The sequence below is a fragment of the Arachis stenosperma genome, chromosome 7, assembly GCF_014773155.1.
Source record: "Arachis stenosperma cultivar V10309 chromosome 7, arast.V10309.gnm1.PFL2, whole genome shotgun sequence".
Classification (NCBI taxonomy): domain Eukaryota; kingdom Viridiplantae; phylum Streptophyta; class Magnoliopsida; order Fabales; family Fabaceae; genus Arachis; species Arachis stenosperma.
This window is the reverse complement of record NC_080383.1, coordinates 9,939,258-10,011,346: the sequence shown is the minus strand read 5'-3', so window position 1 is coordinate 10,011,346 and position 72,089 is coordinate 9,939,258. Positions and strand designations below refer to the sequence as shown.

At 33.6% G+C, this 72,089-nt stretch overlaps 6 protein-coding genes and 2 long non-coding RNA genes across 9 annotated transcripts; 5 read left to right on the top strand and 3 right to left on the bottom strand.

Moving 5' to 3' along the window:
- Positions 1 to 19,686: 19,686 nt before the first annotated feature.
- Positions 19,687 to 20,595, top strand: LOC130939372 (uncharacterized). The gene has a single exon (XM_057867483.1). It carries the CDS (start codon positions 19,687 to 19,689, stop codon positions 20,593 to 20,595), a length of 909 nt encoding a protein of 302 aa, XP_057723466.1.
- Positions 20,596 to 28,520: 7,925 nt separating this feature from the next.
- On the bottom strand, positions 28,521 to 31,742 carry LOC130939371 (protein FAR1-RELATED SEQUENCE 5-like). Its single transcript, XM_057867482.1, has 4 exons — positions 29,403 to 31,742; positions 28,779 to 28,930; positions 28,632 to 28,658; positions 28,521 to 28,545 (listed from the first exon to the last, which is right to left on the bottom strand). The coding sequence occupies exons 1-4, from the start codon at positions 31,740 to 31,742 to the stop codon at positions 28,521 to 28,523; spliced, it is 2,544 nt and encodes an 847-aa protein (XP_057723465.1).
- Positions 31,743 to 37,080: 5,338 nt separating this feature from the next.
- LOC130940406 (MLP-like protein 28) lies at positions 37,081 to 38,356 on the top strand. Its single transcript, XM_057868536.1, has 2 exons — positions 37,081 to 37,355; positions 37,832 to 38,356. Exons 1-2 carry the CDS (start codon positions 37,169 to 37,171, stop codon positions 38,101 to 38,103), a joined length of 459 nt encoding a protein of 152 aa, XP_057724519.1. The 5' UTR covers positions 37,081 to 37,168; the 3' UTR covers positions 38,104 to 38,356.
- A 1,980-nt stretch (positions 38,357 to 40,336) lies between these two features.
- Positions 40,337 to 41,501, top strand: LOC130940791 (MLP-like protein 43). The gene is made up of 2 exons (XM_057869030.1): positions 40,337 to 40,620; positions 40,950 to 41,501. Exons 1-2 carry the CDS (start codon positions 40,434 to 40,436, stop codon positions 41,219 to 41,221), a joined length of 459 nt encoding a protein of 152 aa, XP_057725013.1. The 5' UTR covers positions 40,337 to 40,433; the 3' UTR covers positions 41,222 to 41,501.
- A 3,867-nt stretch (positions 41,502 to 45,368) lies between these two features.
- On the bottom strand, positions 45,369 to 47,041 carry LOC130942093 (uncharacterized). Of its 2 annotated transcripts, none has more exons than XR_009070813.1 (3): positions 46,917 to 47,041; positions 45,958 to 46,452; positions 45,369 to 45,750 (listed from the first exon to the last, which is right to left on the bottom strand). It is a non-coding gene; the product is annotated as an uncharacterized LOC130942093 (long non-coding RNA). The 2 variants fall into 2 exon arrangements; XR_009070814.1 differs by having other exon boundaries at positions 45,958 to 46,401.
- A 2,008-nt stretch (positions 47,042 to 49,049) lies between these two features.
- LOC130940771 (uncharacterized) lies at positions 49,050 to 51,804 on the top strand. Its single transcript, XR_009070405.1, has 4 exons — positions 49,050 to 49,341; positions 50,701 to 50,912; positions 51,130 to 51,189; positions 51,460 to 51,804. It is a non-coding gene; the product is annotated as an uncharacterized LOC130940771 (long non-coding RNA).
- A 5,186-nt stretch (positions 51,805 to 56,990) lies between these two features.
- Positions 56,991 to 58,903, bottom strand: LOC130940211 (uncharacterized). Its single transcript, XM_057868285.1, has 4 exons — positions 58,839 to 58,903; positions 57,993 to 58,059; positions 57,291 to 57,356; positions 56,991 to 57,224 (listed from the first exon to the last, which is right to left on the bottom strand). Exons 2-4 carry the CDS (start codon positions 58,032 to 58,034, stop codon positions 57,108 to 57,110), a joined length of 225 nt encoding a protein of 74 aa, XP_057724268.1. The 5' UTR covers positions 58,035 to 58,059; positions 58,839 to 58,903; the 3' UTR covers positions 56,991 to 57,107.
- Positions 58,904 to 63,508: 4,605 nt separating this feature from the next.
- Positions 63,509 to 64,694, top strand: LOC130941807 (MLP-like protein 31). The gene is made up of 2 exons (XM_057870406.1): positions 63,509 to 63,767; positions 64,242 to 64,694. The coding sequence occupies exons 1-2, from the start codon at positions 63,581 to 63,583 to the stop codon at positions 64,511 to 64,513; spliced, it is 459 nt and encodes a 152-aa protein (XP_057726389.1). The 5' UTR covers positions 63,509 to 63,580; the 3' UTR covers positions 64,514 to 64,694.
- The last annotated feature ends 7,395 nt before the right edge of the window (positions 64,695 to 72,089 follow it).

The window sequence follows — 72,089 nt, the reverse complement described above, 5'->3', positions numbered from 1 at the left end:
TATGGTCCTTTGATCCTACTTCGAGTCTTATTCCTAAGCTTAACCTCGTAGAAATTTACGCATTGACACAGGAGACAGATCAACTGTCAAATTGTCAACACGAAAGCGCTTGGCAAATTCACAAGCGCCTACGGGCGACCGTATGCTTTTAGCCGCAGACACCAGCAATTAACTATGGCTCTTGGCCCAGACAACGTCCTAGGCGTCGGGGAGATCGGAGCAACAAGGAACGCCTAGACGACGTTTTTCTTCCTGGGGACGCTGGCCCCGGAACCGGCTCGGGGTAAATCAAAATAGCAGCAATCAAGATACCAGGTCGTTTAAATCAGAGTACACTTCTAGAATCCCTGTGGTATGTAGAAAGCCCGCATTAAAGACGAGTCCTGTTCGTCCAACAGTTTCACCAGCCATATCTACACATAAAGAGAGCTAGTTTCCCACCTAGGTGAACCCGAAGCTAGAGCACTCGATCGATGGTTCATGGTTCTACGTAATTAGTAGGAGCGAGCTTCTACTCCAATCTAAGGTTTTTAGGGTTGTGAACTCAAGAGTACCGGTACGAGTTCTTTGAGTAAGGAACAGGTAGCTTTTACTTATGTCAATGAGTGAGAACAGTAGTAGTAGATTGAGTTAAAGAGTTTGATCTTCCCCCCCAAAAAGGGATATAGAGGGGTAAGGGTCCTTTCTTTTGTTGTTGCAATTTCCCTGTTTTCTCTAATCTACGGGGATCGCTCTAAATAGCTTTTGTAAAGTATAGTTCCATCCACCCCCGATGCGACCAATAATATATATAATATTAAAAAATTATATAATATAAAAGGTAAATGCTATCCAACCCCCTCTAAAATAACATGTAAGTTACCATTCATTATGTGTCACATTGTAATTGGTTCTTATCTTAACCATAGTTGGGTTATTTTATAATTTATTATTTTTAAAATATCAAAGCTCCACTCCCGCTAATGGAAGCACATTCCACTCCTCCATTTTTTGTTCATCACTTCATCACCTAGATTCGGTCCTTCCAAGCACCGTCGCTTTCGTGACAAGAAGCACCAACGTCATCGCCATCTACTGCCTTCCCACACAACCTCTATTTCTTTAGTGCATCATCCCTTAGTCACGTCGTTGAATTCTATCGCCCATAACTTGTCTTTCCCAATATAGCCAGCGCTTCTTTATGCCATGTATCACTGCTTATCCATGTAATTAATGGTTAATTTTAGTTATTAAATTTTTTTATTAAAAAATATATCTTTATTTAATTACGTGACGGAACATATATTTATATGTAAAATATAATATAATAAAATAAATATATTCAAAGTATTTAAAAGTATAATTAAAATTATGAACATACAAATATAATAATAAAATTTGTACTCCAAACAAATAAACATATTTTTTTATCATACATATATTATTTAAAAAATAAATATATTATTAAAATTGATAACAGAAATTTAAAATAATAAAATTTAACTTTTTTACCGTATTTTTTACCGTATTTTTATTTTTTTAATTTTTAATTTATTAGTACTTTATTATTTAATTAAAAATTAAACAAATTATTTTTATGAAAAATTATTTTTTGTATTATATTAGAGAAGAGACTAATATAGCAGTTTAAAAAATAAATTGGATAAATATTTAAGAGATAAATATAAAATACATACCCAAAATAAATAAAACAAACAAAATGGGAGTACTATTGAGAAATAGAGAATTATTTTTGTCTGTTTTATTTATTTTAGGCATGTATTTCATATTTATCTCTTAAATATCTATCTATATAATTTACTTTTGTATTTAAAAATTTTAATATTATCTATTTTTTATTTAAAAATTATTTTTATATTATTTTTTAGACTGTTATATTGGTCTCTTCTTTAAAATAATACAAAAAATAATTTATCATGAAGATAATTTATTTAATCATTAATTAAATAAAAAAGTACGAATAAATTAAAAATTAAAAGAATAACAATACTATAAAAAATACTTGTAAGAAAGTTAGATTTTATCATTTTAAACTTGTGTTATTAATTTTAACAATTTATTATTTTTTAAAATAATTTATGTACAATAAAAAATATATTTTTCTGATTTTAATTATACTTTTAAGTACTCTAAATAGAGTTATTATATTATATTTTACATATGAATATATGTTCTATCGTGTAATTAAATAAATATTTATTTTAATAAAAAAATTTAATAACCAAACTAAACATTACTTAGGTATGTATTTTATATTTATCTCTTAAATATTTATACAATTTATTTTTTAAACTGTTATATTGGTCTCTTCTCTAATATAATATAAAAAATAATTTTTCATAAAAATAATTTGTTTAATTATTAAATAAATAATAAAGTACTAATAAATTAAAAATTAAAAAATAAAAATACTATAAAAAATACGGTAAAAAAGTTGAATTTTATCATTTTAAATTTTTGTTATTAATTTTAATAATATATTTATTTTTAAATAATATATGTATGATAAAAAAAATATGTTTCTTTTTTTGGAGTACAAATTTTATTATTATATTTGTATGTTCATGATTTTAATTATACTTTTAAATACTTTGAATAGATTTATTTTATTATATTATATTTTACATATAAATATATGTTCCATCACGTAATTAAATAAAGATATGTTTTTTAATAAAAAATTTAATAACCAAATTAACCATTAATTATGTGGGTAAGCAGTGATTCACGCCCAAAAGAGGTACTGGCTATACTATACTGGGAAGAGAGGTTGTGTGGGAGGGCATGGTGATGACGTTAGCGCTTCTTGTCACGAACGCGGCGGTGTTTGGAAGGACCAAATCTAGGTGATGAAGTGATAAACAAAGAATGGAAGAGTGGAATGTGCTTCAATTAACGGGAGTGGAGCTTTGATATTTTAAGAATAATAAATTATAAAATAACCCAACTATGGTTAAGATAAGGACCAATTACAATGTGACACATAATGAAGGGTAACTTACATGTTATTTTAGAGGGGGTTGGGTAGCATTCACCAATATAAAATGTATTACAAAAATATACCGATAAAAAATATATTTTAAAGTGCAAAAAATATGTATGTACTTTTTATTAGCGAAATGGTCGATTTTTCGTATCATGCATAAAATTCATCGATAATGGAATCTGTGTCAAATTTTTAACAATTTTTTTTAATATAATTAAAAGACAATTAGCAAGAAATTCATCTTTTATTTTGTTTCTGAGTTATTCTTCACAATATTCATAATTGAAAAAGATCTCTCAGTTGTAGTAGTTAAAACAGAAAGAATTAATACCAAATAAATCATGAAGGACACTCACAAGAAGTAAAAAAAATCACTTTATGAAATTTGAAAAATTTTATTTAATTAAAAAATATTAGTAATAATATCTTTTCAGATTTTTTTAATATTGTTACTTACTTTTTAGATATTAGGAATCAGTGACGGATCCAGAAAATTTTGTGAGTGGGGGCAAAATATACATAATATAATAATAATTTTTATAATTATATTTTGTTATTATAAAATATAATTAGCCTTTAAATTATCTAATCAACAAATTAAAATACTAAAATAATAATTTAAATAATAATATATAAATTAAAATTTCATTTTTATTAGGTTTTATATTTTGAAAAGATTAAATAATATTTTCATTCTCAATACAATCAAATGTCTTTCTTTTTATATATGTCGTTAAATAATCATTTAAAAATTCATCTCTCATACGATTACGAAATCAGTTTTTTACATTATTCATATTTAAAAAAGTTTTTTTCAACTGATGTTATCCAAAAAAACTAAAATTAACTTAAAAAAAATACCAATGAATAAACAGTATTATTTTAATTTCTTATTATTATTATTATTATTATTATTATTATTATTATTATTATTATTATTATTATTTAACCATTTTTTATTTAATAGTCAATACAAGATAAATATTTTTATTAGTCATTTTTAATTTAATATTAAAATTAGTTTAATAAGATAGTCTATTTAATTTGAAATTAATTTAACAAAATAATTTTATATATTTATAATCAAATCTAATAAAATATTAGATTGAATTCTATTGACTATCAAATATTTAGATTGAATGGATATGTCATTTGTTAAATATTAAAAGATTTTTTTGTCACTTTTAATAAATATAATATTTATTAGTTATTTTATCACAATTTTCTGCGTCTGAATCTTTTAGATATCAAATTAGTAGTTACTTCTATTTTGAACAAATAATTAAATATATATAATATATATGCACGCGATATTCACTAAGTATATAAATATATTTTCAAATTTTAAATTTATTTATTAGTCACAATTATAAAATAACAAATATATAATTATTTCACTCTTTTTTTTAAAGGTTATTGTAACAAATTTATTTAAATTTTGAATTACTATTTGTTTTTTTAATTATTGAAGTTAATGAGTGAAGTTTATTTATAGTGGGGTCAAATTTAATTATATAGTGGGGGCAAATAAATTTTGTTACCATGTATTAATTAATAATTTTTTAAATTCCACCGGGGGCACTTGCCCCCACTCCTTTTAACATGAATCCGTCCCTGTTAGGAATCATTAATATTTAGGTGATTTCTTCCAAACCCATGGCAATTTTGTGGGTAAGTTACCCCTGCACATGTGTCTTCATCTCAGCCATTGATCAAAAAAATTTTCAACCTTGCATTAATGCATGCAATAAATGTGTTCACACAACATTGTATTTTATAGTATTACATTATATTACATAACGTATATTTATATTGTGTGTAATTTGCAAATAGTTGATTTTATAAATCCCTCCCCAAATACCAAACAAATCAAAATCTTCCCAAAATACCATTTGAATGTCTACAGCTTCTTCTTCTTCTACCTCTAAAAATACACTTGAAAGGAACTGCTTCTTCTTCAATCTCACTGCTTCTTCTCCCCTGCTGACCTCTGCTCCTTCTTCCCTAGCCTTCCTGTAGGTGATGGGTGTGATTTTTTCGGCGACCCACTGGCAAAACCTTCCGCAAATACCCCTGTAATGTTCACTTCTTCTTCTTCTACAACCTCACTGCTTCCTCTACCCTTCCTTTAGGTGACGGGTTTGATTTTTCCAGTGACCCACTCGCAAAACCTTTCCCAAATACCCGTGTATTATCCAGAGCTTCCTCTTCTACCTCGCTGTTCCTCAAACCGTTCCTGTAGTGGAAGTGTTTGATTTTTCCGGCGACCCAATCGCAAGACCTTCCCCCAAATACCCGTGTAATGTAAACAGCCTCTTCTTCTACCTCATTCCTCTGATTTCTTGGGTCACTCATCGGTAGTGACAGATTTTTTCAAACCCCGACGAAGACCCTGCTTACTGCTTGTTCGTCTAGGGTTACGCGGTTGTCTTTTCTGTGACTCACAGGCGGAGTGAAGTATTTCCGAAACCGTCGAAGAACATAACTCATCCCCTTGCCGGGAACGGTTCCGTCGATCCACGTCGATAACCCTCTCGAAAAACCATTGTAAGGCCTACTGCTTCTTGTTATAGCTGATTCGTTTCTTTTTGTTGTCGATTTTTATAACCAATTTTGCGTGATTTGTTCTGTTATTCACTTTCTTTAAACACCATTAATCAAAGCAGATTGTTTCACTTTTGAATGCAATAGTTGATATTAGTTGTTCATAGTGGTGTTTAATGTTAGCCAGATTGATGGCCAGTGATGCATGCTCCTCAAACACGAGACGAGGCAGAGGCGAAGCCGGCGAACAACAGGAACTGATAGCTGGATATGCAAGTTCAAGTTCACTGCAACCTATGATTGTAACAGATGGTGTTGTCCCAAAATGCTTCTGCGGAAAATATGCTATCTGTTACTTGTCAAAGACAGACAGCAACCCGAATAGGCTGATTTTTGGATGTCCATTGTTAAAGGTAAGCACACAATTCTTCATGTATGATCACTAAGTTTATGCTAAAATTGGCTAAATTTTGTATTTTTGGAATGGAGGTTTAGAATATAGACTTTGGTTATTTTTCCCTAGATCAAGTTGTTGTGGATGTGTTTTTTAGTTGTTTAATGGCATGCCTATTGGTTATGAAAATGATTTGATTTTGTGAGCGATATGATGTTAGATTGGGTTGATATTGTATATGATTTGATATTGATGCTGGTTAATTATGAAGAATGATTGAGAACTGGGAAAAAGTTGATTTCTTGAAAATAGATGTACCTAGATTAAAAATGTTGATTTTGACATGAATTCACATGGAACCTGATCTGATATAAAAATGGCTTTAAAATTTGAAAGGATTTTTAATATTTTGCCTTTATGGATTAATTACATTCACATATGTGTATTAGATTGAATTGGAGTGTTTTGTACCATCATACATTCATTGTGTTCTATTTGATATAGGTGACAGAATCACACTGCAAATTCTTTCTCTGGGTTGATGACCACATTGTAAGGGTCAGAGCGGGGGAGGCTACAAGGGGATCGGGTGATAGGAAGCAGAATCATGTTGAAGAACATTTGGGAATAGATAACCTGATGGCACATGTGGAGGAAAGAATAGTAAACCTAGAGAAGCTGCTGAACAAGAAAAGTATACAAGCAGAGTTGAGGAAGAAGACTAGAGAAGCAGCTGCAAGAGAGATGGAGGCTTCATCAACAAAGTCTAACCATTAGATCAAAACCGGAACCTGAAGCACCTCTATTAGGTTGAGAAACTTAAGAATAATTTTCTTCTTTCAGAATTTTCCTGCTAGATTGTAGACACACAATTGCTTGAAGCTTTTAAAGCAAAAATTGTCGATGTGGTTTATTTGATATGGGCAACATGGTTGGAATTTGATTACGTTCTACCTATAGATACGTATATGTTTTATGGTATTTATTTTTGTGACTTAGTTATCAAAGTTCCCTACTAATTTCAGTAGCATATGAAGGCTAATATGTTGTAGTAAGTCAGCCTGAATACCAGAAAATAGCAACCTTTTTATTAGTGAAACTAATGATTAAGATTGCAGTCATGTTATAACTCAATCTTCGGCAATTCTGTAAGAGTCGGAAGGTGAAGGGCATGACAATATACACCGATGATTTGGTGACTTCCATGACAAATCATGCAGCCACCACAATAGATAATTGACAAGATCTATTTTTCTTCTTATATACTAGTGTGCAGCATAAATTTTAAGTTGTGAGAGAATGAAGAAGCTGAAAGTAAACTAGAATGTTATGTTAGGCTTTGGAAATTTGTTGAATTGCTACTTGTTAGTCAAGTTTAATTGCTTTCATTTCAGAAATTTTCCTGCATAGGTTTCCATATTCCTAATCCCTTGAACCTAAATAAATCTTAACACTTGTAGTTTATATGATCATGATGAATGGCCACTGCTTTGTTCTAATACACATAAATTGTTCAGCAAAGGAGAGCAGCTATGATGCCTGAAATAATCTAGCCTGTCTGTTAACATAATGGATTTTAAAGGCTTCATCTCATCAGGTATTGAAGTTGTAGATCATCATATTTATACCCTTGCACATGATGTATAATACTCCAATTGAAAGATCTGACTTTTTAAAATACCATAACATCCCATTATTGCTGAATCCTTTGTTTGCTCAATTTGTTTGACTTTATTCACCCCTTCATGCACTCGATTGAATTCCTATTACTCTATTAACCAAAGTAAATGAACGAGTGCTAACAGGTTGATCATTTCAGCGACGTGGCCATGGAGGTAGAGTGCAACCTGGAGTTTGTTTATGGAGTGCTAATGGCTTATTGCAGGTCTTACCAAGTTATCATGTACTGGGTTGCTCTGTTTTTTCTTCTTATAAAGTAATATTCAACGAGTATATGGCTTATTGCAGGTTTTACCGTGCACTGGGCTAGGTTCTGCCATCGTCCAACAAAGCAGTGGTGCATACAATTGGTATCCTGAAACCCAGGGCCATCATGTAAGTTTCTCTTGTGACATTGCCCGTTTATATGTCTGTTTATTTGTCGTCTTCTTTGGTCAAATCGTGTTACATAGGAAAATTTTCGTTGAATTATAGGTCGAATTGTCTCGATTGACGATTATACAGGATGAGTTCTGGTTAGGTATTAAGGTGTAACATAGTATATGATCAAAGGTCATCGAAATTTTTTTTCCCCAGCGTTTTTTACTCTAATTAACTGACTATTTAGTCTTTCTGTCATACTTGGGATTGGGCTGGGTCAACTAACCTGGAAAGACATTTTTTTTGGTAGTTCAAGTATATCTAAAAGTAAAGTGGGCTATCTATCAATTTGGGCCAGCTACAAAAACAATTACTGGATAATTCAAGTGAGGATTAATGCAGCAACTGGCTTGAAACCTGTTAAGCCCAACTCTCTCCGGAATTTTAAAAGAAAACCAACTTTTTCCAGGTAACTATCTATTCCATTAATGTGTGTGTTAACCGTTAATTTGATCAATCTTTTTTTGGAATAGCATTTCTTGATTGAATATTGGCGTAAAATCTTAGTAGGTTAAGTGTTATTTCTCACATAATCCCTATACTAGGATGGTTATAAACAGAATAACACCGGTTAACTGTTATTTCTCACATAATCCCCATACTATGATGGTTAGAAACTGAATAACACCATTATAAATCTCCTGTACATGAGGAAGACTACACGACACATCGAATTAGATAGACTGAGGTTGTTATGCAACCATTTCTATTAATTTTGGCTCTTTCAAACCAATGTAAAACATACAATTGTAAAGACAGGCTGAAAGAAAAAACAGTAGGAATTAACCAATGTCATAACAGTTCTAGGGATTCCATTAACAAAAAAAAAACATAATTAACATCAACTGGAATAGTAAACAAAGAGTTTCAACCAAGTTCCACAATACATGTAGTCGAAGTATATCTAAATGTCAATTATTTCTAGACAGGAAACATCCCTGCAAAATACTTGAGTGTAGACCTTACTGTGATCGGGTGTGGCGTTTCTGGGTATCGCCATGCTCTCCTCACCAATAGATTTCTAGTGCCATGTTCGATGTCATATTCTGTCAACACAAGCTCTCTGTACCTGTAATTGACGAGTAACTCTCTTTCCTTTGAATTGTTCACCAACAAAAGTAGGTTTTCATCCACGAATAGTATTGGATTTTCTCTGATGCTTCGACTCGCAAACCTGCAGTATTGCTCTAGTATTCTGTTTCCATTCGCGTCTTCATTCAAGTGCCAAATTGCTGCGACATAACCAAATTCGTTGTGCGTATGAGCGAGGAGTGCAACTTTTTCCTTGTGGGTTAGTAAATTGTGAATGGTATATATTGCACCTACAGGGATAGACACCTCGCTAAATGATTCATCTTCAACACTGTAACATAAAACAGACTTGGGTGTAGCATAGCTATCTCCTGTACCAGTTATCCAATACGCCTGACCATTATTAAAAACAGAGTTAAGGTCAATTTTTTCTACACCAGGGAGACAATCAACGCAGTGAAACCATGTAGAACGCCTTGAACAATATCTAGAGAAAAAAACGTAGGCATCAGCTATGTCCCTTTTGCACATATGTATGACTGTGTATGCATCTGAGTTTGGAACATGACCGAAACCATATACTGGGAAAAACGATCTACCGTGGTCCCTGTGGGGGTCGGAAATTTCTCTAGAGCATTGTGTTGTCGGATTCCATACCAAAAGTCTTGTGTCGCCTCGTTCATGAGAGAACTTGAAACATATGTTCCCGTTTGACACTCCGACAATACGAAACCACCCATGGACGCCAACTCCGAAAGGATGCTAAACATTCACCTCTTCTCCAGAAGTAGCATTCACTATATATAGTGAATCTGAACCCATTAACAGTAGTGAGTATCCAACATGAAACAAAACATGTTGATCTAACACTTTCTGCCTTCGCATGTGGTGTATGCATGTCTCTGGTTGGCGTAGCTGTCGGTACCAGAATTTATTCAAGCACATACATCTCCCTACAGCTTTGGCACTACTACGCAGGAAGATTTCTTGTAGCAGTTCATCCGGAATAATCGGCAAGGGAAGTTGGAATTTAGCCATTTTACTAGACGCGATCTTGGTAGTCTTGGTTTTCGGTTGTGTTTACTTTGTAGTTTTTGAATTGTTGAAGTCTGTTGCTCTCTTTTAAGTAATGAACCTAAATTAGTCTAACTTATTAATTGTGTGAGATGCAGCATCCAACGAGAATTGATGAGGCAGAATATTGTATTTACCGGTGTTATCGTAATCTCTTTGAACTAGGTGTTTAGTACCATTAAATTTTACTCCTCTACCCAAGTTTTTGCCTACCCTAGTAAATAAATTCAGTTGGAATTCCAACATACTCCAATAAGGTTATCTTTTATTTTTTGTTTTTCTAGGTTGAAATTAAATGTAGCCGCAAATTTTCCCTATTAAGTTTTAATTTGCTAATATACTCACTAATCTGTTTACTTGATTTCCAATTTTTTTTTGACTTATCACAACATTACAACCCCTCATCCTAAAGAAAACCATGTTACTCCCCAAATTAATCATTTTCAATACCTAATTAGGATGTTACCAGCTACCACTGGCACACCCTCATCCATGCAGCCACATGTAAACATCATTCAAGTTTTCCCCATGATAAAAAAAAGTCGTTGTTACCATATTTTCTTACAAATAATGGCCGGAATAAAAAAATACATCCGATGGTAGACTTGTGTGAGACTTGATCAAAAATAAACCCATAGATGTATATACATTAACAAAATAACGAAGTCCAACACCATAATTTACATTCACAAAATCAAAGCTATTACACAGAATACTAACTGAAGATTTCCACAAAAGTAAGCATGAACATATAGACATGGCGACCGAAACACTACAACAAAACATTATTTCAACAATAAACCGTAAACAAATTAATCTGTCGTCTTTTGTCCTACGATGATGGTGTTATCTGGTTCACAGAAGAGTCGGAAGAGTCAGATGGCGAATTTCTTCCATACCTCCTACTAGGTCCTGCGATTGCCCTCCTAATAGGTCCTCCCACTGCACCTCCCCCTGTTGACGGCGGTTGAACCTGCAGTCATTTTGGAAAATTTATTGTACAAAAATGAATATAATAAAGTATGTAGACTTACTTTCCTAAGTAAACAAGTTATTGTTACCTTGACTCGTGAGGACGCGGTGGTGAACCTTCTTGCCTCCGATGCTGCCGGCGTAATAACCTTTCAGTCTCGAACGCAGCCACCTGTTCATCCTTGTTGAAGTGTACGTTGCATCTGTCCGCTAGCCAGTGTTTGATTTGGTCCGGCAATACGTTGGAGGCATATATCTCATCAACGGCTCTGGGCATTTCAACCGAACGAGTATGGTCCCATGCAAGCATGTGGAAGATACCCCAACCTACGTAACTGAGTTCCAGCATAAGCCATGGAGTTGGTCGAAAGAGAGATCTTATCCTCCCCATGTCGGCTGCGTTGATCCAGTAGTTATGACCGTCTCTAGTTGGGTGGATATGGAGACAGTTATCTTGTCTGTCAATTAAGTACAGATCAGTGGTTATGAAGAACGAAAAGTGCCATACAATGTGCTGTGGAATCCTTACGTCTTCCTATAGTCAGAGAAACAAAATTAGATGTTAAACAGATTTTGAAAAAAATTAGATAGAAAAACCGTAAAGAAAAGTGGTGTCTGCAGTGCCGGAAGTAAGCTTACATCTGTTGGGAATAGGTTTAGGACAAAAGTCTGTTCAGGGCATCTTCTCACGTTCCTTAAGGCACTGACGTAACTGGCCGGTAGCGACGACGAACCCAAATGTTGAAAAGTCAGTATTGTTAAGAATAAGAAACCATGGAAGGACAGAACAGAAACTTGAGAAGTAATCAATGTTAAAAAAGAACAAACCATGCAAGGAGAGATGGTCATGCGTATGGAAAAAATAGTTAACTAAATGAAAAAAATAGTTATCTGCTTACCGGAATTCTGGCTCCATCTTTGTTTGCTAATGTTAGTAACTAGTCTCTGAAGTTGATAGCCACCGTGAGTGAATTAGGAGAGGGTTTACAAATTACAATGGTGTTGTCAAATGATTTTCTATAGGAAGTCAAGTTTTACTTTTAAAGAGGGTAAAACCAGAGGTCACAGCGGTTGGAAATGAAGTTGAAGGGATATATTGAAGCCACCAATTAGGATTCGAACCTCATCACTAATCATACCTTTTCGTAAATCTAAACTAAATAATACACATAATAAACTCTATTTGAATTGTATTACTCATGTTTTGGTAAAGGTAAATGTCGTTTAATAACCATTCATTGGTATACGTATCACTAGATGAATAAACATAACGAAGGTTGCACATAATAAAGTTTAAAAATATAACGTTTAGTATTGTGTCCATATTTACGTAAATTATTGAAATCCTGTTTACTAAATTGCTTGACAAAATATACGAAATCATGTATTAACATATCAGAATGTGCTGTTCCATTCATAAATTAACATAAAGAACTTCAGATAACATAAGCATATTTTTTAAGACCCACTTTTTTCAATTTCAGTAAGCGCAACACAAAACGTCAATCAAAAATTAACCGAACGTACTTAAAATAACATAACCAGAATAACTTATTGCACGCATTATAGTATTAAAAGTCTATGCAATGGACACAATTATTTTAATGCCTTAGGTATAAATAACTCAGAGCATACTGCCTAACCCCTTAACCAATCGCTCTTCTTTTTTAGATATTTCGTTGTAGTATTTCTTTGCTGCTTCAAGAACTTCTTGGGATTTCAAATTGAACGGATTCATCACCAGATCAATAGCCAGCCGTAATCTAGTGCTATCATTCACCTAGGAGAAAAAACAAATATTTCAGACGCATAGGTTAGATTAAAATTTTGAGATAATATATGAAACCATGAAACGAATTTTATTTTATAACTACCTTAATATTGTAGTTACTCCTCCATTGGCACTCCCTCATCCAGGTTGTCACCCAAACTCCACAATCATTCCTTGTATATGTAAAAAAAGTTATTGAAGTCTATAACTAACTTAATTCCTAAGGGGAAAAAATCATAGAAGACGAAATGGTACTTGTGCATACGGAAAATGTATTCATCACATGTTAGCAAATTCATTGATGCATCTCAGTGATTGAGAACTCAACAATCAATAATAACTTGTAAGGTTTCTTACGAGTCATCGTTCTGCTCGCCAATTTCTGCAGGGTGTATTATAGGATACTCTGAAATTACTGGTCTGTGTGTTGTTTGGTTAGCATAGAAGGTGGAGTCATCAAGCATCTCCTCAATAAACAGTGCCTGTAATCAAAGTAAAATTTAATTCAGGTGTCAACTCTGGTGTCTGTTTAAGCATTTTAAAATCTATTTTCCACCATTTAGAAATTTTGCAACATACCATTAGCTTCGCACATCGACGGCGTCTGGTTCTGCTTGAGACGCATGGTTTAGAATCCAGTAATATTAGGTGTTTTTTCTATATCAATTACAACCAGGTACCAGTGCATGTTATCCTCATTCATTGGAACAAAAATCTATGAAAAATATACACAAATAAGTTATATTGGAATAACCGTTTTTTATTTACATTATCATATATTACGACAATTAAATTATAAAGTTACCTTGCATAACGACTCAAACTCTCCCATGTATTCCTCAGCGTAGTAGCGTTTCAAAGTCTTTGGGGAGTGAGTCCAATTAAGGGCAAATTGCTGAAATTTGATTTTTCAGAAACATGTATAAGATCAATGGAAACCAGGAGATGGAGATCCTCTTAATGGTTTTCACTCACCGAAAATGTAGTCGGTAAAAACCACAAGCAGGGAAAACCGGTGTCCTTGCGTGCATCACACATCAGCATGCTTGATGTCAGGTTTATGATCTGCTTCAGCGTTCGTTGATTGACGGCCAATAAGAAAAACATAAAATATATTCCCTTGTTAAAATTATTTTATATGTAAGGAGTTTCATTTATGAAATTAACGAAGGCTGAAGACTGAAAAATCCATACCTCGTCCACCAATGGTTTGTTCGGCAGTAGAGTATACATGACTCTCCTGTTAGCGTGCCACAAGTTTGTCTGTGAAATTATCTCTGAATTCAGTTCTTCATCCTCCAGATCCGAACCAAAGACGTAGGTTACGACTGAAACTTCGTCCTTGCACAGTGCCATATCAGGTGGGGGACGGAACAGAACAGGCTTCCACTGATACAACGAAAACTAAGCCGTTATATATTAATAGTAGACCAGCACAACAAATCTGTAAAACTTACTTAACATGATATAACTCACCGCAGGTATCTTTGCGGTTTCATTCGCTAGTGGCAATTTTCTGTCAGCCGGGTTGAAGTAGCTAACATATACAGCCTTGTCTAAGCTACTCGTTATAACTGGTTCTGTAGCTGTCTTCTTTCCAGTACCATCATCGCTGAACAAACTTCGGCGAATAACATAATCATCTGGCGGTGTCTGTTCACACTTCGGAGACATTGAACAACACTTTGTAGCCATATGCGATTTTGAATCCGCGGCTTGATAAATGCTTGACATGTTGGATCTAATCTTCTTGGACGAATCCAGATTCCTCTCAAGAGTACCAGAAGGCATGCTGAATCCGCTCATGATCACAGGCATTAATGTGGGGCTGAAGTTATCGGGCGGCCCATTCCGAAGATTGATTGTTTGTGGCATAGTTCCAAACACAGGATAACACGTCTTGGTCTGGGAAGCAATCAGGTTTGAAAGTGTATTCATCATCGTCGACATTTGCGTTACCACTTCTTTTAGGGAAGGTTCTACGACTGTAGTTTTACCGAAGTCGTCGCCTATCTCTTTGCTGGCTCCACCGTTAAAGTTTACATGTAGTCGCTGGTCATGCATGGTGCTTCCTCGGAGACTATGAGAAAACAAAACTTAAAAATATGAATACTTTATATTCGGAATCGTTATAAAAGGACTTCACTAGTTTGTGTAAATGTAATTTAATTCTAACCTTGATGACAGTTCTATGACTTCCTTGTCGACAAGTTTTCTTGACATTTTTCTGCTTTGTTCCTTTTTGGCTTCGTCCTCTCCCTTTTCTATTTTTTGTGTTGAGCGTCGCTTTCCTCTGCCAGCCATTGGGTGTTTTAGCTGTTTAATTTTTTTATTTAAAAAAAAAAACATGAAAAATACTGCAACATGTTCAGTTAATGAGTTGCACTCCACTAGCAAGCACACTTTCTTAAAAGAATGACAAACATGGTAGGTTGCCCCTACTATTCAAAGGAGTTTTGACAATTGAGTGATATTTGGATTTTGGCCTTTAATATATCAGGCAATTTACGTTTCCAGTTTATATTCCTAAATTTTTGAATAAAAATAATTAACATAAATATCTGTTTTCTTATTGGTAAAAGATAAGGCTCCAACCAATTTTTTTTAAATTATTATCGTTTATTCGAGGTACCGATCCTTTAAATCTATTTGAAGTTATTCAGCTCAATACATCTGTTTAATTTCCTTTTCTGTAGTCAAGGCTATTCAAAATTTTCTGGTAACCGTCTATTTTTTTTCTTTTCCCAATCGGTGACTGGAAGATTTGTTTTAATTTGCGTAATGAATGCTTGTCTACATAAAGATGCTCACAAAGTAAGATGCTCATATAACAGAATTGTGTTTGTTGTTATCTCTTGTTGTTTCACACACTCGGTCAAAGATTTAGTCCGCAACACAGTTTAATGCGACGGCTAAACACTCTTAAAGGTTATCATGGAAATAATACATGTATTTGCTGCTAGCTCGATAAAAGGGGAATTTCTATTCCATTTCCTATGAGTTATATTCCTTTTCATTAACTATGTGTATACCATTACCTGTCTCCCACACAGATCTTTCATTTTTTGGTTTGTCATGGTCACTCATCATCTAACTTATGGTGCACCCTAATTTATTGCCTAATGACTTTTTTGCTTTCCACCATTAGGCCCGTTACCTATCACTTATTGGAGACTGAACTTCCCATCCCTCATCACAAAGCACTTCCTTCCCCGAAAGATAATAACAAAACTTAAAACTAACTATCAGTAATGTGTTTGGAACTTTTTCATTAGTATCATAACTTATTTTATTTTTAATTTTATAAATAAATACTAAATTTTATTATAATATAAAAAATTATAATATACTAAAATAGAGTACTATAAAATAAATATATATATAAAATACTAAATAAATATAAAATAAAATTTGAATATACTTAATATTATAATTTAATATTATATCCCATTAATAATTAATTATTTATTTATCTAGAAGTGATTTTAACAAATATTATCCAAACAATATTTATTTTACCAAAATGTGCGTTTGTTTAAAATTGATTTTACAAAATTGATTTTGATGAAAAGTAAGTTTGGATTAACGTGATTTATGTTTGGCAATATTTGTATCAAAATTGATTATATCAAAAATAAATGTTGTATGGATTATACTACTCAACATCACTTTTAGATAAAAAAATTACTAAAAGAGACATCAATTTAAATTATTTTTTATATACAAAAGCAAAAACAGAACCTAACAAAAATAATATAAAAAAATATTTATTATATAAATAAATAGATACAACAAAAAACTATGAAAGAGAGCACTATAAATTTTATAATGTCAAACAATAAAAAATATTCAATAATTTTTCTAATATTACCTGTACTCTTTAATTTAGTATTGTTTATGGACTATAATTTTTCACTATTTATGGCTCTATTGTTATTTATAATTAATTTTTTAGTTATTTTGTCAATTTTTATAGGATCATAGTTTATATTATACAAAATTTTGATAATAAACGTAATAAATAATAATTACAATCACAAATTTTTCAAATTCAAAATAAAACCGTGAACACTAAACCGTTAACATTGAACCGGAAACCGCAAGTCAATAAACCATCGGCACGAAGACCATTCAGTATAAGATCTAGTCACTAAACCTGACTCATCGAACCGTTCGCTTTGTACCGAAAACCGGCATACAATAAACAATATACACGAAGCCGTTCAATAAAAGACCAAGCGATCAAACCGCGAACCCTAAACCGTCCACGATGAACCGGAAACCGCCTAACGATAAACCATAGACACATAACCATTCATGATAAGACCTAATGACTAACTCGTACACATTGAACCGTACACATTGAACCGCAAACCGCCAAACGATAAACCAGAGGCACATAACCATTCACCTTAAGATAGCTAACGACCAAACCGTGAACACTAAACCGTTAACATTGAACCGGAAACCGCAAGTCAATAAACCATCGGCACGAAGACCATTCAGTATGAGATCTAGTCACTAAACCTGACTCATCGAACCGTTCGCATTGTACCGAAAACCGGCATACAATAAACAATATACACGAAGCCGTTCAATAAAAGACCAAGCGATCAAACCGCGAACCCTAAACCGTCCACGATGAACCGGAAACCGCCTAACGATAAACCATAGACGCAGAACCATTCATGATAAGACCTATTGACTTACTCTTACACATTGAACCGTACACGTTGAACCGCAAAACCGCCGAACAAGAAACCAGAGACACATAACCATTCACCTTAAGAGATGACGACCAAACTGTGAACCGTAAACCGTATACGTTCAACCGGAAACCGCAAGTCAATAAACCATGGCCACGAAGACCATTCAGTATGAGATCTAGTCACTAAACCTGACACATCGAACCGTTCGCATTGTACCGAAAACCGGCATACAATAAACAATATACACGAAGCCGTTCAATAAAAGACCAAGCGATCAAACCGCGAACCCTAAACCGTCCACGATGAACCGGAAACCGCCTAACGATAAACCATAGACGCAGAACCATTCATGATAAGACCTACTGACCTACTCTTACACATTGAACCGTACACGTTGAACCGCAAACCGCCGAACAAGAAACCAGAGACACATAACCATTCACCTTAAGAGATGACGACCAAACTGTGAACCGTAAACCGTATACGTTGAACAGGAAACCGCAAGTCAATAAACCATCGGCACGAAGACCATTCAGTATGAGATCTAGTCACTAAACCTGACTCATCGAACCGTTCGCATTGTACCGAAAACCGGCATACAATAAACAATATACACGAAGCCGGTCAATAAAAGACCAAGCGATCAAACCGCGAACCCTAAACCGTCCACGATGAACCGGAAACCGCCTAACGATAAACCATAGACGCAGAACCATTCATGATAAGACCTACTGACCGACTCTTACACATTGAACCGTACACGTTGAACCGCAAACCGCCGAACAAGAAACCAGAGACACATAACCATTCACCTTAAGAGATGACGACCAAACTGTGAACCGTAAACCGTATACGTTGAACCAGAAACCACCAAAGAGTAAACTATTAGCACGATAACGTTTACTCTAAGGCGTATTCCCCATAGTTCTGAAAACCGGACCGGACCGACCGGTTCAACCGGAAAACTGGGAACCGGTCAGTTAACCGGTCTGGGTAAGCTCAAAAACCGGCTACCATTCGACCGGTAAAAAACCGGTCGAACCGGCCGGTTAACCGGTAAACCGGTCGAACCGGCCGATTTTTTAACGGTTTTTTAACGGTTTTTTATTAAATTAATTTATTTAAAATTATTTTTAGGTTTTTTAATAATTTTATTTAATATTTAATTAAACCGATTGAATTCCGGTTGAACCCCGGTCGAACCATTGAACCATTGAACCAGTAACCATACCGGTTCATTGACCGGTCCGGTTCTCGCAACCTTGGTATTCCCTAATACCGTACACATTGGACCGTGCGCATTGAACCGGAAACCGGCAAAGATAAACTATATACAGGAAGCCGTTCACTAAAAAGACGTAGCGATTAAACCGTGAACCCTAATACAATATACCATTAGCACGAAACCATTCAATCTAACGCCTATTCACTAAACCCGTACACACTGCACCGTGCGAATTGAGCCGGAAACCGGCAATCAGTAAACAATATACACGAAGCCGTTCACTAAAAGGCCTAGCGATTAAACCGTGAACCCTAAACCGTAAATATTTAGCTTTTTGTGAATGATTCTCCTTTATCTCTAAAATTTATGTTTTATTAGTTTTAATTAAAAATATTGTTTCCCACTTTTTATATATTATTTTAATTTTGGTATATAACTATTAATTTTATTAGAGAATTAATTAGTAACATCTATTCAGTTATGTAAATTAAAATGATAATGTAGTATACAAAAATTGTTACTGCCTATGCTATATAACCTGTTATGATTCATAGCATATGGCGATGTTTACGCAATTAAATTTCAATTTCGCCATACTAGATAAAGTTATGACATCTTCTTTTTCAAGAAGAAAGTATAAACCGAACCTAGTGGTATCAATAAAATCATATACATGTAGGTGAATACAATGTAATTAAGGCCATTAAATAATATTCCAATTAGGTAGGTGATGGTTAGTCTAGGACTACGAGTAAGAAGATGGTGCAATAAAGTGGAGACCATGCTGCATGACTACAAGAAGGAGGAAATGAGTTGGTGGTCTAAGCATCAAAAACTACAACTACAAACTATATGCTTACAAATTCTAACCCATACAACATGGATACTAGAAGGAAACCCTCAACCATGGCAATCGAATGTTTGGAAATGTTCCATGGAATCGATCGAACTGCATTCAGGATGCTGACGCAAGTCCTTCACCGTGAAGTTAAACAGTCCCTGATGGTCATGGCATTTCTACTGTCACTGGAGACAATGGGACTGAATGGTATTGTGCAAACAGCCATAAAAAAAGAAGGCTGGTTTATGAACAGTCTTGCCGATGAATGTTTCATCTGTTTGCAATGCCTAGTATCTCATGAGTTCTCTGGGTTTGTGGAGAAGTCCAGAAAACTCGAAACCCTCGGACACGTGCTGAAAACTGAGCTCACATTATATCAGGTTCATAGGATGAGATCCGTCCTCCTAACTCTAATTCCCGATACCCTATCAACCATTTGCGCTAGAATTATGGGCGACATAACGATGGATGCGGTGTGGTTGGAGTACCAGAGGACTCCTAAAGAACTACTGGGTTTCAACACACTTGACCAGTGCATATCCGTTGCACAAGAGGCATTGAGTAGACATAACAATGGCCGAGGATTCCAAATGCAACAAGGAGGAAGGCAAACTGATCAAGATAAGGGAAAGCAGAAGTACGTCTGCAAGGAGCTGGATGACGCGGAACGTCCAAAGACACTGACCGTATGCTTCGGTCGAGAGTCCGTGCCCACTGCAGAGGGCATTGCTGAGTTTTTCTGCAACATGTTTGGTCATGTGGTTCAAAGGGTGACAGTCATGCCTCGGAGGGACAAGGACTCGGGTGATTTTGCTTTCGTTCTTTTCAACGATGCATCAATCCCCCGCATTATAATGGGGGACAAAAATGTCGTTCATCATACGATACAAGGCATGAAATGTTGGATCAGATGGTGGACAGGAACACATTATCGCTGTGTGAATTAGTCATGTAATTTACGATAAAGGTTAGTTTCTTTTTTTTTCAAAATAATCTAGTTCAAACAGAATCTTTACTTGTTAAGGGAGATGAAATATTCGTTGTAGGCTCATTTTTAATATCCAAGTTAGATGATCTTTCCATGTTACTTGATTCTGTTGATAGAACCTTGATCAATCCGGTTCCTTATTCGGCTGTAGTCATGAAGTTTAAATTGGAAATAACAAACCATACGACCATTAATTAAGTTAATGTCGTTTAGAGTCCTTCACCATGTACCTCCCAAACACAAGATATTTTTATGTACTAGGACTTACTGGGACTAACGTATGAGACATAGCAGGAATGTTTTTACAACTATATTACTTGAAGTTCACCCTTTTTAGTTGGTCATTTTTAGATTCGGACTGGTGTATGTGGCAGACAATTTGTGTTTAAGTTTTAATTTTCTTCGTGGGCCCTAAAGGTGTTGTTAGGAAAAAAATTATCTTTTTTAAAACGTCACTAATTATACATTATCACCAAGAATTCTAAATGACATTTAAGTGGGCCCGTTAGAATGTACGTGTTTTGGAAATATAGTACGTTTCTTTTTTTTCCTTGATTTTTTTTGAAAACCCAAAACAGGGAGAGTGCTGCAACTTAAAAATAACAAAGTTAAAGAATCAAATAAACCCAGCATTCTTGAGGGATTACAATATTGTTACAATTATTTTGTTATGGCCACAAACAAATGTTAAACAAGAAGAATACTTAAAACTGTAACAGTTAACCGGAATTTTTTTTCATCTTTAATGCTTAAAATAATCCATTGTTTTCCCACATACTAATGTTGTCATATATGATACGTGTGTATAGGATCATTTGCATTCAGTAGCATTGGATTTGCATACTATAGCAGTCAAACATAGACGCAATAAAATAGAAACCAAACATAGACGCAATAAAATAGAAACCATAGTATATCAAAGCTGATCACCAAATGTCAAACACATTACATCACATACAAAATAACACATTAAGGATAACATTTTGATTAATTACACTACACATGATAGTTTATATGGTCTCCATAAATCTGTTAATTTGACCCCTGGTTGACAGACGATTCAGGAGAGGTCTGGGGTCGGTGTCGCTTACTAGGACCTGCCTCAGCCCCCCCACCATGTTGCCTCTTGTTTACACTGTAGTTTAGTCGAAAAAACTTAGGCAGAAAACATGAAAACATGAGAAATTATACAACAAAATAATGGTCCATTGTTACTCACCCTGACTGCTGAGTATCGAAATTTTGCTGTTGTTGGATCCGGCGGTGATTCCTCAGGAACATCTCGGTCTGGTAGACTCTAAGTTGGGCTTCTTTGTTGAAGTAAGCCCCGCACACCGAAGCTAAGCGTTGAACGATATAGTCAGGCAAAACCTTTGCCGCATACAGTTCATCAACAACACACGGAGGTTCATCTTTCCGGTTAATGTCCCGGACGAGCATGTAGAATACTCCCCAGCCGACGTACCTAAGCTCCACACTCAGCAAAGAACTTCTTCTGTACATGCGCCGTATCTTTCCTAAATCAGCTCCCTTTATCCAGAACCTGTTACCTTCTTGCTTGGGTGTGATGTGGAGGCAATTGTCTTGAGTGTCAACGAAATAAAGATCAGTGGTACTGTACCACTTGAAGAGATGCACAATATTAGGTGGGAATTCAACATCATCCTGTGGCGGAACAAGACAAAACCATGGTAAGTTAATTTTCCAAACATTTTTTAACATCTGGTCATAACAACAAAAGAATGCAAAATTGTGGATATACGTACATCTGTTGCAAATAGCCCAAACACATAGTACTGGTTGTACGATTGTTGAATGTTCCTTAATGCATTAACATACCTAAACCAACACGTAGAAACAACAACGAATAAAACAGAGTGGCCAGAAACCATAAAACAAGGGAGTAGCCAAACATTTTGTCACTCTTTATTTAATTAATCAATGCATTCAGTTATTTCAATATGTTCCATTTTATTATTTACAGATACGGCTGCTATCAAACGAGGTGGCAAAAATTAAAGAAGATGGTTACCGGAAACCGCCCTCCATTATAGATTAATTACTTCAACGATTACTGTGGTTGAAGGGAGGGAGTTGCCAACGAAGTTTTCAGACGAACAATAGTTGCTTTATCAACGTAACTTTTTTCCTTCTTCAGTTGCTTTGCTATGTGACTATGTTAGTTGAGAATTTATTAATCCTTTTAATGTAAAATTAATCCAAACGTCGAGTCAGTGGTAGAGTGTAGTTATTATTAGCCAAGTCTGTGTTATCCGAAATTTTCAAAAACGTAACATAAAATTGATTATCAAAATGTTTTGGAAATGTGTCGTTTATAAATGTGCAAAGATTTTTTTTAATTTTATGAAGTTTAATAATTTTCGTAGAAGAATCTAGATATAAAGGATAATAGTTACGAAATAGTTAGTCACAGGCATGTTAAAAAAGAAAAAAAGAAACCCAATAATCAGGTTATATAAAAAAGTGAATTTAATTTTAAAAAGTTTAAAACGTTTGTTTCAACTTTCTAGCGGTTTTGATTTAATCTAGCATTAATTTCGGTAGTATCAATTGTTGAAGAATTTAATTTTCAAAGGAAATAGTAGTAGTTACGTATAAACCGACTTATTAAATTAATGCGGTTAATAGCAATCAATTAGTAATTGATTTTTTCCTAGGAATTTTTTTTTTGGAGTTAAACTAAATTTTATTTAGTATTTCGTTGAAAACGAACTTCGAAGGAGAGGGATTTACGGGGAGTTATTGGGATAGAACAGAATATTTGTTGGAGATTATCGAAAACCACAACGTTTAAGTAGCTGAATAAATTACTCACTAAATTTTTTTGTAAAAACGCCGCGTTTTTAACCCCTCATTTTTTGACTTTATATATTCCTTTCAGTCACAAGCGTGCAAGATAAGTATCCTTATGTAATCACTATTCACCTTCCATCTTCCTTTAAAAAAAAAACCCTTACAGCAACCCCAGCATAACACAGAATACACTGCTGTAGGCATCGACTCCAACAGCTTCGTCTCGGAGAATATGTCAAACAAGGTGAAACTCTATCCTAAGTCTTATCCTGATAGTGGTCTTTAGTTTATCATCATCTGCATTTAGTGTCAATGTACTAAAAATGCAATCGTAGTAAAATCAAACTAAGATGGTTAGAGCATTTATTAAATGATTGGGGGAATGATTTGGGTTTCTGATTTCATCGTCTGAAAAGGATTTTATGCATTTAGGTTTGATTAAGATTGTTCTGCTAAAGATTCAATAGATCACGACAGTAAATGATTATAACAGAATATAGTTGCACTGTGTGTGAAAAAATTGAACCACTTAGTTTCCAATTTCAAAAACATGCATGTGTGTTGATTTTTAATCAGAAGCTTCTGCTGTATGGGTTTTTTTAAATGAACGCTGACCTTTTTCTTTCTGAACTTGGCATCTGTGTGACACTTGCCATAGACGACGACTTCTTTGGACAAGGGTAAGAGAGTCCAAGAGATTGATAATGGTACGACACAAAGCTACAAGATGAGGTTTCTGAAGCCAATAATAAGGCCTTCAATGTTCAAACTGGTAACTAACACCCATTTCGGTAACACCTGTTAATTTTAGTTTTTTTGCAATGCTATCGATGTTTTGACAGAACTTCACCAATTTGTAACAGTCATTACCTATAACTCCCGCTGAGCTACCAAACCGTACCCCCTACCTGGACCTGGTTGTTCCTGACGGAAGGAATAACCCCTGTAGGTGCTTCTGGACACAGCTCCAAAGTGGCAAAATTGCATTGACTCGAGGCTGGGAGGAGTTCTATCAGATGTACAAGATCAATCTAGACTCCATGCTATATTTCACACACAAAGGAAACTCCACTTTCCAAGTTAGGATTTTTGATTTTGGTGGTATTGAGAACTCGTACCAACTCCGTGATCCTGAAGAACCACCATATATAAGGACTGGTAATTATGAAATTGCAAAGTGTATCAACATCCCTCCTTCAGCCAGTGCTAGAGCGGTTGCCGCAAAAGTCAAAAGCAAGTGGCCTTTCTTTGTGATGGACCTAACTGCTCCCATGATGTCGTCGCGATTATTGGTAAGCGCTAAGTTGTTAAGACAGTTTGGTTGGAATGATGTTTTACTGAAGTAAGCGTTAAAGTAGATAATGCTAACTGAAATTTCTTGTGCTATAAACAGCCGAACGCCCCTCATCTCAGTCACTTCACTGGTCAGAGACACCCTCTCATCCTCACACACGGCCACATACAGGTCGAAGCTACATATACAAGGTATAGTGGAAAAAGGGATGGAAGCTTCGGCGTCATTTCTGGAGGATGGGAGAACTTTGCTTCATTGTGCAACTTCAAGCCAGGTGGCGTGGGTGTCTTCGAGGTGATATCAACGGAGCCAGTGACGATCATCCAGGTCAGATGCAGATAGGATGCAGAAGGATGAGTGACTGAAGGCGCTTAGCCCCTGTGTTTGACCTCAGTGTCAAAATATATCATGATACGACTTTTGCATTAGGTTTAGAAAGTATTATATGTGTTTTGTTTGTTGAACAGTTATAATGACTTTTTTTTGGTGTTATGAAATTGAAAACAACTTTTGGTAGTAACCCTAAAACAGAATCGCATTCGCAAATGTTATACTTTTCTGCTCGTTTTTTTAATTGAGTTTTCCATTTTAACTTGATTGGACAGAAATTAGTTTTCCAAGTACAAAAGGCAGAGTTGCCTTAATTTTTTTAACTACGATGTATAGCCGGAATAAATGTTTGATGGCCTTTACAAAAAATTATAAAAAAAATCTGGCCCAATAGGCATGGAAGAAAACAAAACCTCGTATCTTTTTATGTGATCCTATCGCTTATATGTTGGGCTTTAAATTTACAATGTAAAGGGGGTTTTTTTTAAAAAAATTGATTTTCTTTGACCTCAAAATGTTAAAGAAAAAAAAGTAAATCGAGAAACATGAAAACACCGGTAATGTTTGAATGAAGTCGTATGTGAACACTTTTTTTTTTAACTTGGTTTAATGAGAAATGTTTTTCTTTTTTGACACATGAACAGAATAGTAAAAATTTTTTCGGCCCAATCAATGCGTAAAATAGCCCAACCGTAGTTTATTTTAATCAACCAAGGGTGGGTAATTTATTGTTGTTGGGCTTGGATCTCAGTTGGGTCACTGGTCTAGAGTGAAGTGTCTGCCTTTTTTTTAATTATTTTGCAGGTCCAGCGCATAGATAAGAAGCGGTGGATCTGGAAGAGAAGAACGAGAACCACAAATTGCCGATTCTAATGAGATAAGACTTTATCCACATCCAATATCACTCTATCCAACACCAAGCGAGGGTTCTACAAATGGGCAGATTCTCTTCAACCCCATCAACGCTCGTTCGGTTGAGGTTTTCCCTAATTTCACAAATCGTCACAATTAGCGGTAGTATCATGGATGCCCTGAATCGACTCACAGGATGGTTTGTTTCTCGCTAAATCAAAGTGGCTCTTTCGTCGATACGATGGTAAGTTCTTCTCGATTTATGGAATAATTTGTGAAGTCATTATATTAGGTTGTATACTTGGAGATGATTTTGTTGGAACACGGTTGTTAACGTATATAATTGATTTGATGAATGACTTATCGAGTGTTTTATACCTGATGTGTCTGTCTGGGATTTCAGATTGTGTTCGGGAAGCAGTGTTCTTTCAAAGTGTTGCTGGGTGGACATTTGTGTTCCAAGATGCACATTGGTTGATGAAATTGACATCAATGGGGTTGCCGTCGCTGTTCAGATGTTGGAAACTGCAGTAACATGTGAAGCCACTCAATAACCGAACCCAAAGCAGCCAACAAATCTGACTATGAAGGTAAGACAATGGCGTGATGGTTGTAATGTGAATAAAATTTTAAGGGTTACTTGGTTAGGCTCTTTTAAGACAATGTTGTCGGAGTCAATATTGTCGGAGATACCAGCGGGTGACGGAAAAAAGTTTTGACTCAGAAAAAATATAGATGCTCGTGTATGTTTGAATGAAAGTTGGTATGGAGTTGTTGGTTTCTTAGCGCTAAGGCTTGGGTATTTTGTTGTTTTTTTGTACACTGGTAAATCCATGATGAATTCCTTATGACACTACTGAGTGAATAGATGATTGAATTTTCGAGGTTGATCGGTTTCCATCACGAGCACCGGATGTGGGAAATGATTTTCCGTATCACTTCCTGCTGGTCGTTATGAAAACATTTCAAACTTGACTACTCAAACTTTGATTCGCTCAAAGTGGATCACAAATAATTCGTATAAGGATTTAACATGTACTTGAAAACCACAAAATATCCATGTTTTAGTCCTAAGAACTCAGGAAGTGCATACCAACCTTCATTTAACCATACACTATCATCTACATTTCTCCGTCTGACTTTCATTCCGTCACCAGTTGGTAGCTCCGACAAAATTGGAGTTGATAATCATTCCCACTTGGTTTTGTCTCGAGTAATTCATAATTTTCATACGTAGCGGAACTCCGTATATGTTTCACGAACAGTTGTACTTATACCTTTTCCACATGCTTATGCACGGAAGAAAAAAGCAAAATATTAACTAACCATATCTCATCTCAATGCACGACGAGGATGCGCGAAGGGAACAGATGACGTTGCTTCTCCCCCAAGAGATCAGGAAGATGGTGAAAATGAGAAGTAACATTCCCAAACCAACTTAGGCACTTGAGCTGCGGGACCGATTCATTTTCCCACGGAAGAAATCCGTCTAGAGGTAAAAAAAAAAGATGCTTCTTGTTGTAATTTAGAGTACAAGTGTCTCGGATGGTGTTTGGGCGCATGCAGTAGACCTATTAAAATAATCTGATTAATGTATGGTTGGTCCATGTGATGTATTTCTTTGAATTTATATACTTATATTTAACATAGGCTGTTGTTGTGTATGTAGGTGGAACACTGGGAAAGGAAATTGATGAAGAACCTAGAACCCAAAGGCTAAAGGGTAACTAGCAGTTTCGTGGATCCTTTTTTTATTCTTCTTGTTGAATTAATTGAATTTTTTAATTCATCTAATGTGTATAGTTGTCGTGATGAGTTTTCTTAATATCAGGTCCTAATACTAAACAATGTTACGGATGCTGGATGACTACATTCTGGAAATATTCAAGCTCTCAATGCCAGGAAGGAAAACCCTGCCTGTCAAAGTAAAATCATGCCGTAGTCAAGTAGCTGAGAACATAGAAATCTTCGTTATTGTACAACTTAAAGGAAATGTCGGCAGTGTTTCAAACATTTATTGTTTCTAGTGTTAAATTCAGTCAGTATGTAAGACTCTAACAACCTCAAAATGTTATTGAACCTAACAATCGAAAATATGATATGAGCCAACAAAAATGTGTTTCTGTTTACGAATTATCTGCTTTATATATCGATATATATTTCAAACTGCTTTCATACGAAGTGTGCCATTTTCCCTAAAATAAAATTTTCAATGAATACAGGAAATCCATAATAACAAAGCAGATTCACAAACTCAACGTTACAAAAGAGATTCGTAACCGTCTAAGAACAATTCAACCTTGGTGACTACAACCCATTCAATCAAATAATTTGGTTGGTAAATCAAATGCAATAAGAAAGGAAAAAAATTCATTTAACACAGCTCTGTTTTTTCAACTGTATTGCATAACCATAATGGTAGGAAATCCTTACTCCAAATGCAACCACAATAAACTTCAACTAAAATACAACAATGTAAGCAAAACACATGCATATTGATTATTGTCATCATAATGGACTAAGTAGGGAAAAAAATCAATTTACACAACTCTAATTGATCAACTGAATTGCATAATCACAATGGTTGCAAATCGTTACCCAAAAGTCAACCGCAATTTACTGCAACAAGAACACAGCAATGTTCATACTTAACAGCAATGTTCATACTTAACGTAAATAACTACAACTAAAAAACTCCTCAATACCAAGCAGTGACTAATACATTGCGGTCACTAAATCAGGATAAATCATGCTTTTAGAACCAATTATACTTGCATTGCACTAAATTCAGAAGACTAATTCCTTGAAATGGTCAAAGTGTCCTGTGCATCGACGCGAACAATGCCATGTACGATCCTTGTTTGTTGCCACAAGGCAGTGACGATGTTAACGGATCTCGGACATCGATCTGCACATGTCGTGTGTCACATTTATCATCAACGACATCATTAACGCAATCATAGTTCTTGAATGAATGTCTCTTGTCCTGCTGTGACTCCTTCACCTGCTGATAACATCATAATCCCCAATCAGAAACTATAATCATGCATAAAACCATAATGGTCATTCATCGCAAAGTGGTTAAGAGGAGTTTTACGCATCACACCTGTGTTAACGAGTAGAGATTTTTATTGAAAACACCATTCGTGGACGCGATGTCAATGGATTCGCTGCTTTCATGGAGGCTCCGCTGTTTTATATTTTTTTTTTTTTACACAAGAAGTCCGAGATCATCATTAATTTACCCTGTTCATGACACGGAAATTAGATGTTTATATTCAAAAAAATTATCTCAACAAAAGTGTTGTCTTTACCCTTCCGGTTCCTCATACCCGTCGCCGTAAACTTCCTTGTTCCACCCTTTTTAAAAGGCTGCCCAAACAGAGGAACATTCACATAGTTTAATGGTTTTTAAAGGGACACACACCGAACAAGATTCTCACAGCAGGAGCCTATTTCGAATAAACAGATCGTACCTTGGTATTAGGTCCTGAGTGGTGTTCGGACTTAATTGAGAACGACCTTGAAGAATTAGCAAACCTTTGTGGACTAAAACCTGAGTCCTTGGCTGATGCATTGCCGTATGATCGATCGCGAAGGTTGCCTTCCACACTATGCTGCATTAGATCTGGACAGCGCTTGTAGTAATGACCGTACTTGTGGCAATTAGAGCATGCTCTCTTCTTCCTCCAAGAAGACCTCTTGGAAGGGGCTCCTTTGCTTCTGACAACGAATGGATCGTTGATGCCTTCCACGTTAACATTAGGAGTTGACTTGCCTTGTTTGCGTGACTGCAGGCGGATAACTAAATTGACAAGTTCAGACTGGACTTCATCAAAGTCTGCAAGATCCTTGCAAGCAATATCACACAGCTTGTTGCAATTCGATGCCAATGCTCCAACTCGAAACTTTAAGACCCTTTCGATGTCATCATTCACAGGCATATCTGTGCTAATGAATTCGTTCTTTGCATTCTTTGTCCACCTTTTGTATATCAACGAATCTGGAAACTCAAGTATGTTTTCGAACTTCATGGCACAGAAGATATGACTACAGGGAATACCACGTGATTCAAACAGCTTGCACGAGCACGAGAACAGATTCTTACCTCTATCGACTTCCACCCGGCGATCTTTGGCCGGGTCTCCCAGAGCAGTCACACTGAACTCTACCTTGTCCAAGGTTGTGCTTAGTACCGTTATATTCAAAGCCCCTGCCCTCTGAATCTCATTACGAATTTCCTTGAAAATGTTTCGCGTGAAATAACAGGATGCAGATCTTTCATATACCTCCAATGAGGTAATCATCACAGGCTCTGAGCACTGAGACTTAAAGTCAGCTATTAATTCATTGTTTCTATACTCCTTTAAGGCCCTATCCAGGTTATGCATGAAGTCAATGAGGGTGTTCTTGCGATTAACATAAAATCTGATGAGAGAATTTATACCTTCACACTGTGATGTCGTCCTTATGTAACCGAAAAACTTATCCCGGAGGAAATAATGGGACCACATCTCACGGGTTTCGTACGTCTTCTCCATCCAGGTACTGCCAACAAGGTTGTGCTTATCCAAAATGGCTGTCCATCTCCGATCAAAGTCTCTCTGGTCGTTGTTGTCGTATATAAGACCCTTAAAATCGCGTAGGAAATTAGGATTCTTTATATTTTCACATGCATTTCTCTGCAGATGCCAGCCGCATAACCAATGGGTCGCATCAGGCAGAACATTCTTGATTGCATCTCGCATGGCAAGGTCTCCGTCAGTTATTACTGCTTTTGGACTTTTCCCACCCATCGCTTCAACAAAGGTTTCCAACAACCACTTATACGTCTCTGTGGTTTCGTCGGAAAGTAGGCCAGAGCCGAAGATAACAGTCTGCCCGTGATGATTGCATCCAGAGAAAATGACCAAAGGCTTGTTGTATTTATTCTTCTTGTAGGTTGAATCAAAGGCAACAATATCTCCAAAGCAGTGATAGTCGATAATCGACTGCCCATCTGCCCAAAAAATATGCTCCAGCCTTTCGTCACTAGTGGACGTATACTTTCCAAAGAACAGCGGATCGTTGTTTGACTTGCCAATCAAATAGTTTATTGCCGCATTGGCATCCCCGTTTTTAACTTTTGCCCGACGATAGCGATCGATGTGGTTGTACAAATCTTTCCGTGTGAAGCCAGCATGACGATATCCACCCTTCTGGAATGCAATATACCCCATAATATGGCAGCTCTTGACACCAAAATTATGAAGATTTTCCACTTGGACTCTATCACTCACAGTGAGACGACGATTGGCCGGTACCAGATGCGCAAATTGGGGTGGCGTCAGATCGTGGTTGTGAGATTCAACAAAACATGATACCTTCCATCTACCGCAACCGTAGTCAAGCTTTACCCTAAGCCGAGCTGGACACTTGGTTCGCGTTAGCGACCTTGCCTCCCTTGATCTATCATCCATATCAAGATACCTCATATTTCTCCAGCCCTCTTTGTTGCAAACAAGTTGCCTGCTAATAATTCGACCTTGATTATCCCTAACCACGTCGTCCTTCCTCATTACAAATCCATGCCAACAAGAATAAGCGTTATAAAACTGGCAGGCCTCATCCTCTGTCCTAAACTCCAGGTTGCAAATATCCTCCACCATTAGATCTGCTATTCTTTTTACCCCACAAACTTCTTCACTCTTGCTAGTAGAGTCCAGCGAATCCACATCGTCGTCTTCAGCATTGTCTTCTGCATTCGGTTGATAATCGAAATCATCACCCAAATCATTATCAGAATCATTCTTCACATCATCCTCGTTAATGGACATAATTTAATCCCTGCCATAATTTTACCCAAAAATGTCAATAAACGGAGCCAATGGCAACAACGAAGGGAAGCTAAAATAAGCTGCATGTAAAATTAAATGAACCAAATCCAATTAAACTAACCCAATTTAATTTCAATTCCCCAAACCTATCCACAACATAGAACTAGATAATGTAACTTAATTTCCAAATTCAAGGATAGCAACCCAACACCCTAAACAGAGAACCATTAAAAAGGCATAGACTATCATCCAAATTGAACTAATCTGGACATACCTTGATGACAAGCAGAGGTTGAGCTTCGGCGGAAAAAAAATGCACTGTCGGAGTCGGAGGGAGGTGACCTTTACCTAATCCGACGCACCTAATTCAAAGGCAGCCGAAAATTGATTGTTGGTAAACTAGCTTCTAGCAGCCACAGCTTCAGATCTACCAGAAGTTCTGCTACAAATTTCTCTATCGGAGCCACCTCAGTTTAGCGTTCGCCCTCTCCTCAGTTGACGTCGACGCCAATCCGACGAAAGCAGAGTACCAGTTCCGGAACCTGTTACTCGAAGGATATCATTCTTGCTAAATGGACGCTGGGTATCGAACGAAGGTGAAAAAATCAAACAGGGTTCGGTAGTGGGTTCTAGGATAACAAATTTCAGGGATCGGTACTGGGTATAGAACGAAGGCGGAAATGTATTCAAAGTCGAAAACCTTGATAAGCATAAACTACATTCCTTTTGGTGTGATATTTAGTACACAAGTTGAATAATGGGTAGTGGGTTCTATGCGTTTTCCAGGAAGTGAAAGATGATTTAAAGGCTTGTGACTTGTGAGACATGCATGTTGAATTTCAGAAAGTGATGGAGGGTATTTTATAAAATGAAAAACAAGTTAGAGTAATTATAAATGTTCCCCAATACATTATATAGTATATGTATACAATAATTAATGTAGTATTTGTTATAGTATATGTTCATTAAAGGCTTTTACTATTATCAATGAATGTATTAATGCAAGGTTGAAAATTTTTTTGATCAATGGCTGAGATGAAGACACATGTGCAGGGGTAACTTACCCACAAAATTGCCATGGGTTTGGAAGAAATCACCTAATATTTATGTTAGACTAGACTTTTATTTATATTAGACTAAATACTAAATAAATTTTTTAAAAAATTAAATCGTACTTAATAACTTATTACTATTAATATTTTTTTGAAAAAATTGGAGCCAATACCTCCACTCGCCCCGTATGTCCGTCCCTGTTTAAAAGATATCAGTCTTAAATCTGATAGAGAGTTCAAAGAAGAAAGGAGAGAGTAAATAAGAGAGAATGATACACTATTATTCAACCAGCTTACACAATACAATTACACTATTACTATATATAGCAACTGAGTATAACTAACTGGTGCCGACTAAACATAACAAATTAATTAAACTTAACAACCATCTCATGCTCTAATTAGTATAAGCTACACTTTCAACTATATTAGCTACTGGGGACTCATATACACTGTTATTTCCCTTCAAACTCAAGGTTGGTGAGGCTGTAACCTTGAGTTTAGCTCTGCAGTCAAGAAACGATAAGGAAGGAATGACTTTAGTAAAAACATCTGCAACTTGAGTTGAGTCTGGTATATGATTGACTCGAATGGTGCATTTTTACGCATAGTCCCTGATAAAATGGAGATTTAACTCAAAGTGTTTTGATTTCGAATGAAGAATTGTGTCAGCAGCTAACAACACATCACTTTGATTATCACAAGAGTTAGGGAGTTGTACTTAAGGAACATTGTAGCTTAGCCAGCAGATTCCTTATTCAGATCATATTAGCCACTGCCAATGCCACGGACGATACTTTGCCTTAGTACTAGAGCACGCTACAACAGTTTTCTTCTTGGAGAACCACGAAACTGGATTGAGACCAAGGAAGACACAAGTATCACTAGTAGACTTTTGGTCGTTAGGGTCACTTTCCTAATCTGAATCACTATAGGCAAGGATAGGCAAATTCTTTCCTTTCTTCAAATGTAAACCATGATGAAGGATTCCACTTAGGTATTGAAGGATTCTCTTCACCACCTTCTAGTGATCTTTTGATGGTGACTGTATAAATTGGCACACTCTATTAACTGAGTATGCAATTTTAGCTACCAACCATACTTCTATACAAAGAGGGATTATTAAAGGCAATACCTCCATTTGCAATGAGTTTTAGAGTAGATGACATGGGAGTTTTGCAAAGTTTGCAGCTTTTCAACCTTTCTTTCTTCAGAATATCTTGAATATACTTAATTTGAATTAGAGTTAAACTTCCGTCTGTTGTCTTTGTCACTTGCACACCAATAAAAAAATATAATTCTCCCAAATCTTTGAGAGCAAAGTTGAGCTTCGGCTAATGAATAATTTGATCAATATCTGAGCTCGAATCACCAGTTAAGATGATGTCATTGATGTGGACAAGAGCATAAAATCTGAATTGGGTTGTGATCTTTGTGAAGAATGAAGTGTCGGATTTAGTGGGGTGAAGCCTAAACATTTGAAAGCTCCGATCAGCTTCACATACCAAACCCGGGGAGCTTACTTCAGACCATATAGGGCCTTGGTCAGCTTACAAACCATGGTGGCATCACCTTGTTCATACTCTCTTGGCTGGTGCATGTAAACATCCTTAGCCAAGTTACCATGCAGGAAAACATTGTTGATATCAAATTGCTTTACAGTTCAAGAGTTGGCAAGTGCAACAGATAATATGATGCGAATTAAAGGCTGGTTTAATAACAGAGTTGTGCAGTGTGGTATCACTGTTAAGATATTTTTTGTTTATGCCAAAAACTTAAAAATATGTATAATTTATTTTTTTAGTAGTTTCCAAATACTATGGAATTAACTTTGCTGAACAAATTTTTGTATACTAGAATTTTATTAACCATCATGGAATTCATTTACTAATATGAGAGTCCAGTCAAAAGAGCGTCTCTTTGTATATACCTATGACCATAACAAATCAATGGCCCCATATATCTTCAATCGAGACATAAGTCTATGAAAAAGAAAACCAACACAGATTGGAGCAAATGAATGCTAAATAGTAATGGAAACAAGACATTATGCAAAAGCATCTAGTTAAATACAAAATTTGTTCAAATGTAAATTGCAAATTAAAATATATAATACCAGAAATAAAAATATATAGTTCCTCACATGCTAAATGAATTAAATCAAATTAAACACGTCATAAAATATTATTTTTCAAAAAATAAAAAAATTAAAGAACAACTATGAATAAAGAAATTTTTTTTATTAGAAGAAAAAGAAAACAAAAATCATTCATAAAATCAAATCAGAACTTATATACACACAAAAATTAGCAGAAGAGAGAACAAAATTATTTTTTATTTTTTAAATTCAACATAAAAATCAATAGAATCATATATAGAGAGGAAAAATTAGGAATTCCCTATGTGTGCAAAGAAATTAAAGGAGAATAAGAAAATACATAATAAAAGCGAAGTATCTACCTTAATTCATCGAATTCTTTTACATCTATCGGTGTATAATATTGCCACTGACCACTGTTATTAGAGTGGAAGCTATCTTAGACAAAAGAGTGGGGGTGATGGTTCTCATATTTTGGGTATAATAAAAAAAAAACTGAGGCACTTTAATATTGTTGCATTTACAAAATTATAAAAATAAGCAAAAGAAATTGTTGGATTTTAGATTGTGACAAAAACAAAGGAAAAAAATGTCTATATTTTTAACGTTGTACTTCACAGAAAGTAATTTCGTGCAACTAAATAATTTAATTGAATTTGGGATTTAAAACTGATTTTAAAAACTATTGTTATTAACTGATAAATACAACAAAATAAAATGGAGTAATTTTTTAAATATGTTTGGCAGCTCCATTAAATGAAGCTCTTCTTGAGAGTTGCATCAAATATTTACCATCTTTCTATGATATCTATTCAATAATTGAAATCGCAATATGGCCAGCACGCGTGAGAGTCTTATTAATGGGTGTGTTAAGAACACTTAGCTTGTTAAGAATTAAGATTAAGCTGGTTTAAAACAGAAAATCATTTTATGAAAAAGGGTTATATTAGTGAGTATGTTAAGAACATTCGTTTGTGTTACTTTTTTTTTCTTTTTTTTTTTAAATTACTACATAATTTTAGCAATTTTTTCGCTTAATATCATACAAATAAAAAATATCATACGCTCATATACTTTGATAATAAATTATCTAAAATCTAGAAAGTAGTTAATAAATCTATAACAAAGTGCATAATATAAATTCCTTAAACTTAATATAGCAAACAAAAAATAGATAGATGAGCTAACTTGTTATTACTCGATTTGAACTTCTTTAATTTATTAGTTATTTGAATAAAATTAAATTAACCCACTTTTAAATAAGATATAATTTTACTAGCTAGCTTGACTCATCATCTGTTTTTACTAGGATATACATGATCCGACCCGATCCGAAGATCCGATCTGACCCCGAACATTTTAAGGATTAATTTGGTGCAGTGTGTGATTTCATCAGGTTTAGAGTCAGGTAAGGATCTCAAAAATAGACTCGGTCATTATTTCGGGTCGGATTCGGGTCATAGCTCGGGTCATCCGAATTCGGCCCGGTGGCCCGGTCATCATACACAATTAATATTTTGTGTTATTAGTGATGGATAATGACTATTTTTATGTGGAATTTAAGTATTGTAAACTTTAATATTTTGTGTTATTAGTCATTATATGACAATAAGTTATAAAGTGCATAAAACTTTAGACTAATGGCATAATAATATTGTGTTATTTGTATTGATTTAAAAATTTGGTGTTATTAGACAATATTAGCATTGATTATAGCTATGCTTTAATTTTAGAGAACGGTTGGTTCTTGTTATTATATTTTTCTAAGTAAATTTTATCATGTCAAATAATAATTGGAGTATTGGAAATTTGGATACTTTCACATGCTAAGTTACAAAGAGATATCAAGGTAATGTAATGTTAATGACCCGGTTTTCACCCAGTTTTTACTCGGTATAATCATGACCCGAAAGTGTGGAGGTTTTATCGGGTCTAGGATGGGATTCGAGTCTAACAAATAAACCCAACATATATTTCGGGTCAGATATAGATCACATCAAATTCGGTTTCACCCGACCCATGATCACCCCTAATTTTTACAAACAAACTGAGTCTATTTATGAATCACAACTCATTTTAATAAATCTAAAATAGATGCACATAAATAATTACGAATAGTTAAAAATCTTTCTTCAATCAATAATTGATATGGCAATATAGTCTTTTTCTATATAATCTCCACAAGGCTTGAACTTGTTTTACAACCTCTCATTCCTAGTGATCTCTATCTCTACATTATCTCTTGCTTCATATTAATTATTTGCTTTTCTTGAAACATGGCAATATCTGGTAAAATTAGTGTTGAAGTTGTGATCCAAGTACCAGGTTTAAAGTTCTTCCAAATTTTGGCAAAGGAACTCCACAATATCCAAAACATTTGTGAAGGAGTGCATGGAGCCAACTTGCACCAAGGTGATGACTGGCACTGCACTGATTCGGTCAAAAATTGGACTTGTCTAGTAGGTAATTAAGCTTTATTTCATTAATAGAAATTATATTTGCATTATTTTAATTGTAAATGAGAGATTCATTTAGAAAAGCTAAAAGATTAATGAAATTCGTCTTTCTAATAATTTTTTATATAATTAATTATGTGAGATTATTTATATCTAGTTTAATTTAGTTTATTTAAAAAGTGATTCTTAAGATGATTTTTTTTTTCAGATTACATAAAGAGAATATTTTTATATGGTAAAATTACTAAAATTTGTATAAAAATATTGATTATGTTATTAATATTTTGATATTTAGAGAATCAATATAATTTTATAAAATGTTTTACAATTTAAAATAATCAAAATTTTCTTTCAAATAATTAATAATAATTTTTTTCAACTTAAAATGATAAAGCTTTGGTTATAATCTTATTTTTTGAAGTAAGATATCTCTTTATTTTTGGTTATTTATTTTAATTAACTAATTATTCTGTAAAATAATAGATGGTAAAGTAATTACATGTAAAGAGAAAATTGAAGCCATCGATGAAGAGAAGAAGTTGATTCAATTCAGCATCTTTGATGGAGATATCGGTCAAAATTACAAACTCTTTAAAAGCAATGTTCAAGTGACTGAGACAAACAATGAGAGTGCTAGTATTAAATGGACTATTGAATACGAGAAGATCAATAAGGATATTAAAACTCCATACGGCTACTTGGAATTTTTAGAGAAGGGTACTGTAGAAGTTGGTGATCATCTTCATAAGGCATAGCTCTCCAACCATTATAATTAAAGAAAAAAAGTATATCATCTATATCTATGAATAATAATTTATGTTGTGTTTGGCTTGAGGTTAAGTGTGTTAATCTAAATAACGCAGCGGTGCAATCATGGATATGCATTAATGTTTGCTTCATCATCTGTTAGTTCATCCTTTATTGAATGGAATTAACTTATTTCATGTATGTTAATGGTTTCTTGTTGAGTGTACCAAGTTATATATACTAAGGTTATTTTTATATCCATTATTCATGTGTGCCTTTTGTGTTAGGTGGTTTTATATTACACTCAAATTGGTTTTCAAATAATTTTAGATTTTAAACACTTTGACTTCTAATAAATTTTTATCATTTTAAAAAATCTCCAAACGTCAATTTTGTTTTTCGTGTTATTTCAACGGTTTAACTGCTATTATATCCAAAAATAATAACTCTAAAAGTAAAGATAGATCTAAAAATATTATCATAGGAGAACAATAATATATATAATATTAAAAACTTATACAAAAAATTATATAATGTAAAATATATTACAAAAATATACCGATGGAGAATATATTTTAAAGTACAAAAAATATGTATGTACTTTTTATTAGCGAAGTGGTCGATTTTTCGTATCATAAAATTTATTGATAATGGAATCTGTGTCAAATTTTTAGCAATTTTCTTTTCAATATAATTAAAAGACAATTAGCAAGAAATTCATCTTTTATTTTGTTTCTGAGTTATTCTTCACAATATTCATAACTGAAAAAGATATTTCAGTTGTAGTAGTTAAAACAGAGAGAATTAATACCAAATGAATTAAGAAGGACACTCACAAGAAGTAAAAAAATTCACTTTACGGCTCCGAACACTTTAAGGACTAATTTGGTGTGATTTCATCGGGTTTAGGGTCGGGTAAGGGTCTCAAAAATAGACCCGGTCATTATTTCGGGTCGGATCTGGACCATGCCTCGGGTCACCCGAACTCGGCCTGGTAGCCCGGTTATCATACACAATTAATATTTTGTGTTATTAGTGATGGATGATGGCTATTTTTATGTGGAGTTTAAGTATTGTAAACTTTAATATTTTGTGTTATTAGTCATTATAAGACAATAAGTTAATGTTTTATATTTAAAATGCATAAGACTTTAGACTAATGGCATAATATTGTGTTATTTGTATTGGTTTAAAAATTTGGTGTTATTAGACAATATTAGTATTGATTATAGTTATGCTTTAATTTTAGAGAATGGTTGGTTCTTGTTATATTTTTCTAAGTAAATTTTACCAGGTCAAATAATGGTTGGAGTCTTGGAAATTTGGATATTTTTACATGCTAGCTTACAAGAATGTATCAAGGTAATGTAATGTTAATGGCCCGGTTTTCACCTGATTTTTACTCGGTATAATCGTGACCCAAAAGTGTATAAGTCTTATTGGGTCTAGGATCGGATTTGGGTCTATCAAATAGACCAGACATATATTTCGGGTCGAGTCTGAATCACATCAAATCTAGTTTTACCCGACCCATGAACACCTCTAGTTTCTACTGAGTTGATTTATAAATCACATTTCATTTTAATAAATCTAAATTAAAATAGATGCACATAAATAATTACGAATAGTTAAAAATATTTCTTCAATCAATGATAGGGGTGAAAAAAAGTCAGGCAGCCTGCTAAAGGCCTGTAGTCTGGTCTGTGTTTGGCCTAGCCTAACCTGACTTGTTAAAAAATAGGTACAGATTCAGGCTCTTATAAAAGTCTTATTATGTTAATAGATTAAACTCAAACTCACTAATTAGTCTTATTGGCTTGTTCAAGTCTGCATAAGTCTGTTAATATATAATTACATATATAAATAATTTTTATTATTAACAAAATTATGAGATATTTTAAATTTATTATATTTAATTATAAATAGTTTTACATATTTTAAAAATTTTAAAATTTAAAATTTTTTATAAATATTAAATATAACATATTATATATAAATATGTTTATTAAATAATTTTTTTAAATAATATTTTTATTTTTATGAAAAAAAATTATCAGACTTTTTAACAGGTTTCAGACCAAGTCAGGCTGAATAACATGGCAGACTTAGTATTTTAAAAAAAGCTTATAAAAAACTGCAGGTCAGGTTCAGGCCGATTGACTACGTAATAGACCAGTCAAACCTGTTTTCACTCCTAATCAATGATTGATATGGCAATATAGTCTTTTTCTATATAATCTCCATAAGGCTTGAACTTGTTTTACAACCTCTCATTCCTAGTGATCTCTATCTCTACATTATCTCTTGCTTCATATTAATTATTTGCTTTTCTTGAAACATGGCAATATCTGATAAAATTAGTGTTGAAATTGTGATCCAAGTACCAGCTTCAAAGTTCTTCCAAATTTTGGCAAAGGAACTCCACAATATCCAAAACATTTGTGAAAGAGTGCATGGAGCTAACTTGCACGAAGGTGATGACTGGCACTGCACTGATTCGGTAAAAAATTGGACTTGTCTAGTAGGTAATTAAGCTTTATTTCATTAATAGAAATTATATTTGCATTATTTTAATTGTAAATGAGAGATTTATCTAGAAAAGCTAAAAGATTAATGAAATTCGACTTTTTAATAATTTTTTATATGAAAATTACTAAAATTTGTATGAAAATATTGATTATGTTATTAATATTTTTGATATTTAGAGAGTCAAACTTTACTTATAAATAATTAATAATAATTTTTTTCAACTTAAAATGATAAAGCTTTAGTTATAATCTTATTTTTTGAAGTAAGATATCTCTTTATCTTTGGTTAGTTATCTTAATTAACTAATTATTGTGTAAAATAATAGATGGTAAAGTAATTACATGTAAAGAGAAAATTGACGCCATCGATGAAGAGAAGAAGTTGATTCAATTCAGCATCTTTGATGGAGATATCGGTCAAAACTACAAACTCTTTAAAGATAGTGTTCAAGTGACTGAGACAAACAATGAAAGTGCTAGTGTTAAATGGACTATTGAATACGAAAAGATCAATAAGGATGTTAAAACTCCATACGGCTTCTTGGAATTTTTAGAGAAGGGTACTGTAGATGTTGGTGATCATCTTCACAAAGCATAGCTCTCCAACCATTATAATTAAAGGAAAAAAGTATATCATCTATATCTATAAATAATAATTTATGTTGTGTTTGGCTTGAGGTTAAGTGTGTTTATTTAAATAACGCAGTGGTGCAATCATGGATATGCATTAATATTTGCTTCATCATCTGTTAATTCATCCTTTGTTGGAATGGAATTAACTTATTTCATGTAATGTTAATGGTTTTTTGTTGAGTGTACGAAGTATGTATACTAAAAGGATATTTTTATCCATTATTCATGTGTGCCTTTTTTTGTTAGGTGTTTTTATATTACACTCAAATTGGTTTTTAAATAATTTTAAATTTTAGACGCTTTCACTTCTAATAAATTTTTATCTTTTTAAAAAATCTCCAAACGTCATTTTTTTTTTTGTTAAAACTGTAATTATTTTGTGTTATTTTAGCGGTTTAATGGTTATTATATCCAGAAATAATAACTCTAAAAGATATCAGTCTTAAATTTGATAGAGAATTCAGAAAAGAGGAGAGAAAAAATATAAGAGAATGATAAACTGTTGTTAAACCATCTTACACAATACACTTACACTATTACTATATATAGCAACTGAGTATAACTAATTGGTGCCGACTAAACATAACAAACTTAACAACCATCTCATGTTTTAATTAGTATAAGCTTCATCCATATTAGCTACTGTAGACTTATATACACTGTCATTCCCCCTCAAACTCAAGATTGGTGAGATTGCAACCTTGAGTTTGGCTTTGCAGTCAAGAAACGATGAAGAAGAAACGACTTTGGTAAGAATATCCGCAACTTGAGTTAAGCCTGGTATATGGTTGATTTGAATGGTGCATTTTTCTGCATAGTCCCTAATAAATTGAGATTTAGCTCAAAGTGCTTTGATTTCGAATGAAGAATTGGGTCAGCAACTAACAACACATCACTTTGATTGTCGCAAAAGAATTAGGGAGTTGTACTTAAGGGACGTTGTAGCTCAGCCAGCAGGTTCTTTATCCAGATCACATTAGACACTGCCAATGTCATGGATCAATATTTTGCCTCGGTACTAGAGCACGTTACAACAGTTTGTTTCTTAGAGGACCACGAAACTGAATTAGGACCAAGGAAGACACATGTACCACTAGTAGACTTTCCGTCGTCAAGGTCACTTTCCCAATCTGAATTACTATAGGCAAGGATAGGAAAATTCTTTCCTTTCTTCATATGTAAACCATGATGAAGGGTACCACTTAGATATTGGAAGATTCACTTCACCACCTTCTAGTGATCTTCTGATAGTGACTACATAAATTGGCACACTCTATTAACTGAGTATGCAATTTCAGGCTTGGTCATAGTGAGATATTGCAATCTACCTACCACACTTCTATACAAAGAGGGATTATTAAATGCAATACCTCCATTTGTAGTGAGTTTTAAAGTAGATGACAAAGGAGTTTTGCAAGGTTTGAAACTTTTTAGCCCTGCTTTCTTCAGAATATCTTGAATATACTTAGTTTGAGTTAGAGTTAAACTTTCGTCTATTGTCTTTGTCACTTGCACACCAAGAAAGAAATGTAATTTTTCCAAATCTTTGAGAGCAAAATTGAGTTTCAGTTGATGAATAACCTGATTAATATCTAAGCTCGAATCACCAGTTAAGATGATATCATTGACGTAGAGAAGAGCATAAAGTCTGAATTGGGTTGTGATCTCTGTGAAGAGTGAATATTAAATGGATGGAGAAAAAGATGGAGAAAAGACACAAAGAACAGAAAAGATGCAGTGGAAACATAAAAGGATAGATAAAGGTTTTTCTACTAGATTTCTAGGAAACTTGTTCTTTGAAACCTGGGTCACTAGAAGGGTTTTTCTACTAGACCTCTAAGAAACTTGTTCTTAGCAACCTAGGTCACTGGAAGAGTTTTCTCTACTAGACATTTAAAGAACTTATCCTTGACAATCTAGATTAGAGGGATGAAAATTGATGAAACCGCCACGCCGAGTCACCTTAGTATTGGATCCATCAATCTTCTTCATGCAACAAGCAAAACAAATCACTTACCTCACTTAATCACATTAAAAAAACATGCATAAAGCACTAAGAAAATTTTATTCATAAAAAAAAACTGTTCCAAATTGTCGCACCAAAGGTGTTTGAATAGGCCCTTAACAAACTAACTAAAAGATAAGATAAGATAACTTAATTTAAATTAGATTTGATCTTATTGGGTTAGATCAGATTTGATTCAAATTTAAAATCCTAAAGATATGATAACTAATTTAAATCAGATTTGATCTTATAGATTAGATAAGATTTTATTTAAATTTAAAATCCTTAAAAATATTGCTAAACAAATCAGAAGTAAATCAAATCTTCCAACAAACTCTAACAGGAAAACAAACTAAAATAAATGGCTAAAAATTCAAAAATTAATAATAAATTATGCCTCCCACTGAATTTAAAAGGCATTATTGGACTTCTTGCTATCCTGACTTAATCCAATGATGAGCCTTATAAGCTGCTGCCATTTCATCACCACTATTCTTGAGACGAACTCTTGATCTCCTTGATGTCCAAGATTGACATGGTATAAAATTTTTCTAATATTCAGATCCTTGAATATGATAAGATTATCATTTTACCCGTTATCTCTAACATGACTAAAATGCCTTCTTGATCAGGTATTAGACACTTTATAATATTTATGTTGTAGCTAGGTATCTTAATCTACAATGTTGTTGGAAGGTTTTGTTTTTCGATAATCCATTAGTTTTCAGGTGCTCATACATGAGAATGGAATCTCTAGATACCATGCGAGCACATAGTTTGAGTTCTCGTTCATCGTCACATACCAAAATTGCCTGAATCACTTGTTCTGCGTCGGTAGAGAAAGGATGCAAAGCAAGGGATGCATAATTCATTTTCTACGAATTGGGATTCAATTCGAGTTAGTTGCCATGGATGCCTTATGGATTGGTTTAGAGGGGTAGAGAATGATGCAAGATTTGTCGTTGCCCATGATTGGGCTATAGAAATACTAATTAAAGGCAAGGGCTGCGAATGATGTAGGTTGTGATGCAACGGCAGCAACAAATACTATATCAGATGTGCATGGATCTACATTAGTTGCTCCTCCGGGAGACCCACCTATGTGCAACTGAAGCAATCGTGTGCAACTGATCTTGCGTTTTTTTCTTTCTTAAAAATTTGTTGTAATGGCATAATTGAGCTTGGAGCTTCATAGCCTATTACAAAATTTAATGTTCTGAAGAATATTTTGTTTGTCGACCAAGAGAATAGCTTCCTACACACCCTCCGAATTTCCTGTTTAAAAAGAATAGACATACTCTATACTTTCTGTAATTTAGGTAGAATTGTGACACTAAATGCCACAAATCTTATTGAACGGCATTTTGAAAGAGTTTAATGTATTTGGTAATATTTGATTGGATTATTTTCCTTCATAAACTCATTTTAATATGCACTTCTTGTCCTAGGATAGTTTGATGTATTATATAAATGCATAATTTTTTTTTATGTATCATTATATAAATTTAGGTACTATATTTAAGTCTTTCTATTCAGATAAAAGACTTTACTAAAAAGTTTTTTTTGTCTAAATATGCAAAAAAACAAAACAAACACTATCCTATATTCGAGCAGATAATTTGCTGAAAAACTAATTATTAACAAACAAATATGCCTAACAATAAATTTTGCATATCACAAGCAAATATCAAAGCTCCCATAAAATATAATAGAGTAGTGCTAGGGAGCCAATGGCACAAGTACAATGCGCTAAATCTTTGGTTTATGAATAAAATGAATATCACCTTAAAAAGTTAATTTTTGATTCACCAAGGTTCAAACTCTTAACTTTCCAGATCTGGAACTCTAATACCATGTCCTGAAACCACTCATCCCAAAAGTGTAACCTGATAGGACAATGTAACACTAATAATCATATCTCTAATACTTTCTAAACCTTCATTGTACACATTGTACGCTTAAGTAATTGGCTCCCTATACTTTCTCAATATAATATTAATGATTGTTTGCTAATCACCAGCATGAGTAAATGTCATGAATTTCATCACAAAATATTGTAGACAATAATATTAATAAATTCAAGAAACTACCAAACCAATTAGGCTCCTATCCATCACAAAATATAGAGAATTAAAGGGTATAATAGCTTTGCAGTAACAACTTAATGAAAGTCCATGGGCACAAGAAAATAGAATGATTAATGTTAAAGAATGACACATAGTGGTTTCTTAAATAACAACGCCACTCAACAAGTTCTCTGGTATTGCAAAAGAGATGCAAAAGTATGAAAATAGTGTTGCAATTAAGTGGACATCAGCATTGTTCGACACTACCAAATTTATCTTAGGATTCTTGGTGTGGTGCTTGGCGTGCCTGGCGTGCTTGCCAGTCCATAACATCATTAAGATCAGAATGTGCTTCCTCAATCTATTGAATGGAGAAGTTACCAAAGACATTGCTGCTTTTGCCCTCACAATAACATCATCTAGCTGGCATGAATCAGTAACAAGTTTAATCTCATGATTTTATCCATGAAAGAGTTTCATAAAACACTGATAATTATTATAAAATACATCTAAAGGTATAATTCTTAATCACATCTCAATTATTGATGTAATGTGAGGAATTAATAACATATCAAATAACAGTTTATTTTGTTAGGCACCTGTCATTGACAGGTTTAATTATATACTCACCACACCAAATATGTTGATCTTAAACTCATCCTCAAGTTACACCCATGAAAGGACCCATCCAGTAGAATTATCACTGCCACCACAGTTAGGAATCCCCTTAGCATCCACGATTGGCCATTCCGAAAGGTCTGCTGGTAGCTTGGTTTTCTTATCATGGTAGTACGTGTTAACTATGTTGCAAAGCTTCAAAGTCTTCGAAACAGAGTTGTGCAGTGTGGTATCACTGTTCATATATTTTTTATGTTTATGCCAAAAACTTTAAAATCTGCATAATTTATTTTTTTAGTAGTTTCCAAATACTATGGAATTAATTTTGCCGAACAGGTTCTTGTATACTAAATTTTTATTAACCATCATGAAATTCGGTTATCATTTGATTATGGTCCCTTATCACGAACAAATCAATATGAGAGTCCAGTCAAAAGAGCACCTCTTCATGTATACCTATGACCATAACAAATCAATGGCCCCAATATCTTCAATCGAGACATAAATCTATGAAAAAGAAAACCAACACAGATTGGAGCAAGTAATGGAAACAAGACATTATGTAAAAGCATCTAGTTAAATACAAAATTTGTTCAAATGGTAAAGGAATTAAATCAAATTAAACACGCCATAAAATACCTGAATAAATAAAATATATAATTCCTCACATGGTAAAGGAATTAAATCAAATTAAACACGCCATAAAATATCATTTTAAAAAAAATATATTAGTATTTGAAATTAAAAGAGCAACCATGAATAGAGATTTTTTTTTCTTAAAAGAAAAAGAAAACAAAAATATCCATAAAATCAAATCAGTAACTTATATACACACAAAAATTAGCAGAAGGGAGAACAAAATTACTTTATATTTCTTAAATTCAACATGAAAATCAGTAGAATCATATACAAAGAGGAAAAATTAGAAACCCCTATGTGTGCAAAGAAATTAGAGGAGAATAAGAAAATACATGATAAAAAGAAAGTACGGATTTCTCTACACTGGTGTGATATTGCCACCGATTACTGCTACTAGGGTGGAAGCCATCTTAGACAAAAGAGTGGGGTGATGGTTCTCATACTTAGGTATAATTAAAGAAACTGAGACACTTTAATATTATTGCATTTATAAAATCATAAAAATAAGCAAAAGAAATTGTTAGTTTTTAGATTGGGACAAGAACGAAGGCAAAAAATGTTTGTATTTTTGACGTCATAATTTACAAAAAGTGATTTCATGTAACTAAATGATTTAATTGAGTTTAGGATTTAAAACTGATTTTAAAAATTATTGTTATTCACCGATAAATACAACAAAATAAACTGAAGTAATTTTTTAAATATGTTTGACAATTCCATCAAATGAAGCTCTTCTTGAGAGTTACATCAAATACTTTGCCATCTTTCTATGATATCTATTCAATAATTGAGATGGCAATATAATATTAATACATAACAATAGGAGGGGCCAGCACGCTGCACGCGTGATTTTATTTGTTTTAGATTCTGCATCGTAAGAAAGCCTTCAATCATATTTTTGTAGATAGGGGTGGGGGAGCAGCATTCAAGTGATAAATGATAAATCTCATCTTCTGTTCTCAATATTTCATTGAATTCATGTCTTTATATGGATAGATAGAGTCTTATTAATGGGTGTGTTAAGAACACTTAGCTTGTTAAAATTAAGATGTTTAACAGAAAATCATTGTATGAAAAAGGGTTATATTAGTGAGTATGTTAAGTAGAACATTCGTTTGTGTCACTTCTTTTTCTTTTTTTTTTTTATTTATTACATAATTTTAGCATTTTTTTCACTTAATATCCATACAAATAAAAAGAGAATTTTTTCACATACAAGCGTTTTTTTATACGAGTCTTTATAAGTGCACGTTCTTCTTCTTCTCTTTTGTTTCTTGCCTTCTCTTTCTCTTTCTTTAACCATTACTGCATGTTTTTACTGCACGTTCTTCTTCTTCTTGCTGCACGTTCTTCTTCCTCTTCCTCTTCTTTTTCTTCTTTTCTTTCGTTTCTTGCCTTCTCTTTCTTCTTTTTCAATCGTTACTCACTGCACCTTCTTCTTCCTCTTCTTCTTCTTCTTTTTCTTTTCTTTCGTTTCTTGCCTTCTCTTTCTCCTTCTTCATTTACGTGCTTTTCTCTCTATTTTCTTTCTTCGTTATTCTCGATTTCCGTTATTTTTTGACATCAAGCTCTGAAATCGTTTTTGAAGAAGAAGAAGCAGTAGAATATGAGGAGGATAAAGAGAAAGAGTTCTGAATTATGCATAAGGTGTATTTTGGGTGTATTTCTTAAATCTTTGGGTGTAGTTTTTGTAATCCTTTGGATGTATTTTTGTAATCCTTTGGGTGTATTTTTATAATCGTTTGGGTGAATTCCTGTAACCGTTTAGGTGTATTTCTATAATCCTTTGGATGTATTTCTGTAATCGTTTGAGTGTATTTCTGTAATCATTTGCGTGTATTTCTGAAGTTTCATTATCTTCAAATTTGGCAAGAAACTCGTTTTCATGGAGGAAGAAGAAGAAGAGTCGTTTATAATGCATGGTGAGTAGCGCGCTTTGGAAACAGGAAGTGGTTGAATAACATGCGTTTATTTACTCTTAAATGTGGGAGTGTAATGCGTGTTTTTTGTTGGGCATGTACCAACTTGTAAGTCAAAAAGACTTGTATGTGTAGCAGACCTCAATAAAAAATATCATATATTCATATACTTTGATAATAAATTATTTAAAATCTAAAAAATAGTAAATAAATCTAATAACAAAGTGCATAATATAAATTCTTTACACTTAATATATCAAACAACAAAAAATAGACAGACGAGCTAACTCGTATTTATTCAATTTGAACTTAATTATTTAATTTATTAGTTATTTGAACAGAATTAAATTAACCCATTTTTAAATAAGACAGAATTTTACTAGCTAGTTTGACTCATCACCCGTTTTTACAGGCGAACTGAGTCGATTTATGAATCACAGCTTGTTTTAATGAATCTAAAATAGATGCACATAAATAATTACTTATAGCTAAAAATCTTTCTTCAATCAATGATTGATATGGCAATATAGTCTTTTTCTATATAAGTCTCCATAAGGCTTGAACTTGTTTTACAACCTCTCATTCCTAGTGATCTCTATCTCTACATTATCTCTTAATTGCTTCATATTAATTATTTGCTCTTCTTGAAACATGGCAATATCTGGTAAAATTAGTGTTGAAATTGTGATCCAAGTATCAGCTTCAAAGATCTTCCACATTTTGGCAAAGGAACTCCACAATATCCAAAACATTTGTGAAAGAGTGCATGAAGCCAACTTGCACGAAGGTGATGACTGGCACTGCACTGATTCGGTCAAAAATTGGACTTGTCTAGTTGGTAATTAAGCTTTATTTCATTAATAGAAATTATATTTGCATTATTTTAATTGTAAATGAGAGATTCATCTAAAAAAGCTAAAAAATTGATGAAATTCGTCTTTCTAATAATTTTTTATATAATTAATTATGTGAGATTATTTATATCTAGCTTAATTTAGTTTAGTTAAAAAGTGATTCCTAAGATGAGTTTCTTTTTTTTTTTTTTTTGTTCAGATTACATATAGACAATATTTTTTTATATGGTAAAATTACTAAAACTTGTATGAAAATATTGATTATGTTATTCATATTTTGATATTTAGAGAGTCAATATAATTTTATAAAATCTTTTACAATTTAAAATAATCAAATTTTCTTACAAATAATTAATAATAATTTTTTTCAACTTAAAATGATAAAGCTTTGGTTATAATCGCATTTTTTGAAGTAAGATATCTCTTTATCTTTGGTTATTTATCTTAATTAACTAATTTATTGTGCAAAATAATATATGGTAAAGTAATTACATTCAAAGAGAAAATTGAAGCCATCGATGAAGAGAAGAAGTTGATTAAATACAGCCTTTTTGATGGATATATCGGTCAAAACTACAAACTCTTTAAGGACAATGTTTAAGTGACTGAGACAAACAACGAAAGTGCTAGTGTTAAATGGACTATTGAATACGAGAAGATCAATGAGGATGTTAAAACTCCATACGGCTACTTGGAATTTTTAGAGAAGAGTACTATAGAAGTTGGTGACCATCTTCACAAGGCATAGCTCTCCCAAACATTATAATTAAAGTATATATATATATTCATCCTTTATTGGAATGGAGTTAACTTATTTCATGTATGTTAATGGTTTCTTGTTGAGCGTATCGAGTTATGTATAATAAAAGGATATTTTTATCTTTTATTATGTGTGCCTTATGTGTTAGGTTTAATTTTATATTACATTAAATTGGTCTTTAAAAAACTTTAGATTCGAGACACTTTGACACTTCTGATAAATTTTTATCACTTTATAAGTCTCCAACGTCATCAAAATGTTTTGTTAAAACAACACTTTGTAGGTGAAATCATCTCTGTTTTCGACTGACGCCAATGTTCATCAAAAGAATGATCATCTCCATCTTTATATGTAACATCGTTGTGGAGAGAAACATACTTGAAGATGCGATGCGATTCATCAATAGCTTCTTGTATAGTGAGAGAGGCGAATTAGTCGCTCTATATCTTAACAATAGTTATAACAATACAGTTATATTTATATAACCAACCTGGTATTTCTGAGCAGCACTTGCATTTGAAATCATTTATCAGAAATTAATCAGAAAACCTTGGTGATATATCTTGTGTTATTACAAACATAGAGTTAAACAAGCTGTTCCCTTCAATACCTCTGGTGGCTGAGGAGGACTCTGTCTACTTGTGATCAAGAAACTTAGCAGGTTCCAAGCTTGATGCAATCATTGTTATAGATAGTCCCAATTCCAAACCATTGACACAAGATGATGTGCTGGAAGCAATTGATAAAGGAGGCAAAGATGCTTTTTTATTTGGATCAGAACCAACCACGTATTGGGTGTGTATGTCTAACCAATTCAATCAAATACTATAACATGATCTGGTTGTTCACATTGCATATCTATACATCAGTAAATGATGATGAGTTCCCGGTTTTCTATTTTTGGATTCCTAGGATCTTTATATACTAAATTTTAATGTTGAAAATTCATAAAGTTACATCTTATTATGATGTTCCTCACAGAACTTATTCTGAGTCCATTGAATAATTATAGGTGCTTGATCCAATTGATGGCACACGTGGATTTGTAAAAGCAGGCAAAGCCTTATATGTGGTAAGTGTCAATAAAGGTTGATTTGAGTCTCCATAGACACTGGAATTTTTTCATATGATAGCATACAATATAGACAATTCTTTGAAGCTTCCGTTTGCAAGATCTCCAATATAAACCTTTGTTTGTGATAGTGCTTATAATGTATATTCTGCCTATGGTATAGTTCATAACACAACGGTATATCTATATCAGAAGATAAGGTATACTTGCATTGAATTTATTTTCTTTGTAGTATGTCATAGGTTTATTTAACTTTTCAAGTTGGTGTAGATTTCCAATGATGGGAAGATCGAGGAGAAGGTCCTGGTGGAAGCTTGTAGCTTGCTTTGCTTCTTCTTACATTTCGATAATGGAGAAAATAGAGTGGTGCAAGCCAAAAGAAGAAGCAGCAACATCATTAACATAACTCCTTAGAGAGCTTGAGATAGAGACAAGAATTGGATCCGGGATAATGCTGAGAAGTGTGAAGTTGTAAAACAAGCTTTTGAAAAATGCAAATGGAAATAAATGAAATTATGTCTAATCTCAACTAAGAATGGAGAAGTAATTCTGTTTATATACTATAGCCTATAGAACTATCATATTTATGCTGTCTTAAATCTTTATGTTAGTTGTTAGAGGATTATTTATTATTTTGATAAGTTTATAAACTGATTATTTAATATTTAGTATAAATTTTATTTTTATATTTAAAAGTTTAGTTGTCTCGTTATCTAATATTTAGTATAAATTTTATTTTTATATTTAAAAGTTTATTTGCATTAATTGTCTACTATTTTTCAAATAAAAAAAAATATATGACTATTAAAATCGACAACATTCTTGTCGCTTTTTAAATTTAAAATAGACAAAAGGAAATAAAAAAAATGACAACATGCTTGTTGATATTTTAATAATTATATCAACGGCTGTTTTACCAATTTTATTAAATCAAATATCGACAAAAAGGTTGTCGATTTTATATAATAATATCGATAGCAAACCTGTCGATTTTATTAAACAGGTAAAATTCTCAAACTCATATTATAGATAGAAAAATTGTCGATTTATTGAATTATTATATATCGACGGCTTGGAAAGCCGCTGATTTTATTAGAATTTTAAAAAATTGACAAGTTTAATAGCAACCACCTTTACCGTTGATTTTTAATATTATTGACAGCCTAACTGTCGATTTTATCAATGTTTCTTGTAGATTATCTTTTAGTTCCCAAAATATCGTTTGCCATTTGATTAAAGAATATTGGATATGTTATAGTAGTTTAACCTTTAGAGAAATTAATATATCATATTTTTCATTAAAAACCACTATTTCATGGGTGGCAGATGGTGGAGGCCATTTAGCGGCTGTTCCTGAAACTATTGTTGTCTGAGGAATAGCTGCGGTTACCAAAACATCTTTTCTAAAGCATGCCTGTGAATTACACATTTTTTTCTTTTTTTATTGTTGCTATTTGATGAGTTTGAAAAACTCTAAATTAATATTTGTGATGAACAAATATTATTGAAACAATCAATTACAAAATTATTAATATGATTTTTATTAAACATATGTTAATTAATAATTTTGTGATGCAGGTTTTAATATTGGGCCGAAAAACAAATTTCTGGTGCAAGTCCAATCACATTCGGCCTTTAGTTTTGATAATATATGATGAATATGGCTGAATTGATTTTTTATGTTACTTGGGCCAACTTAATCCAAGTCCAAGCTGAAAATGCTTTCCTATTTGTTTTATGCATGATCCAAAAATTCATCAGGAAAACAAATGTTACTAATTGGGACAGATTAAATTGTGTTGCTACCAAGTCCAATATTAATTTTGATAAATGTTTCCAAACTTGGTCCGAAACCAAATTAAAAAGAAAGCTTGGCTCCATGCTTTCAACGGATTCCATTTCTTGTTAAGGGATGGATTTCAAAACTTAATTTGCTAGCATTAGAAACATGAGAGAGAATTTGACATTGATTTGATTGAAGGCATCATTGCTACACGCCACTCTAAGGGAAGTAAAAGCAACTTTTACCAATTAATTGGTTTAACTCATTTAATTGCTTTTTTTCCAAGATTGCTTATTCTCTCTCATCTCTTTCCTTCTTCTCCTTTGGTCATTGTCCAGGAAACAATGGAAGCTATGTTCAGCAACCAAAAGAAAGAAGAAGATGCATGCTTCAAGACCATCGAACTAATGATGGCAAGAAAACATAACAAAAGAAAAGTATGCTGTGGTTGAGATTATCACCAAAAGTGGTAAGATTTGGTGAGGTAATCTCGGATCTTTCATACTCAAAAAGAAAGAAGGAGATTCGGCCAGCAAGGAGGAGATTCTTGGAGGCATGGCTTATCTCTGATTCTGCTCAACCACCACAAGAAGTAGCTAGAGTGGTGAAGTGATGGAAGAGGCAGAGATTGGAGCAGTTGAAGCCATCATCATCATGAAGCATCAAGGGCCAGAAATCCATCTTGGAGAGCAAGCCAAGGATGGAGCGCTCGGATTGATGAAGAGTGATGACCAAGGAAGAACTAGAGGTATTTGCATGTTGGGTTATGCATGAGTTACCTCTTCTCTCTCTGTGGCCGAACCGGATTTGTTTTTGAAGGAAAAGAAGTTTAAGCTTAGTTTTGTTTCAACTGTGAAGGCTTCTATTCTCTATAAAAGAAGTGAACAGTCACGGTTTGATTCAAGGGAAGAAAGTGAGAGTGCAAGGCATAGAAGTCTCATAGCTACCTAAGCTTATAGATTTTCTTCTCCTTCAATGTATTCTGTTTTGTAATTTTTCTGTTTAATTTTGTCATGTCTTGAGTCTCATGGAAAAAGGCAAACAGTGAGGTTTGTATGAAAAAGCCATAGAGCGGAAAAAGGCAGAGAGTGCAAAATTAAAAGAAAAAGCCATAGATATCCTTAGAGTTCCTTTGTTCATCTATGTTGTGTTTCATGATTCTGTGGGAATCCCCTTGTAAGTTGGGTTAGCACTTTACAATTTGTAATCTGGACGATTATAGTGAAATTCCATCATTGTTGTGATGGAGACTGGATGTAGGCTGCATTGCACTTAGCAGCTGAACCAGGATATATTTGGGTGTAATCTTCTCTCTCTACTTTTTCATTTCTGTTTCTGCTGCAGCCTGCACAGGAGCTAAAATAAAAAATGTCTCGTGCCAAGTGACGAGACAAAAGTAAAAAGTCTCGTGGCTAGGGATGAGACAAAAACAGAAAAGTCTCCTCAAAGACCAGAAAGTGTAATAAAAAAAAAGGGGGCTAAGATTCAACCCCTCCTTTCTCTTAGCCACTGAAACCATCACTATTCTTATTATGTTTTTTTTCATCTTTTTTGTGTTTTTTTCTCCTATTATTTTTCTTCTTTTTAAAAAGAGAATCAACATCAGAGAAAGGAGTTTAAAATATATATATATATATATATATATATATATATATAATTTTTCTATGTTTTTGTCCTTAAATTTCTCCGTTTACCGTTAATTTAGAATTAAGTACGATTTTGGTTCCTAACATAGAGGTCGAAAATTTTATTTCGTTCCTAGCCTTTTTTTCGCTACAAAATGGTCCTTAAGATTTTAGTTTGTTTAAAAATCATCTTTCGGATGAAAATACCCTCCCTATCTTTCCCAAAATGCAGAAATAGAAGCAGAATGCAGAAGCAGCATGCAGAAGCAGAATCCAAAAACAAAAAGCAGAAGCAGTGAAACAATAACAACGTTGAAACAACAACAACTAGAAAAACAACACTAACAACAACAATGGATAATGAAATCAAAGTAACAACCAGAGCAAAACCAGAAGCAGAAGCAAAAACAGAAAAATTAAAGAAAAAAAGGGCTGCACCGGTGGTGGGAGAGGAGGGGATGCGGCCGTAAACTGTGAATCGCGAGGAGAGGAGAGAAATGTGGTGGTCACAACTAGAAAATGGTTTAATACAGACAGATTTACAGACAGATTTGGTATATATTACAGACGGATTTTTGGTTACCGACGAAATTACCGACGGATTTTGTCCCTCTGTAAAAGCCTCGTCGGAAATTATTTACCGACGGATTTTTTTCCGTCGAAAAATTACCGACGGATTTTTACCAGTTACCGACGGATTTTCCCTCTGTAAATTCTCCCTCCATTTCCTGAAGGCGACAAACTTACAGACGGATTTTTCGTCTGTAATTACAGACGGATTTTCAGACGGATTTTCAGACGGATTTTCCGCCTATAATTACAGACGGATTTTCAGACGGATTTTTTGTCTGTAATTATAGGCAGATTTTCAGACGGATTTTCCGTCTGTAATTACAGACGAATTTTCAGACGGATTTTCCGTCTGTAATTACAGACGGATTTTTTGACAGATTTTTCCTCTGTAATTTAAACTTTGGAAAATCATGATTACAAACAGAAAATCCGTCTGTAAATCCGTCTGTAAGGTAAAATAGAATTTTTTTTTACTTTTTCTAATTACAAAATAAACTTGTTTTCATACAAAATAAATATAAATTTAATACAAATTTTTATCTAATTTATATTCGAATATTTATAATATTTCAAAAAATAAACAAATTCATCGTATTATCAAATTAAAAAAAAGGTACTATATTAAACAAGCAAGTCAATATAATTCAAAGCATAAAGAAAATGTATTGATACATCAACTATAATCCTCAATATATTTTTTAACCATACTAAAACTATCAACCATACTAAAAGCTGTGTTATTCTCCATATTAAAACAGAAATTGAAAAATGCCAAAAATCTCTATATCAGTTTAGACCTCAGTTACAACAATCTCTTAGGTGAAATCTCGTCTTCTCTTGGGAATCTATTGAAATTAGAAGCACTTGATCTTTTCCACAATCAACTCACTGGAGAAGTCCCTCCACAAGTTGGTGACATGAGCAGCTTGGGAGTGCTTTAATATTTAACTGTGTTAATTATGACAAAAAGCAACACACATCTGTAAGCTGTCAAAAAATTAATCCAAATGAAATAGCAACAAGAAATTAATATGTGATCAAGAATGTTCCTGACACGCAAAGCCAAGCATGGACAAGAATGGTTAGATAATTGCAAGTAATTAACCTCCAAGTTCTTAAAATCTCCTATATAGTTAAGTTTTAAATGACAGGATTGAACTTCATATATGTAATTGAAAATGTGATCATAGTAGTTTAAAGCAATGCAAGACAACAATACAAGAAAAAACAATACCTGAATACTCTGAGTTGTGATGTTCTAATGGATCAGGAAGAATTATGAAAGTGATAGGTGGTGGTTATTGTGCTGATCAATTATGAAAGTTGGTATTATACTATTATAGAAGTGGGGTTTAATTTTAACAACAAGAGAAGAAATAAAGAGGAAGATATTCTCAATTCTCAATAAAAATAACTCAAAAAAAAAATACACTATTATAGAAGTGGGGTTTAATTTTAACTCATTTTGTGCATTAATAAGCATGCACATTGAACAATTAGCTCGCCAATGCTTGCTTTATTTGCGCAAGTAGTTCTACACATTTTGAAGAGTTCACATTCTTTGTTACAAAATTTGAATCCAACCAACAGCTAATAATTGTTTTAATCCTTCATGTCATTGCTTACACAGCTAAAAAGAAGCAAATGGGACACTCGAAAAGTATAAAATGTTAGATAATTCTATGATGAAGAGGTTTTTGTGTGAAAAGAATAAAATAATATATAATTTATGTTAAAAATTAATAAAAATAAAATAATACATTCTCTTAAATAAGTATTTAATTATCTATTAAAGAAAATCTTTATTTTTTTTAGCATTTTTTCTCTTAGTTTTTATTGTAATTATTGCAGCTGATTAAAAACTTATTAGTTACTTACATAACATTTTCAATAAGGGAGTCCATATAGGACGAGTTAATTAATAGGCTAACCAAACATTAAAAATCATTTGTAACATTACCAAAACCAGAAACACCATAGCCAGCTCCAAGTTCAATTACACGTTTTCCTTTAAGTTTAGCTGGAGAAAACCTTCCCTTTCTGCAATTCCGTTCCTGAAAAAACTAAATTATATTTATGACAGGACAGTTCAGAAAATGTTAGGAGGATCAACAACTTACAAGAAATTTGGCAAAAACAAGTGATGAATCCCACACTTTTGTTCCTAAGTGCTTTGAATTGGGATCCTGACAAAACAAAATTGGCATTGTCAAATATTTTATAGATAAAGAGGAAAAAGAAAAAGGAAAACTTCGGGGGTAAATAATCGAATAATGAATTCAAATCCTAGAAGCTAAAGAAGAAACAAGAGAACATCCCGAAGTAAAAAAATATAAAAATTCTAAGCTCATGAAAAATTATCAATCATGACTTGCAAATTTTTCAAGGGGACTCTTCCCTATAGCATTGTATATATCTAATCATTTCCGAGGATATCGACAGTACCTACTTATCGAGCAGAATCATAGAGTCACTAGGGCAACAATATGAGCCTCTTCTACACCAATGATACTACTCAAGAAGGTTTTTACTTGTACAAAATTTCAGCTTGCCTGACATAAATCATATCAACTAAGGCAAACCTCGCTCGGCTTAAAGGAAAATGTAACTTCAATATACTAAACGAACAAAGGTGTTAGCTATTATTAATCTACCTGCATTAAGACTATTTAATATATATATATATATATATATATATATATATATATATATATAATGCAAGTTCTGTTCACCAGTTCCATAAAGAACACCTTCTTCAAAGTACCTTCCTCTCAACAAAATGGGATAGTTATAGAAGGTATACTTGAAAAAGATAAATATACCTGAGTAAACTGCAATTCATGGCCCAAAACCTCCAGTGGCATTTCAAATGTGGTTGGAGAATTTAACCTGTTCGAACAAACACAAGTGGTATGACACACATCTATTTTAAAGCACATAACCAATAATGACATAAAACAGTAAAACTAATGTGATATTACAACATATGTATTGACAGGCATCACCATATGATTTTCCTTAGGAGGGGGAAAAAATCAGAAAAGAACACTGCTGGCTGGCAGGCACAGAATGATTCAAAAGAATACAAATTTCAACAAATACCACTACTTAATAGCAATTTGTGCTATCATCCATCATAAGAAGAGGAAGTCAAAGCTCAATATGACATGCTAATCAAAGAAAAACAACCAAATAACATAAATAACTTCAAATCTTTATCCAGACAATAAAACAAACAGGTAGTGTTCAACCAAAGTGAAATCACAGAAACATCATATAGAACAGAAGAATTGACAGGTCCTATCAATAAATGGGCAACACATCCCTTTAGATTATATAAGGTTAAGACTTGAGTTTAAGAAAGATACCTGTCAAGTGCCATAAGATCAAAGTCTGCTAAATGAAAAAATCCCAGATACGAAAGACAAATCCAGAGGCTCTATCTCCCACCCGAGTTCATATATTGCTCTTAACCGCTGAAAAATAATAACAATAATTAAGAAAAAGAGCATAAATTTATGAAAAACATAGTAAAAAAGGAACAATGTTAGAAGGGGGAAGCAACAACATTGAAGAAATGAGAGTGAGAATGAAAGAGTGGTTCGAAATAAAGAAACATTTCTAGTTAAATTGTAAAGAAACATCTAATTAGACACAAAGAACCTCACCTCCCATGTCGCTAGACCCTTCATGTAGCCAGGAAGACATTCAAATTCATATCTGACATATGTTCTGTCAATTAACCAAAAAAAGACAGTTAAAATATGTGAATATGATAGAGACGGTTATAATATTTAGCTTTCCACACAGAGATGTTCAAGGAAACAAAGTAAGAATGAAAATGAACTCTACTGTACACCAAAGGCATTCTCGCACTGACAGTTTTCCATAATATGAATAAGTGATCATTCCCCGAATAAGAATGCTAAGTAAAGAACGCAGTAAATTTAATAGCTATTAAACAGAAACCAAACAATTAGCAGTTAGTATTTAACAGCTAGAACACAGGACTAACTCGATTTCATAAAGAGCATCATTGCCTCATTGACTCGATTTCTAGTTCATAAAAGATGAACCTGTCTGATTTTCACTCATGCCCTTCCAAAATTGATTTGAACAGAAACACTAGAAGATACACCCAAAAATTTCAGCTACTCTGGCTTCGAGTGAAAGGCATACCAAGACATTTTTCTCATGAAAAACTTTGCCAAATATCATAGAACAGAGACTAGATGGCTGAAGAAATGTGAATATAGTATAATAATGCAGAACTTCAATAGCAAGGAAGTTGCGTAGATATTAGATCAATCTTCTAAAGCAACACAAGAACAACTTCATGATATTGATCTAGAAAAGAAGCAAACTGACCTGAGCTCCTTTCATCCAGTCATCCTCCTCAATAATTTTAACTTCATATCTTGGTATCTCTTTCAAACCAATAGAATCAGCAGCATGTGAAATGCTCATATTTATATCCTCACCTTCAAGAAAAATGGAACTAAAAGAACAAAAACATAGACTCACATTTACATCAAATCAGAACCACATGGTCCCCTGCATTGCAAATTACAAAAATCAAAAGCTGAAAAATATATATAGGACTACTAAATTTCAACATCATCATCAAAATTAAATTTCATTATCAACATTTGACATTTCAGTATATTAGTTTCTCTTATCCTATTGTGAACTATTGATTGATATCATTATAGTAGAAGCCAAACATTCATGGGCAATGAACAAGACAAGGTCCAATTTTTCATAAACCATTAAATAAATTGCATGAAAGTAGCTAGACTTACAATAGGAATGGCAGGATGAGTATAAACCCCTCCAGGTGAATAAAGTGCTGCATAAGGTGGCATCATAGGTTGAAAGAGGTGTTCTAGTTACTGCAACCCTGGATCAAGGTAACATAATTCATTATTAAATCATGATAATCAATAATCAATATGAATCAGAAGCAGGACTTCGAGAAAGCTATTAAATTATCCATTCCAGCAGTAACATGATAATGCAGTGCAATTTTGGTGTGGTGTTAGATCAGTGGAATCAAATCATGTTTTAACTACAATAAGCAGATTATAGATCCAAAGTTATCAATCTACAGAGAAACAAAGAATGAAAAAACCATGGAGCAAAGTTCGACTTGGAATAGATTAAAAAAAAATATCACAGAATTGGGGGAAGAAAGAAATGAATCCAAGAACAGTGTGTGAAATTAGAAACTGATATAGATGTAATTACAGCTACAAATCTTTGATGTAATCACCCTGTAAAATTAAAAAGCAAAACAGAAGGAAAAGAGAAGATATTAGTGCTGAATCAGGAACATGGTGATGAAAGTGATTTGTAATCGTCAAATGAACTTAAATATAGCAAAGCCATTACATAAAAGAAAACAGTTTATGCACTTTCACTTTCATGTTAGAGAGAGTGTACTAAATAAAAGATTTATACCGTTTCAGAAAGCATTGCTACTTCAGTTTGAACTTGTTGGTTCATCTCATATGAGTTATACGAGTTTACAAGAATCTGGATTACTGCACTTGACCACCTTCATTTCCCCACACACCAGGCCTAAAAATGTTTTAATTTGAGAGGGAGAAACAAGTAAGCAGTTAATTTGAGAAAATGTCCAAAATGGTGCAGTCACAGATGGAAATTGGCATTGATTGTATGAAATACCACAGTTAGCAACTTACGCGATGGAAACGAGATGGTTAACTCTATCGGTAGAAGAATAGAAAAACACAAAGGGAGTAGCAATCAAAGTAGTTCAATTGAATGGAAACCTGGATTTTGTTCAGCCTTATTGCTTAATATTCCTATAAAAGGTATCTCCTTTTCCATGAATGCTGAAGATCCGCGCCGAGTTTTCTTGCGATAAATGCATGTCCTGACAATATATTCAGACAAAAAATTCTTGACAAAGTTATGCTTAACCTAAAAAAAAAAAGAAAAAGGAAAGAAAGGAGCATGATAAGGCCCTTAGAGACATTGCGTCGAACACATGATAGACATGAATATATTATAACATTATATCCAACATAAACATGAAAGTTAACACCATCAAAATAAGTAGAAGCCATGCAGGTGCACACATTACAACTAACAAGTATTTATTTGAAGGAATGATATATCGATCACAAGCAGCAAATGGGAAAAAGATGGAGATTTTGAAGCACAACAAAGCAGAACCACCACAAATGTACAAATTTTATCATCTACCGTTTATACACCACAATGAAAATCTAACCAGAGAAGATTCTAATTGCTGCACTTCCTGAAGACAAAAATCATTCAAAATTAAATTGAAACAGGGAGTGAATAAATAAATAAATACATAAACCGTCTTGAAAGAAAAGCTAGGGTTCGAAGAGACAGACAAGTTTACAAAGTGAGAGTAAGATTAATAATGTTGTTGCTAGGGTTTGTTGGTTTGTTAGTGTGTAATGGTTTCGATTCCTGAAGTCATACCTGAACAGCACAGGAACTATGATTTCAAATGAGAAGAATTCAAAAATTAAAAGCCATGCAAAACCATACCTGAACCGGTGGATGAGGATGACCAGCGAATGGCAGTTGCTGTCAGTGATGAGATCATGGACGGAGCGATGGAGAAAGCGGCGGCGGTGAAAGAAGCTCCTGTGATGGAGAAAACGTGGACGGAGAGAGGAAGAAGCTCTGAGAGGATAGGATCTGAGAGGATGGGTTCTGAGAGGATAGGAAGAAGCTCCTATGAAGGAGAGTGTGAAGTGTGAATGCATCGCGAGAGGATAGGATGTGAGTTAGGGTAACTCAATATTTTAGAGGGAAAATTTTAAATTACAGACAGATTTTCCGTCTGTAATAATTTAATAAAACGCATCGTTTTGTCTACTTAATTACAGACGGAAAATCCGTCTGTAACTATTCCACGGAAAAAAAATTAATTTTTCCGACAGAATTATAGACGGATTCTCTTTTCCGTCTGTAATTTATGCTAATCTATTTTTTTTGTTTTCCGACAAAAAAATTTCTCTGAAATTTCGTCTGTATTTCAGTGGGATAAAATCCGTCGGAAATATCCGTCTGTAATAACTAATTTTCTAGTAGTGGGTGGTGGCGGATCACGTGAAATGGGCTGCGACAGTGGTGGTGACGTCGTGAATTGCAACGAGAACGACGAGGAAGCAGCGGCAGTGGCGGCAGCGTGGAGATTCCCCACTCTCCGTCACATGCGACGGTGCGACGGCAACCTTTCCCCCACACCCCTCCCTCGCGACTCTCTTTCTCCCCCGGCTCTTCCCCCCCCCCCCCCAAATTCTCTTTCTTCCCCCTCTCGTTCTCTTTCCTTCTTTTTTATTTTATTTTATTTATAATTTTTTTAATTAGGGGTAAAATGGTAATAAAAATAAAAAATTTGGTGAAAAGGACGATTTTAAAACAAATTGAAACCTTCGAGACCATTTTTTAGCGAAAAAAAGACCAAGAATAAAATAAATTTTTTACCTTTATGTTAGAGACCAAAATTGTACTTAACCCTTTAACTTATGTTTTTTTAACTATGGTTGGACTAGAGATTTCAAGTCCATACTCTAATAAATATGCATAACATGTGTTCAAAAGAATATAAAACCTAAAATTAAAAAACAAGAATATATCATGAGTCATATTTGTAAACCAATAATATTATTTGTAAAACAAGAATATTATTTCTCTTGTAGTGACATTAAATTTATTATCCTTAAATCAACTTATGAAATCCATCATCTCCAAGATCGCTTATCGATTTCCTTTACTTTTAAAAAAAAGTATCTATAATGCATGTTAAATAATAGGGTGTGTGCAAATAACTAATAACATCACTTTTCTAAAAGTATTATAATTATAAACCAGTTTTAAAAATAATATTCTTATTAATAAATAAGGATAAATATATCACTAGTCATATAATTATCAAAAATATTATTTATACACTAAAATTAGTTACTCAAATCGATTATATATTTTGTATTTATAAATAAATATATGTGTTATTTAATTTATTTTTAATATTTATTTTGTATTTTAACATATATTTTATATTAATGATTGATTTTAGTGACTGATTTTAATGTATATGTAAGATAGTTGTATTGTTATTATTATGATTATACTGAAAATAGACCAGTGCGTGCTAAATATATTATGGAGAATAATGCTTACTGAGAAACTCCATTTTAATAAAAAGAAATAATATTGAGCAAGCCAACTAATATAATAATTTTCTATTCTATCGATTCAATAATTGAGATGGCAACTTAGCCATATAGTGCATACCTCTTTTCCTATATAAGGCTGAATATGTTTCCAAATCTCTCATTATTATTCTAGTAAAATATCTTGCTTCATATTAACTATAATTATTATTTGCTTTTCTTGAAACATGGATCTTTCTGGAAAAATTAGTATTGAAGTTGGGATCGAAGTTCCAGCTGCAAAGTTCTTCGATGTTTTGGCAAAGCAATTCCACAAAGTTCAAAACATTTGTGGAAGAATCCAAGGAGCCAAATTGCATGAAGGTGATGACTGGCACTGCACTCATTCGGTTAAACAATGGACTTCTGTCGTAGGTAATTTAATTTAGCTTTTAATTAAGTTCTGAATATAAATAACTAAAAATATCAACAATTATAGTAACAATCAATCTGGTCTCTAACAAATCCATACACAATCTTTTAATCTACGAGAAATAGTTTATTAATATAAAATTTTTATTAGTTAGTTCATATTAATAAAATTTTTATTGTAAAATTCTTTTATTCATTTTTTAGATGATTTAGAATTTAGGATTAAAATTTAGTGTTTTGAATCTATAATTTAAAATTTAAAATTTAAAAATTAAAATTCAGAATTTAAATTTTAAAATAAAAAAGTAATTTTAAAAAATTAGCTTATATTAGTTAAAAAATGATAGTGATAAATTTATAAATTTGTCATTTTTAAATCTTAAAAAACTATATCTAATCTAATCTCGTAGTTTTTTTTATTTGGGACAAAAACAAAAACTTATGCTCATTTTAATTGACTGTACGTGTGAAACGCAGATGGTAAGGTCATTACATATAAGGAGAGAATTGAAGTTCTTGATGAGGAGAACAAGTTAATCACGTACAAAATCTTTGATGATGATGTCAATGAACACTATAAGGACCTTAAGATAACCCTTCAAGTGACTGAGAAGGATGATGAACATAGTTGTATTAAATGGACTTTTGAATATGAGAAGATTGACGATGATGTTGAAGTTCCATATGGCTTTGTGGAACTTTGTTACAAAAGTTCTAAGGATATTGTTGCTCATCTTCTCAAGGCATAGCTCCAACTATACAAAATAATAATGTGATTGGTTAAATGTTAAGTGTGTTTATGTCAATAATGTTGGTTTCGATTGCTTGAATTGAGTGAAATGTAACTTGTTTTCTAAGTTTGTTAACGATCTTGTTGAATGCATTGAATGATGCATCACAATAAATGGGGAGTTCTTGTAATTTAAAATACGTAGTTGTTGTTATCCATTCATGTTTGCTTTTACTACAAGGACACCACTTAGATAAAGATACAAAAAACATCATTTTTTAAAGACACATTATTTTTATCCATTAATATTTTGACACATAGCATTTATCAAACCAAATGCGGTTCATTTTTAACCGATTTTTTTCTTTTCTTTTTTATTTGTGGTCATAAACGGTTCATTTTAGATTTTTTTTTTCCTCTCGCCGATTCTCCCCTCTTACCGCCGCAGTCTCTCAATCTCATGGCCTCATCGCAAAGTTGCCGTCTCCGCCTGAGGGCTGAGGCAAAGTCATCACCTTCCCTCTTTGCAGCCTGAACGTCGCCGCCTTCAGCCCGGTCTTCATCGCCATTGCAGCAGCATTTTTGCCGGTCTTTGTCACAGCTCGTCCGTCAGCCTCTTCGCCGTTCTCCGCTCTTTCTTCCGGTAAATCTTCTGTAATTTTATTTAGTGTGTGTCTTCTGACCTTGATGGGGCGTGGTAATTGAAGACAGAGGAATGCTGACGAAGAATATTAGAACCATTATTATAGCAAGAATGTTGTTGAGGGTGCTGATTAGTTTTAGTGATTAATGATGATGATGATGAGATGATTGTGGGTGCTGTTGCCGAAGAAGTTCTATTACTTGTATTATTGTTTTGAAATAGAGTTAAGGATGATTAAGCAAAATGGCTCAGTGGGTGTGCCACTTGTGCCATTGTTGAATTTGAAGTACAAAATTAATGAATTTCTGTGCAAACAATTGATCTTGTGCCATGGTTAGAATTTGAATTTATAGTTGTCATGCATATTTGTATCTTGAAGTTTTGTATATGCAATGTAGATATTAAAGAAGAACTTGCAGCAATTCATATAATTTGGTGTTTCCTTGACTCATTTTAATATCTTTATTTTGATTATGTTATATTTTCTTTTTTTTTTAGTTAGTTCTTTTGAAAAAGACTAGTACTAATGTTGTTGTTATAATTGATAAAGAGAAGAGAACATATATCATCTGATTCTTAATACAATTTATTCTGAGTTTCTATTTGATTATAAGTATTGTTGAAACCTCAGCACAAAAAGGAGTTTTTATAGTTCTTCACTTCTTTCCCAACTAAATGACAAGCTAACACCATGAACAAGAATCATGTATCATTTTGAATTGAACTAATAATGTTACATGCTTCATATGATTCTGTTTTTATATTTCACAAATGAATCAATCTATATACTAGAGTTTTGATTAAAACTAATGAAAATTGACGGGAAAAGTTCAAATGTATTTGACCAAGATCATACTTTGATTACATGTATGAATTTAACCTTTGCTATATGAGGATAAGCTTCCTTAAGATAATACATTACAGAATACAGATAACTTCTACTACAACAATGAATCATGCCTATAGTACAGTGGATATTAAATATTTGGCCTATGTTTTGCCAATTTTTCCAATCTTTTGTTATTAATTCATTAAAATATATAGAATGGTGGAATCACGATGGATCTAAATGCCAGCAGTCAAGTGAGCCTTTTGATGACAAGTCATCTTAGCCTAGTTTTACTAGTCTTTTTCTTTGATTTTCATAGGGTTTTATGCACTTTCTTGAGCCACAAGTAAGCCATTTGGGTGGAATTTCATGTTTCCTTAGATTCAATCAACCATGGATAAATTGATGCATTTTCATGAGTTTTTGTGCAATAATTGCTTATATATCAAGAAGAAGAAGAACTCTCATGATTATAGCATAGCTTTGATGCAATTGTTGATTGATGATAGGTGACCAAAAGGGCTTGAAGGAAGGTTGAAGAAAGAGGCAGCAAGAAGGCCATGAAAGGAAGCAAAGGAAAGCAATGTTGGAGCCAAAGTTGGTGCTCCAATGTTGCTGGAAACGTTGCTCCCCACAGCCTGAAGGGGTATACGTCCAACGAAAATAACTTGAGCTACAGAGCTCCAAATGAGGTGATTCCAAAAGCATTGTAAAATAGGAATCGAGAGCTTTCCAAGCATATATGGCACTACATGGTGGATATAAAAATTGAGGGAGAAAACTGCCCCGAAAAGTGCATAAACAAACATGACACCAACCTGTAGTAAGGCCAGCTGACCTCTGCACCTTTGACGGAGTATAACTCGAGCTGTGGAGCTCCAAATGATGCACTTCCAACGGCATTGGAAAGTAGACATTCAGGGCTTTCCAACAATGTATAATAGTATGGGGTGGACAGCACGTTCAAGCTTCCGAAACTGGCAATGTTCCCAACGTTTGCGCTAACGTTTGCCTCAAACGTGAGGTCAAACGTTGGCGCCATAAAAGCTAAGAAGATCACCCCTGGGCACAGCAACGTTTGCCTCAAATGTGAGGTCAAACATTGGCTACATTTTGGCAAGAAAGAGCATGGAAGAGCACCCTTGATTGATGGTTTAGATGAGCCACGTTTGACCTCAAACGTTGGCTCAACGTGGATGACAGCAAATGGGCTATCTGCATAATGCCTCACACAAGGGACGTTTGAGTCAACGTTTGCCTCAAACGTTGACTCAAACGTGAATGGTTCATGGCCCGGTTCACAAGTGGATTTCTTTCCAACACCAAGAGCAATCAACGGAGGCTACTATCAACCCAATTCCATCAAGACTAAAGGCCCAATTCAAGGCTTAATGATCATTTGAAGAAAGTGTATAAATAGCTTAGGATTTGAAGTTTTAGAGGAGCTTTTCCTTTTCGAGCTTTTCTTTTTAGAGTTTTCTTTGAGAATTTTCATAGTACTCACAGTAGAGAGCTTTTGGGTTTTGAGCTATTTTGAGATTCTGAGTCTTGGGGAAGGAGAATTGAATTCTCTTCCTCTTAGTTTTCTTGTTTTCAATTTCATCTACACTTGTCTTGAGTCTTGGGTGTTGAAGAATTGAGGAAATTCTGTCTCAATCTCACCTTGAGATCTCTCTGTTTTTCTTATTACAACTTCTGGAAATTGAACTTGGATTTACATTTCTACATTGATCTCTTCTTTAATTTTGCATTTGCTCTCTGAATTTGGATCTAGGAAGGCATTGAGATCTAGACTTAGTTATCTAGTCTCTTGGGTCCTGAGATTTATTGGTTTCCATTTTAATTTCCTTGTTTAATTACTACACCAAGCTTATTTTCCTTTTAGTTTGAGATCCGGTTCAACTAATTCCATCAACTACTCTTCGTTCTGTTGAGTTTTGCTTTTCCTTGTTTAATTCCTACAGATCCAATTCCCATTCCCCTTTTATTTTTCAAGTCATTTATATTTCTTGCACTTTAAGTTTCTGCAATTTACATTACTTGCACTTTAAGATTCAGCTCTTTTTCTTTTTGTTCCCTTTAATTTCCTGCAAATCACCCACTCCCCTTTACATTCTATGCAATTTAATTCCTGTCAACATAATTTCACACAATCAACACTTGTTTGCTTGACTAATTCAACCACTAAACTAAAGTTGCTCAATCCATCAATCCCTGTGGGATCGACCTCACTCTTGTGAGTTATTACTACTTGATGCGACCCGATACACTTGCCGGTGAGTTTTGTGTCGGATCGTTTTCCGCACATCACCTTTCACTCTATTCAAAGCTGCTTGCCTGTGTTGCAGCAATGGATGTCAAGGATCTTCAATCTCTTTAGAGCTGCTGCCACCTTCACTTTTGCGGGGAGATTTCGTTGCATATTTTTTCATTTGATTCAAAGGCACAAGCTACAATGATGAAAGAACACAGTACAAAATACATTAACTACAAAGTCATGCTGTAAAAGTTTAAAGGAGCTAGCTGATTATTTGAGCAAAGACAGCAACAAATTCAAGGTTCAGTCATGATTATCAATAACAAATTCAACTCGATGATTTTTAGCAACAAAAAAAAATTAACTCAGTGATTATTCAGCAAGACAACCACAAATTCAAGGTTCAATCACTAACAAATTCAATTCAGTGATGATTTTCAGCAACAAAAAGATTTACCTTAAGTAATTATTTAAGTAAAACAACAACAAATTTAAGGTTTAGTGACGATAATCAATTACAAATTCAACCAATTCAGGCATCGAGACAGGCCCTTATATTTGTTGAATGCACTCCTATGCTTTGTTGTCTTTGTACTGTCCCTTAGGCTGCGTTTGTTTTTAGAGACAGGACAGTACATGACATTGAGACGGAGACAATAGGACGGAAACACTAAAAATTATCTTTTGTGTATTGTGTTTGGATACGATGGACAAGACACTAATGTAATGTCTAGTATTATGTTTGGATACACATGGACAAGACTAAAATATTATATGAAATGACTAAAATAGCCCTGCGATTTTAAATTTTCTACATCAATACAAATTAATTTAATAAAAAATGAGAGTACGTAGGAGTACAGACGGAACTTGAAAAAAATATTTGAAGAGGCAAAAAATTTTAATAAAAAATATATTAGTATTTATATTAAAATAAAATTTATAAATATAATTATTTTATTTTAAAATTTATTATTAATATGTAGGAATACATATGGTTAAGATTAACAAAAAAATAAATTTGAATTTGATTAATAAAAAATTTTGTTTAAATTAATAAGCTAAATTAATTTTAAATAAAAAATTTATTTTAAAAAAATTTATTTTTACATAAAAAAACAATTAGTTTTTGCATATAAAAATCTATTTTTATTTAAAAAAACTATTTTTTTTAATCTAAAAACTGATTTTTCTTTAAATTATATAAAATCAATTACAATTTATAAATTATTTTTTAACATTTTAAAAGATCAATTTTACTTTTGATAATATTTATCTTTCAAAAGTTTTAAGATTAATTATTTTTGTTATTATTTTTATTACAAATCAAATAATATAATATAAGGTTAAAATGGTATTGAAGTAAAACGATAAAAAGAAAAGAATTATCTACCCCCAATAAAAAATTCTACAAAAAAAGAGAGAGTACCTGAAAAAGAAAGAGATAGAGAAAGAACAGGAAGAAAAAGTATCTATGAACAACGCAATAGGAAAAATAAGAAGGGGTAATGGTGGAAAAAAAGGAAAATAAAATTTATAAAATTGTCCGTGTCTACTCTTCCAAATTCCATGTCCATCATTGTCCTTCGTGAAAGAGTAGACACAAAAGTATAAAAAACTGTCTCGGAGACAATATGTCCATTGTCCATGTCTCTACTTCCAAACACTTTTTAAACAAGTGTTGTCCATGTCTCCGTGTCCTGCCCCCGAAAACAAACGCTACCTTAGTGTATTCAGGATAACAAAAGCAGAACACATTATTTAAGATGAAGCAATTGATTTCTTGAAAATGTTGACATAATATTAAAATTAATTGTGTACCAAAATAATAAACCATTAAAAGTGAAAATCCATTAGAGCTTAATGGACAGAGCTTCATGTCAACAACCAAAGAACATGCCTGGATAAAGTTCCAAAAAACAATTATCGTGTCTTGTCTACCTTTAGATAGACTTCAAATAGTATGTTAGCTAATCACCAAAATATCTCACAATACATAATATGCTCACACAATGCTGATTCTACCATTGTAATTCTTTATATGAGAATATAAACGAATAACAAATTAATATTAAATTTTATGCTTGCAGCAACAATTTGTACAAGTACTGTTCAGCATCCCCAAAACATATCTATCTAAATAAACCATTAATCCAACTTCTAGACTGAAATATACATATGGTCACAATTAATTAGGTTCAATCCAAACACAATGTAAATAGAAAATTCCAGCTCAATAATAAATTATTCAAGGTTCAGTGATGATAATCAATAACAAATTCATGTTAGTGATGATTTTCAGCAACAGAAAATCTAGTTCAGTGATATTCTCAGCAATAAATTTCAGCAACAAAATCAAAGTGCAGTGATGAATTACAACAATAAAATTGAAAAAGAAAGAACAGGAAAATTTATTAAAACTCACTAAATCAGAGACCAGCTTCTGGTTGCGCGAAGGAAGCTGACGAGGAAGAGAAAGTTGATGGCGAGAGTCGAAGCAAGAAGACAACAACGATGATCAGCCCCGGGACTTGCTGCTACTGCCGCCGCCGGCGACGAGCGCAACAAAGGCAACAAAGGCGCGGGATTGAGTGTGAGACGGTGACAAGACAGGGAGCGACGACGATGATCAGTCTCGGGACCTGCTGCTTCTGCCGCCGCCGACGACGAGGGCAGTAAAGGCACGCGAGTGCGACTAGTGAGAGTTGGTGATGACTGACGACACAAAGAGGGACGACGAGCTTGCGTGCGATACCGGAGACAGTAGAGAGACCGAAGGCGAGAGAGGAAGAGAGCTTGTGCGAGAGCCGCTGAGCCATGGTGACAGAGATGAGAGAGCTCAGCTTTAGTGAGAAAGTGACGTTGAAGGAGGAGACGGTGAGGTGTAAGGGATAGGGTTGACATTGTTTACCAAAGTTTAAAAAAAAAAGTATAACCCGGTCCGGGTTATGTAAACCGACCGGGTCGAATCAAATCTAAAGAATAAATTAATCGGTTTTATAAATACACCAATCATCACGTAACACATCAGCATCTTTTAGAAAAAGACGTTTGAATCGTCTTGATGGAAGTATCCGCCTTACTACAAAGGCACCGATGAAGAATTAATTTATGTGTTTTAGAAAAATTAATATCCGTTGTCAATGAACATAATCGAATGGATAAAATCAGTGGAAGAAAAGAATAAGATTAAAGTGATAATTCGATTCATGAGAATTTTAGTCTCGCTTTAATTAGTTTCTAAAAAAATTATTAATTATGTTTTTTACCATAGTAAATGATAGATAAGTTATGTCTTGGTTTACAAACAGTACATAATGTAATGAAATTACTTATGTGTTCTATTATCTACAATGATGTATTTTATTAGAAAAGGTATTATTTTATTGAACTTACTAAGAGATTATCTGCCCATTTTTTACGATAATAATTAATTATTATTTTTTAAAATTCAAATTTGAATATTCAACCGCATTAAACACATTCCAATTCAAATAATAAAGACTAGGTAAATAAAGCAACAGTAACCTCTTCTAAACATCTCCATCTCTTTCATCGATCACGAGATCTCCACATTCCAAAGTGCCCTGACTCTTGTCGCGTAGACCGTCGCACTGTCGTCTGATCCGCGCCACACTCGCACCCACACCACTCGCCTGTGGCATTCTCGCCGCTCGCTTTTAATTCCCAAGCCAACCCCGCGTCTGCACCGCTGCGGCCTCCACCCTAGTGATTCTCTGGGCAGTGTCACTGTCCTCTGCAACCGATTTCTATCACCGCAATGCGCGCTTTGCATGTGCTGTTTTCTCTTCCGCAGGACCACCGCGATACCATCCTCTTCGCAATTTGTATCGACCGTCCACCGC

Bases quoted from the DNA above. Each gene is read 5' to 3' on its own strand.
- LOC130939372 (XM_057867483.1), top strand. From the start codon at position 19,687: ATGGATACTAGAAGGAAACCCTCAACCATGGCAATCGAATGTTTGGAA.
- LOC130939371 (XM_057867482.1), bottom strand. From the start codon at position 31,742: ATGTCCATTAACGAGGATGATGTGAAGAATGATTCTGATAATGATTTG. The intron at 28,931-29,402 runs GTACGATCTGTT...TGTTATCAGCAG, and splicing joins ACTCAGGACCTAATACCAAG to GTGAAGGAGTCACAGCAGGA. The intron at 28,659-28,778 runs GTACATGGCATT...ATCCTGATTTAG, and splicing joins TGTGGCAACAAACAAGGATC to TGACCGCAATGTATTAGTCA.
- LOC130940406 (XM_057868536.1), top strand. From the start codon at position 37,169: ATGGCAATATCTGGTAAAATTAGTGTTGAAGTTGTGATCCAAGTACCA. The intron at 37,356-37,831 runs GTAATTAAGCTT...GTAAAATAATAG, and splicing joins AAATTGGACTTGTCTAGTAG to ATGGTAAAGTAATTACATGT.
- LOC130940791 (XM_057869030.1), top strand. From the start codon at position 40,434: ATGGCAATATCTGATAAAATTAGTGTTGAAATTGTGATCCAAGTACCA. The intron at 40,621-40,949 runs GTAATTAAGCTT...GTAAAATAATAG, and splicing joins AAATTGGACTTGTCTAGTAG to ATGGTAAAGTAATTACATGT.
- LOC130940211 (XM_057868285.1), bottom strand. From the start codon at position 58,034: ATGCCACTGGAGGTTTTGGGCCATGAATTGCAGTTTACTCAG. The intron at 57,357-57,992 runs GTATATTTATCT...TTGTTTTGTCAG, and splicing joins ATGAATTGCAGTTTACTCAG to GATCCCAATTCAAAGCACTT. The intron at 57,225-57,290 runs GTAAGTTGTTGA...TAGTTTTTTCAG, and splicing joins TTGTTTTTGCCAAATTTCTT to GAACGGAATTGCAGAAAGGG.
- LOC130941807 (XM_057870406.1), top strand. From the start codon at position 63,581: ATGGATCTTTCTGGAAAAATTAGTATTGAAGTTGGGATCGAAGTTCCA. The intron at 63,768-64,241 runs GTAATTTAATTT...TGTGAAACGCAG, and splicing joins ACAATGGACTTCTGTCGTAG to ATGGTAAGGTCATTACATAT.